Source organism: Sphaerodactylus townsendi, linkage group LG10, assembly GCF_021028975.2.
Source record: "Sphaerodactylus townsendi isolate TG3544 linkage group LG10, MPM_Stown_v2.3, whole genome shotgun sequence".
Lineage (NCBI taxonomy): Eukaryota > Metazoa > Chordata > Lepidosauria > Squamata > Sphaerodactylidae > Sphaerodactylus > Sphaerodactylus townsendi.
In genome coordinates this window covers 67363874-67435962 of record NC_059434.1, presented here as the reverse complement: position 1 = coordinate 67435962, position 72089 = coordinate 67363874, and the positions used below count along the sequence as shown (strand labels likewise).

The 72089-nt window shown below is 42.8% G+C and overlaps 1 protein-coding gene across 1 annotated transcript; it reads right to left on the bottom strand.

Moving 5' to 3' along the window:
• Positions 1–23124: 23124 nt before the first annotated feature.
• TACR3 (tachykinin receptor 3) lies at positions 23125–70991 on the bottom strand. Its single transcript, XM_048508667.1, has 5 exons — positions 70428–70991; positions 55418–55606; positions 53273–53423; positions 30689–30885; positions 23125–27013 (listed from the first exon to the last, which is right to left on the bottom strand). The coding sequence occupies exons 1-5, from the start codon at positions 70874–70876 to the stop codon at positions 26698–26700; spliced, it is 1302 nt and encodes a 433-aa protein (XP_048364624.1). The 5' UTR covers positions 70877–70991; the 3' UTR covers positions 23125–26697.
• Positions 70992–72089: the final 1098 nt, after the last annotated feature.

Here is a 72089-nt window from a genome sequence, read left to right as displayed (position 1 = left end):
AACTTTTTAAAAAATCATTAAGCATTGGAATAAAAATAAATACTGTCAAGATTATGTAAAGGTGGTATTGCCCTAACCTGCATAGTTCCAGGCTAGCCTGATCTCATCAGATCTTAGAAGTTAAGCAGGGTCGACCCTGGCAATTATTTGGGTGGGTGACCTGCAAGGAAAACCAGGATTATGATGGGGAAACAGTCAATGGCAAACCAGCTCTGAAACACTACTTGCTTTGAAAGCCCCACCAGGGGTCACCATAACTCAGATATGATTTGATACCCCACGAAGACTAGCGAGTAGAGTTCTGATATCCTTTCAGTTTGGTGGAGATGTAAAAATCATCTTGGTATTCTCAAACTCAAACTAGACCTTTATTAGGCATCAAACAGAATACCAAGATGATTTTTACAGATAGGGTAACAGAATACTGGAACTGGTAAAGGTGTCAGGAGTATACAGGCATCATTTATACAGAGCGGGAAGCCCAGAAAATTATTTCAAGGTATTAACCAGGAAGTTGGCCACCATTTCCAGTATCTTGGGATCCTGATTGTTCAGAAGATAATTCAGTTTAGAGTTTGGAGAGAACGGGGGTGCCAGAGTTGATGCCTTCAGAAAGAAGTTGGGTCTAACTTCTGTGAATCTAGGGCAGGGGTCCCCAAACTACGGCCCGGGGGCCAAATGTGGCCCCCTGAAGGCATTTATCCGGCCCGCCAGGCATGGTGGCAATGGCTCCATTCATGTGCAGTGGAGGCTCGAGGGAGAGGAGGAACTGGCCCCAACGGCTGTTGATAGCAATTACATGATGGCACCCCCAAATCTCCATGAATTTTCTGACCCAGAGTTGGAAACCTTACACGTGGCAACGCCTGCTCCACCCTTCCCTCTCAGCTACTCCATGTGTTGCTCTCAGGCTTTCTGTTCCGCCTCACTCCCATTGGCATCAGCCAGGCTGGTGAATCGCTCGCTGGCTGCTAGGGAGGAAAGAACCCAGGAAGATACCTGATCCTGGGTTAGATGGAATGCTTCATTGGGAAAGTTCTGTTCTTTTTTACAGGGGAAGGTATTCCACAGCCTCCCCAACAATATTTGGAGCCCACCCTGTACTTGACATACTTTGGTCACTGTTCTAAAAATAGACCATGACAGAAAGGCTGAAAGGTGAAATCAAACATTTTACAATCATTTGTGCATAGGAATTTGTTCATAGTTTTTTTTAGTCCGGCCCTCCAACAGTCTGAGGGACAGTGAACTGGCCCCCTGTTTAAAAAGTTTGGGGACCCCTGATCTAGGGCAAGCAAATAAAATATGCTCTAAGGTCTCTTCAGAGGTTGGGCAGTGTGCGCAAGCACGCACCTGGTGTAGAGATGCCCTAAATCTCTCTGGGGACAGAGCAAGAAGAAATGTGTTGGTTCTTGCTGTAGTGATCACCCATCTCAGCTTAGGGTCAAACAATACGTTTAAATAACAGGCTATCCTGCCTTTCCTGGGTATGATGTTAAAGTAAAGAGGGGAACAAAGAGTCCTTGCTCTGCTGATTAGGAGTTGATATTCCTGATCAAATAACCGCTCCTTAATGCGGTGGAGGATCTCACTGGAGAGGAGCATATGGAGCTGATCCCAAGTAAAACCCAGGGAGAGAATCTTGGATTCTATGAGGTCCCACCAGGCAGACAGGTGGAGTTTAAGAAGGGCATGGTGGGCAAGGCTGTTAGAGTCATAGAGAAAAGGACCCAGAATTTGAGTGTGATCCACCAGGCCTTTGTTTCCAGGAGATGTTGTCCTGCCTCCAGGCAGAGAACTGTGTATGGTACCCAGTGGGGGACCCCAAATAGCTTATAGGGGGAAGACGAAGAGGAAGAAAGCGAGTGATCTCTCTGGTGTTATGAATATTAATGTTTATTGTTAAGGGTGAAACTTTGCTGTTGTTTCTCCTGATTATTATTAAAATCATAGCTCTGATGTTAAAAAAAACCCTTATCAGAATAGATGCTTTGTTTGATTGGGCTGGAGACGAATTCTGTAGTCATATGTCTGCTCTCAGAAGGTGCAGTCATCCTTGGATGTTTCCGACTACTGTGCCTCTTATTTTGAAATAAATGAACCCATGGTGGCCTATTCTCCCACTCACTGATTTTTTATAAATCAAGTGAGGTTCACCTTTTTTCTTACCTAGAAATGTCATCAGCTTTAGTGTGAAATTGAGTAATCAGGATTAGATAATTTTCAGTCCAACCCTAACCAGGCAGTTATTTTCTCAGTCTGCCCCAGGTGCCCTGCATATCACAGTCCTGGTGTTTCATTCAGGTTACAGCACAGCATTCTTCCTTCTCTCTCTCCAGCAGAAAAGTGGTTAGATCCAAACCCTTTGATTCTAATGGGCACATGCTAGGGCATAAGGCTGTACCTTTAATGATGCAGCATTTGCCCTTTTGACAAAGTATGCATTTACTATGTATCAATTGGTACAGTTGGGTATGAAGGCAAATAATTCCAGATGGAAGCCACATTATGTCTTTTGCAGCAAAAACAAACATAAATCTGATGGCACCTTGAATTCTAACAAGACTATGTTTTACCATAACTTTTTGCTGATGATGAGCCCCATAGTGCAGAATGTTAAGGTGTGGTACTGCAGTCAAAAGCTCTGGTCATGACCAGAGTTCAATCCTGAGCCCTTCGGGGGAGGGCGGTTTATAAATATAATAAATAATAATAATAATAATAATAATAATAATAATAATAATAATAATAATAATAATAATAATAATAATAATAATAATAATAATAATAATAATAATAATAATAATAATAATAATAATAATAATAATAATAATAATAATAATAATAATCCCAATGGAAGGCAGTTTCATCCTTCTGAAATTGACATGGCCACCTCCACAATCACACCTTCCATCTGGATATGGGATGCCTGCATAACAAACATCCCTTTGGTTACCTTGGCCTTTTTCTGCACCAAACATTTCAAATGTTTTGCAAAAATGGTTCCCCCCCCTTTTTTTTAAAAAACCCCACCCCATTGCATGTTTGAAGCTACGGAGGTTGGAAATCTCAGCAGCCTTGCTCATTCTCATATCGTATCTATGTAGCTTTGAAGATACCACACAGGGAAAAAAATTACTGGAAAAAACATATTCACATAATCAGCAGAAAATACTGAGTTTATTAATGCACTGCATTTTGCAGCCAAGCCTCTGGTTTACTCTAAGCAAAATCTGTTCAAGCATGGGAAAAAACCAGGAGGGTCTTGGTACATTTACTTATAGAAAAGATAGATGGCAGGAAACCTATAACGTTTGGAGAAGATGGGGATATAGGATATTCTAGGGGGTAGGCCTGAACATCAGCCTGATTTGCATGTAGAAGGTCCCAGATTCAATTTGAAGCTAACTCCGCTTGAAAGGATCAAGTAGCAGATGACTTTAACCTGAGGACCCTGGAGAGCTCCTGGCCCGTTGGAGAAAACAATATAGACATTGATAGATTAAGGGCCACATTAAACAGTACTGTTTTGATAATATGTTCCCTCCAGTGACACAGCAACTATGGAGAATGACTTTTACATAAATGGAGAGCCCAAATGGGTTTGGAATGGTGTTGTCGGGACAGGTAGGGCTCCTGCCTCTCCACATGCTGTTTTCCCACACAGAAACTGACTGGTGGGGGACCTGTTTTCTTGATTTTGCTTCTCCTCATGGAGTATCTGTGCATACGAAGCAGCAAAATTGAGGAAATAAACCCTATCAGCCTGATTGACGCCCTGACCAGGATAGCCCAGGGTTGCCTGATCTCATCAGATCCCAGAAACTAAGCAGGGTTGAAACCTTGAAGGCAAGAGACTTTCAATGAATACCAGGACTGTGATGTGGAGACGGGGTCGCCATAAACCCAGTGTGACTTGACGACAAAGAAAAAGAGGGTCAGCACAGTGGTTTACACAAAATATGACTTCGGGAGGAAGCAAGATTCCCTTCTAGGTATTTTCTGAGCCCTTTTGGACTGTCCTTTTCTGTTTTCTTAAAAAAGAATCCGTTCTCCACAGCAGCTGTGCATGAAGAACCCACAGACCCAACTATATAAAAACAGTAAGGTTTAATTTGGCCCCTACAGCTTATGGACTGCTAGCTACAGCTTATGACGGCTAGCAATAAATAAGGCGACTTTATGTGTACATACTGCAAAGCAACCTAATGCACGCCCAAGGCACCAACAGAGAATAGAGGTCTTGATAAGGCAAAAAGAAAGAGAGGGAACCCTTTTGCTAAAATAGATTGACATTATATTGTCATCACTGTCACTGTTATTGACACTGCTGCTTCACTACAGATGAGCGTTATTATTGAGCTGACACCCAGACCGGAAAAAGGAAATAAGGAGAGAACAGACTGAGGACAAAATAGCTATTTCAGTTGCACTCAGGAAAGCTAAAAAAAGAGAGCAAAACGTGTTAAAAAAAGAGAGTAAAATCCATTTCCTCTGTGTCGCAGTCAGAATATAATACAAATTCTGAACAGTCTTCAGAGCAAGGCCGTAACCTCCTGAACATGTACTTACGTGGGAAAACGAATCTGTATACTGAACTGTTGGCTTAGATTCAGTGTAATTTCAGAAAAATAAGTGTGCATGTGGGACAATTCGTTGCAATTTGCAAAGATAAACTCCTTCCCTTTTTCCCTCTCCCACAACAGATGCCTTGTGAAGTAGGTGGACCTGAGACTTTGGAGAGAACAGTAATTACCCCAAGGTCACCAGCCAGGGGCAGAGCAACGGGGGACTGCGCCTGTGGCATGCAAGCACCCTGTGCCCCTGCCACACCCCCACCACGCCACACCCTGGAATGCTCCCAGAAGGCCCCAGAATGCCCTTGCCACACATCCGCAGGGGTGCCTGCCCGGTGTGTCATGCACCCCCCTGCCACCTTGGCGCTATGCCACTTCACCCAGCAGGCTTCATGTGGAGGAGCGGGAAACCAGATTCATCTGATTAGAATCCACCGCTCTTAACCACACTGACTCTCAGAGGAGGAAAGAAGACAAAGGGCTGGCTTTCTTATATGCTATTCGGCCAAAGAATGGGTAGTTGGAAGAAAAGACAAACTGCAAAAACAATTTGAGGGTTAGAAATGGTTTCCAGTCAAAGTTTACATCATGCAGCCATTACACCCCTTGGGCAATGTAATGTGATTTCGTCCAATTTAGTACTGCATTTTGTCAAAGTCCCAAATGTCGAAGCTTGTTCTTAGTGCAAGTTTTCCCACAGGCTATCACTGTCCTTTTAGCTGAAACAGGGTCAAAAAAATAAAAGACCCTTTTACAAGCCTGCCATTCACAAAATGGGTCTCAAATTATGCTTGTCTTACCTGTTTTGTTTAATGTTTCCGTTCCCAAACATCATGTAATTCTAAATGACTGTAATGCAGGGGGTGATTTTAGGTATGCTTGGTTAAGTTTGCTTCCCAAACTATTGGACTGGAATCTGAACAAACCAGCTGGCTAAAGTAAGGAGAGGGCGGGGTGATGAAGGACAGGCTTGATGGAAGGAACAGGAAGGTGCCACTGGCAAGTCTGTCCATTGCTTATTCGCCCTTAAACTGGACTGAAAGCTGCTCGCATGGTAGTATGGTATTATGCTTAGAGTGTTGGACTAAAATCTGAGAGACCCAAGTTCAGATCCAGCTCTGTCATGGAAGTTTTCTGGGTGACCTTGGCGAAGTCACATGCTCTTTGCCTAACCAACTTCATGGGGTTGTTATCTTACCCATACTAAAGCACCAAGGGATGGAATGTCCTGAAGACAAACCCTCCATCAATGGGGGAGCAGGACTCACCTGCTTAGATTCTGAAGATGGCACTGAGCTTGGGGGAGGGGCAAAAAATAGGAAGGAGGAAGCAGGAGGCTCCCCTAATTCCTCCTGGCTCATCTTCTAGTGTGAAACTAAGGCCCTTTCCGCACGGGCGGTTAATGGCTCCCTGGGGATGGCAAAAACGCCATCCCCAGGGAGCCATTCGCACAGGGAGTGCAGCTGCTTCAAAGCCGGTGTTTCCCAACTTCACTTGGCAAGCAAGGTTGTTGGGAAACGCTGGCTTGGAGCTGCTGCCGTGCGAACGGCAGCGGCTCCAAGGCGCCCTCCTCCCTCCCCCCTGCACTTACCTTGTCTCCGGCCCTCCGGCGCGTCGCCGAGGCCTGGGGACACGCCCACCTGCCCTGCGACGCTGTCCCAGGGGGGTTGGGTCAGCGTGGGATGCGCCGACCCAACCTCCAATGTGTTTGTTGCAAGAGAAAAGTGAAACAAAACACACACCTGAAATGCCTATTAATTCATAGCACAAATATATCAAATCACAACCCATGAAACATTCTTTCGCTCTCTCTTCCTTGCATTCTTCTTCTGTTAGAGTCCTTTTAAAAAATCAGCTCTTTTTTCTATATTAAATCTACCCTCATGACAGTAGCAGCTAGTTATGTAGAAATCTGGCAGGTGAGGAACTGTTTTTGATTAATTTTGCTGCGACTTGTCAATGCTAAAAGGTAAAAGTGTTGAAACTTTTAAGGATTTACTCTTCTCTGTGAAGTCAGTGAGCAGTTATACAAGTCGAAGGGAAAAAAGGAAGGAGCATTTCTTTTTGGGCACACAGAGGAAATGAGAGAAAGGAGAGGTTTAAAAACTAAATGGTAAGATAAATTTTAGCTCGGCTATCATTAACAATCGATAATGAACTCAGCTTATATTCAAGCAAGAGCAGTGTTCCAGAGTTTTCATTTGAGAAGCTCTGTTGCTAAGACCTTAAGTTGCAGGAATATGACATGGTCAATATTTTAACTGGAGATGTTAATAATATAGGAAGCTGAATCAAACTTATGGTCCATCTAATTCAGCATCATCTTTCCCACATTTGATGCCTGCAGAAAGTCTGAAGGCGGGGCTGTTTCTACACGGAGGTGCCTCATCCTGCCTTTGCTTCTTTACTGCAGGGCTGCTTTGGGGAGCATCCACACGAAATTTGTTTTTTTTTCTCTGATTTAACAGAACTCTTCTCCAAGCCTGGTATGGTACAGTCTTTTTTGAAAGATCTCAGTCAAAGCACTCTGGGACACAACATGAGCAAGAAGATGTGCATTTCTGCAGGTCCTGGCCACATTGGTGCCACTTGTGTTACATTAGGTCTTATGACCACCATTTTCCTGTCAAAGACCTGATCTGAACCGTGCTGGTGTATGTGCTAGCATCTCCAGTGGAAAATTGGAAGCAATATCAGGACATCAGCTGGTTGTGGTGGGTTTCCCTGGCTGTGTGGCCGTGGTCTGGTGGATCTTGTTCCTAACGTTTCGACTGCATCTGTGGCTGGCATCTTCAGAGGTGTCTCACAGAGGGAAGTCTGTTACACACTGTGTCCAGTGAGAAGGGAATGTTTTAGTCGGGTATAAAATTGTCATGTCCCCATGTGGGGAACCAATCAGTAAGTGTTTGGGTGGAACTTGCTATGCAAAGGTGTGGTTGATAGTATAGTATTGCAGGTGGGGTTTTTCAGTCCAGGGAGTGATTCACATTTGCATTCCCTGCAGCAGCAGTATTGGTGGATGCAAATCCTGTGTTTGGGTGGAGTCCATTGTCCATGAACTAAGAATGCCCTTGGCCTTTGCTTCTGGTGTTTTTAAGTACTGGTAGCCAAGCTTTACTAATTCTCAGAGTCTCTTCTTTCTTGTTGAAGCTGTCTTGGTGTTTCTGAATTTCAATGGTCTCCCTGTGCAGTGTGACACAGTAACCTTCTGAATTGTCCAGAATTCAGGACATCAGGGGGACACTCTAGGATTTGCCCCCAAATTCTAGGATTAAACTGTAGAATTTGGGGTGAATCCCAGAGCCTAACCCTGACATGATGATACTACTTCTGGTTTTGTGCTAGAAGTGAAGTCAAATACTGGCCTGGCTCCAGCATCTCCTTCTTTGGCCTTAGAAGTACATATGGAAATGGATGTAATTGATCTCCTGTTATAGAGATAGACTTGGTCCCAATAAATGGCCTATGAGCTGAAATGACTAGTCTTTATCTGACCCATGCACATTATCAGACCTATTGCACACTTTTTGCAACCTGCTTTAAGGAAATATATACATCTCAGGAATTAAAAATGTAACACCCAGTTGGGGCATGAATGGGAGGAATTGAGAAGATAACTGCCCTTCCTTCCCCAGAGATGAAATTAAAACCATCACATTCATCTAGGCTTATTAAAACTACCACATTCTAATTCCACTAAGAAAATTGTTCTAGCATTTCATTCGTCCAGTGATTACAACAACCTGCTGTGAGTTCCTAACCTAAATTAATTTAGGGACAGGTTCTCCCCAGTTCTTCTCCCCCCCTCTCTTTTAATGTCAATAGCAATGAAATGACAGCTGCACAGAAGTTCTGTCAGAAGCTGGTTATTATTTGAACCAATTTGCTTTGCCTTTAGGTTTGTCTGTGGTTTAATGAGCTTGACTCTGGCAGGTCTAGCAAGCTTGTTGGGGGCAGCACATCAGGATAAACAGGCTGCAAACAAAAAGATGAAATGTGAAATGTTTTTTTTCCTGTTAATATTTTAGGAATATAGATAAACCATTTCCTCTGATTTGGGTGCACTTATATTGTATTGGAGCCTGATCTTTTGAAGATCAGGCTCACATACAATAATTTCCACTTTCAACCTCTCTTGCTTTGATTCATCTTTTGGGACAATCTTGTTCAATGCTAGCTACCTCATTGAAAATGGAGCCAGGCAGAGAATTTGTATCACTTCCCCATGCTTGTTCCTCATCCTTGATGCACTGGGCCTCCATTTGTTCTGAAGAATTTCTCTGAAATCATTTAAATCGCATGAATAGATGACTCACATAAAAAGAGGCCATCCAAAAAGGTAGGAGGATAATAGTAGATATATTCAGTGCTTATTCCAGAACTATTCTCTCTCTCTCTCTTTTGTACAAATTATCAGAACAGAAAAAAACCAAGGATCAAGTACTTACAGTTGGTTCTAGATACTAACAGCCCAATTGACAAAGGGAGGGGGGTAGTTTCATGGTGGAGGGGACACAGTAGCAATGCCAGGGGACTCACCTCCTGGCCTCCGTCCCTAGAGGCGTCACCATGGTTATGGGGGTGTGTCCCCTGGCCTCTCTACAGTGACGGCACTGAGAGGAGGTAAGAGGAGGAAAAAGTGGTGTGCCCTTTGCAAAGGCAGCCCTGCAGGCTCCTGGGGCACCCAGGCCATTTGCAAATGGCGTGCAAACGGCCCCGGGGGGTGTACCGACTGCAACTATGTCGGTTCACCCACACTCGCTCTCCTGTGCGGAAACAGTCATAATGTTTCAGTTGATTGCTTTCAATTGGCATATAATATTATTCCTCACATCTTACCTATATCTTTATCTTTCCTATATCTTACCTTTCCTATATCTTACCTTTATCTTTCCTATAAAAGATACCTATTGTGCTTGTTATTCCTTTCGTGTCTCCTAATATGAGAGGTTAGAGATATGAATGCTGGTTCATCATCTTCTGGGACAAATGAAAGTTCTCTCATTTTGTTACCTACAAAATAAAGGGGTTCATTGGTTTGAGATATACATAAGCATAAGCATAAGCATAAGCATAAGCATAAGCATAAGCATAAGCATTTTATTGTCATTGTGCACGCACAACGAAATTTACAGCAGCATTCCTCGATGCACACAATTTCAGACTCATACATCATCATACTTTAATCTAATGCAGGCAGCTGCCTCAGTGAAAGTATGCAATGTATGTTATTCAACCATTTTGTGTAGAGCTGATGTTTATCAAAGGCAGCAATCCTAAGATCCTATTTACTAAAATGCAACTTACTTGTAAGCAGACTTGTAGGATTTGTCCCAAAGGCTCTAACATTGGGGTGATATTTTGTAAACCAAGAGTAGCTCACTGATGTATCTGGCTCTTTTTCTGAGATTCTTTCAGTCTGAGATTGTGGATGAAAGGGAGAGGGGAATTTGTTTCCAGACTTACTGGCAGAGCAGTTTTTTTGTATTCCCAAATCCATAGCTCTGCCATTAACAAAAGGATGATGTGATTCATTTCCTGCAAACACAAAACTAAACCTTGAACTTTCCTTTTGCAAAAGTAAAAATAGATGCACTGTATACAGCATCAATATAAAGGACTTCAATTATACTTTTTGTGCAAGATACTAGATCCTCATACAGATAGAGACATACAATATAGATATGGTTACCTGCACCACACTTCTCTAAGCAGTGAGAAACTATAGGAGGAACACTTAATCGTGTTCCTGCTGAAGGAAAGTACTCTGGAGGTTTATAGCATTTTTGCAATATTTTCTTTATTTACAGCAGATATAGAAGCGGGGCATTGTTGCAGACAAAGTGGTACTGCAACAGCTGATCCACTGCCTCACACCAGATCTCCAGAGAGAAAGAGAGACTGACCCCCCTCACACCTGTGCCTTGGCAGGCCCTCTGCCTCCAAGCAGGAGCGTACCACTCAGGGGGACATATAGGGTCAAATGTCCCCGGGCGGTGGCCATTTAGTCACGGGGGTGTGTGGAAAATCACCCCACACCCCTCCTCCTCCCCCCCCGGGTCCATATACTGACTTCAAAAAAATGTTGTTTGGTCATGGTGGGGGAAGGCAGCTGCCCATATGGGTGGGTGGGTGGGTGGGGCCCCCCAGAAAACTCAGATTTCGCACCATGCTCCATTTCCCCTAGATATGCCTCTGCCCCAAGCCTCCTTCAGGAGCCCACAGCTGCCTTTTGACAGTACAAGTGGCCACAGCAGGCCCCGCTCTCCTGCTGGCATCTTCATGCTTCATAGGGCATCACTTTCTCTTTTTGTAATTCTGTTCTTTTTGCACTGTTTGTGACACTTTATGTTATACTTTTTTGTACTGTCATATAGTCCTGTTGGATTGTTTGTTAGATGTCTCATGCTATTTGATTGCTCTACGTTGTTTTACACTGTGCTATGCACTTTGAATCCCAGTGAGAAAGGCAGGTTCTCAGTAAACAACAAGCAAATAAATAAAACTAGAAAACTGTAAGATGTCATAAACTCTCTGTTAGGGAAATATCACAGTTTGGGAGATTCCACTTTTTAATTTTTAGTACCGTAACACATTACATTCTTCTTTACACATTGTAAGGTCAAGGCAACGTTTCCAAATTCTGTCTGTGTCTTTTTATAAACATGATTACATAAACGTGATTACTGTAACTTAAATATGTGTTGCTGACAACTAAAAGAGAAGATTTGCTTGCTAATAGTTGGCTGGCTCTGTTTCTACTTTCCTGTTTGAAAATAATATGTTAGGTTTAGTTTTAGGTTAGCAGTTCTTGTTAGCACTTCTGTGAACCAGTAATGTGGAAATAATGAATGGCACCCCTGCAATAAGGGTGTGAAAGCCATGGGATGAAAGCACGGTGAATTGCATTCCCCTTGGGTTGCACCAGAAATGTGCAAACATTTATTTTGCCCAATAGTGCATTCTGAACATTCAGGCCACACAGAGTCACAAAAAGCAGTGGAGGGCACAGCAGAGGACATTTAAACCAACACAGGTCTTGCATATTTGATCAGTCTCAAAGACCTCCCACTAATATATTCCAAACTTCTAAAGAAAATGGCAGAATGATCCTTGTTGGCTAACATAATAATTCTAGATAGAGGTACTATGTGGCTGTTTTAGGCTGAATGACAGTATAGAGAGCTCTATAGGTTCTCCACAGTTTCTGGTTCTCCTAGACTTGTGACAGAAGCCCCTTCCGCACACGCAGAATAATGCACTTTCAATCCACTTTCACAATTGTTTGCAAGTGGATTTTGCTATTCTGCACAGTAAAATCCAGCTGCAAAGTGAATTGAAAGTGTATTATTTTGCATGTTCAGAAGGGGCTAGAGAATACATTTAAAACATTTGTCCCCTTTAGTACAACTGCCATGGAGTGTACATAAGTTCCTTGCTCCTAAGGTGAACTCTGGGCTCTTTGGCCATAAATAGCAGCCAGAGGACAGAATTTCTGAAGACACTCTCTTCCACATTTGTAATCTGCCTCCCCCAAGGAGCTCAGAGTGGCTTACATGTGATTCTCTCAATATATCACCAGAACAAACCCTTGAGATAAAAAGCGACATGCTTCACACACACATAGACAAACATAGCAAATGTTATTGCTTAGAGCAAATCTGAACCTGGGATTACCACATCCAATTTTAACACTCCGATCCCTATGCTCCAATACTGCAGGGATGAGAAATGTGTACTAACAGAAAAAGAAATATCTCTCCTGCTTTTAAAGGCACAGGAGCTATATTCTCTATTGCTTCTGTTTCTCCATTTTAAATGGAATTCTGGTTTAAATCAGGAGCCATACCCCCCCCCTTCTATTGTTCTGCCACAAGGGTTTCCAACCTTTTTGCACCTGTAGGCCCATTTGAAATTGACATGGCAGGGTGGTGCAGCAACAAAATGGCTGCCATAAAATGGTTCCTGCAGGAGGAGGCAAAGCCAACCACAAAATGATTGCCACAGCTTACCTTCAAAAAAAAATCTGCAAAGCCAATCAAATCACCCATAGTCAATCAGAAGCTTTGCTGGGGAAAAGCTCTACCTGTCCCAGCCGATTTCCTAAAAATACTTGGTGGGTTCCAGAAAAGATGTTGGCCGGTGCCCACATTGGGGACTCATGCTCTAGCATGTTTTTCGGGGAGGGGGTGTCACTTCTTTTTCAGACCTCATTTGTGTGTTTCTCAGCTGCAGAGCTGTAGCATCTATTTCCACTCCCATTACAGAGTCCTTTCTAGTTAGTTAAACGAGAAAGAGCTATCCTAATAACTTTCAGGGTAGTGAGAGCCACTGACATGTAATATATGACAATATAGTTCTGTAAACAGAAATAAGAATATTTGTGTTCTGTAATGGTTGAATAATTAATTGTTCTATCCACAATTTGAATAATTGCTTTCCTGTCAGGACCCCTCCATGAATTGACTAAAACCTACAGATACTCCTGTGAGGCTCCTGCTCCTTGCTCCCTTGATGTACAGGAGAGGAGGGATTGCCCCCTACTGGTATTGGGGGAGGACCTTCCCTTGTTCCACATGGGGCCCCCCTCATACTGTCAGAATTGGGAAGAAAGGACATTGATACCACTTGACTCTGTATTAGGGTATCCCAGTCTTCTGCTTTGACTCTGGTCATTGAAGTTGCCAACCCCCAGGTGGGCCTGGGGAGCTTCCAGAATTGTGACTGATCTCCAAACAAAGATCATGTCTCCTGGAGAAAATGGCTGCTCAATGGCTTATATCCCAGTGAGCTCCATCCCCAGGCTCCATCCCCAATGATTTTCTTAACCCATAGTTGGCAATCCTATTCACCCTTGGTCCTGCTGCTCCTGCTGCTTCAGTTTACAGACCTCACTTGTGCTGGGCCACATCCTGAATTTAAACAGGGCTGGCTCTGGTCTTGCCTTTTCTCCCTTACTTTTAGGAAGTTGCATGGAGGAGTGGCGGGACCTGGGATGAATAGAACTGCCAGCTCTGTGTTAAGAAAATTCTTGGGGGTGGAGCTTGGGGAGGGTGGGGCCTGGAGTTGGACCTTACTGGGAGTTGGACATAATCAGTGGTGGGATCCAAAAATTTTAGTAACAGGTTCCCATGTTGGTGGGATTCAAACTGTGGCATAGCGCCAGTGGGGCTGGGCTGGGCACAATGGGGGCATGACCGGGCATTCCAGGGGCAGGGCATTCCTGGCCAGAGCTGCGGCAAGGACTCAGCCGCTGCACCGGTCCTTGGGTGGGAAACGAATGCACGCAGGCGCAAGCTGCCATTGCCAACGGTGCATCTCCTGCTAGACTGCTTCAAGTTCTGTGCGCTACTGCTGAGAGGAGGGGTGTAACTAAGGCAAAAATCACGTGGCAAAACCACCAATTAGTAACCCCCTCTCAGCACACACAAATAATTAGTAACCTACTCTCAGGAACCTGTGAGAACCTGCTGGATCCCACCTCTGAACGTAATGCTATAGAGCCCATTGTTTGCTGGACTCCCAGGTAGCTGATGTTACCTCATTTACCCTCATGGTCCTATGGCTGGACAGCAGTGATACAGGGTTCCCACAGCCTGTCTCCTGGCCAATCAGAATCCTAGGCTATACCTCGACAGATGGCAGGGGCATTGGCAATGTCCCAAGATCTCATGGGAGATGATGGTAGTATGCGTATGGAGAACTGATGAGTTCCAAGCTGAGGCTGGACACTCAGGGGAAGCACAATGTGATACAGTGGTTGGTGGAGTCTAATTTGGACAACCAGGTTTGATTCCCCACTCTTCTGCATGAAGCCTTCTGGGTGACCTTGGGTCAGTCACAGTTCTTTCAGAACTCTCTCAGCCTGATCTACCTCACAAGTTGTCTGCTGTGGGGAGAGGAAGGGACTGTGGTTGCAAGCTGGTTTGAGACTCCTTAAGGAAGAGAAAAGTGGACCATAAAAGCTCTTTTTCTTCTAAATTGAAAGTACGGGTGTCTTTCAGTGCAATCAGAAGCAGAGACACACCCCTCTAGGACCTTGCACAGGGCTGTCAGTTGACAGGACGAAAATTTCAGACGAAGGTGTTCATGATTTGTGTTCAAGGAATCAGGCTGTATTTCATCACTCCACTGCAGACGTTTCAAGGAGAAAGAATGCTGAAGAGAAGTCACTTGTTTCTGTTCTACATTTCATTTCAGGGAGCTTTTTCAAGTTGTTATTTTACATATTTGGAAAGCCAATTCTGTTTGTCTATTGCTCCAGCTCAGTGGACAGTCTATGAGAGATTATCTTATCCAAACAAAACACCTGAGGCCTTAAGACATTCTATTTAGGGGGCTTAACATTCAAACCAATCTGCTTGCATTGCAACCAGCCAGCTGAGCACAGTTTTCAGGCAATTTCAGTTTCTTTAGCCACATCTTCCTGTGAAAAATCACACCATTCAGATACATGAAACATGGTGGGCAGCAGCGACCCATACATTTTGAATGGTGCAGAAGGCCAACATTCTAAAACTCTTGGAAGTTCCAGAAAAGGGCAGGGGATATCAGACAAACGGATTGCTCTTCTGGGGTTTTAAGTTTTAAATAGATGGATCAATGCAAAATACACACCCACTACACGCAGATGCTGCCCAGCATTCAGGGTGCCAGGCAAGAACAAGTTTGACATTTGCCCCTTCCCTCCACTTACAAGTACAGGCAAAAATCGCCTGTATCTCCATCAGTAGTAGCAGATCTGTAAGACAGGCAAGGCAAGTGAGGCAACTTGCTCATGGTACACAAAGCTGAGGGGCACAGATAAAATTATAAATTATCCACCTGCTGGGCCAAGCCACCATGCCATTAGGAAAATTGCACATCTCTATGAATTCAAATTGAACCAACCAAGCAGGGGTGACTGGTCCATTGGAGCAAAAGGGGAAGTACGTTGCCATGCTTCCTGGTTGCCTTCTTCACAGTAAAATTAAAGTCTTACTGAACTTACTGCTGGTCCAGAGCTTGCAAACTGTCATATCCCTCCTTAAGCAGTCTTAGTCTTATTGGCTGGTAGTTTTTCTTGTCCTCAGCTCTGTTCCTCCCTGCACTTAAGGGAGAGGCCCAGAGGTGGGATCCAGCAGGTTCTCACCAGTTCCCGAGAGTGGGTTACTAATTATTTGTGTGTGCTGAGAGGGGGTTATTAATTGGGTCTGCTTTTCCATTAGAAATTCCATTAGGTCCAAAAATCATAAAGTCCTGTTGTTTCCTATGTGGCTGGTTAGCAAAGGTAGAAAACGGGATAATTCTCCCTGTTGGGCTGTTTTAAAAACATGTTTTAGAAATATGGTAAAGTTCCTTGTTTAAGGAAAGTATCCTTCTTTTGATTTCTAGAAACAAAATTAAGTATTTGAAAATATTAAGTATTTGACAGGCAGTCAATTAGAGGATATGTAATTGTTTCTGTTGGCAGTAGACGATAGGACTTGCTAAAATGTGAAAGATACCAGCTGGAAATTAGGAACTTTTTTTTTCCAGTAAGAGTTTTTTACAGTAACAGAGAAATTATTAATGCCCCGCCCTCAGAATGCCCGGCCACACCCCCGTCATGCCCCGCCCAGCCTCATTGGCACTACGCCACTATTTGAATCCCACCACCATGGGAACCTGTTACTAAAATGTTTGGATCCCACCACTGCTCATATGTAATAGGTAATTTAATCTTTTTAAAGTTCACCTACCGTGTAATGTTCCTAAGCATTGATACAAACGCTACCATAATAATTATAGTTTGTTGAGCTACAGGAGTTATATTTTTTTAATTAGGTTGCAATGTATAGTTTTAGCCCCATAAGGAGGAAGCACAAAAGCATGGAAATATAGAAAACATTGTTCAGGTATGAATAATACATTGCTCAAGCCGCAGAATCAAGGCTATTTCTTTTGAAATAAATCCATGGGAGAGGAAACTCAACCAACAAATCTAAACCTATAAGTGCTGAAATCCTTCTGCAGATTTCTTTAGAAAGGTGGTTGACAAAATATCAAAATGATCACTATGGAAACAAATTATTTTTATTTCCCCAGCAAGGACAATGACTAATGAGACTGCAATCAGGCATTTAAAATTCAAAAACAAGGTACAGGACTGCTGATCTTTGAAGACTGAAACTGAAGATGAATGGCCATTTGAAGGCCAAAAAGGAGGCGGAACCCGTACTAACCGATCTGTGAAACAACTTTTCCTCTTACAATTATTTTGGCAACTGCAGAGATGTAGCCATGCTAGTTTGTTAAAGAAAAATAAAACAGAAGTCCAGTGGCGCCTTAAAGACAAACTAGCTTATGCCAGAATAAACTTGGTTATTCTTTGAAGTGCTGCTAGACTTCAGTTTTATTTTAGTAAATTTGCAAATGTGTTGTTTTCCAGGTAATTTGGTTAAGAACAAAGAAGAGAAGAAGAAGAGTTTTGATTTTGCAGGAGACTCAAAGGGGCTGACAATCTCCTTGCCCTTCCCGCCTCACAACAAACACCCTGTGAGGTAGGTGGGGCTGAGAGAGCTCCGAGAAGCTGTGACTAGCCCAAGGACACCCGCTGGTTTGTGTGGGAGTGTACAGGCTAATCTGAATTCCCCAGATAAGCCTCCACAGCTCAGGCGGCAGAGCAGGGAATCAAACCCGGTTCCTCCAGATTAGATACACAAGCTCTTAACCTCCTACGCCACTGCTGCTCCCAAAGGGAAGGAGGGAGCAGTTGACTATCATAGAATTTATTGACATATATTCTATCTTAAATGGCATGGATAGTTCATGAATAAGAATTAAAAAATGTTTGTCTAAAATGTCTGTGGAAATCTAAATACTTTACAGTGTAAAATGCGTCTACTTCTTTTGTTTCATTTCTAACCTCATGTTTCTGCACAATGGGAAGTAGCTTACAACATTCTTCTACCCATTTTATCCTCATGATAGTACTGTGAGGAAGGTTACACTGATAGATTGTGACTGGTTGAGTTCACCTAGTGAGTTTCCATAGCAGAGTGGGAAGTCAAACCTGGGTCTCTCATAGCCTAGTTTGACCCTATAACAGCTCTGCATTGGTTTCTACAGTCATTTATGAATTAAGACATCTGTATTATTTATTGATGAAAACATCTTTGCTGATAAATTGCCTGAAAGTGCTGAGCACATAAAATCAGTGGGACTCTGAACTGTTTAAAAATACATGTGGGCATTTTAAAAGCTGTCTTTCATTATTGCCATATTTAAACGGTGTGGAGATTCTAAGTTAGGTTGAAAAGCGATATAGAAAATTATTTGAAATAAAATAAAATTCTGAACATAAAGCTCTGACATCATTTTTCGCTGAGGGCTCAAACTAAGGTTGAAGATCCTTGCAGACTGGGAGAGGCCGATGGGCTGCTGGTGACCTGTGCAGGCTCTATGCTCCTCGTAGATCAGTTTCACAGTCTCAGAACTCATAAACCTGCTGTTGCTTTCAGGCAGTAGCTGAGGCCAGGAAAGGTTTGGCTTCATTTTACGATTTCTGAAAAGCGAGGATTTGATGGCTGTCATCCATTCTCTTCTGTTTTCAAAGATACGGCAAGCAGCAGCAGTCTAATTGGGGCTGCTTTTGAAAACATTTGGGAAATTTTATCTGCTGCAGAATGTGTCAGGCTGATTGTCTGTGAATGAGAAACCGATTTCCTATTGGCTGACAACTGGGGTTTTTTTTTTGGCCTCATTTCAAAGTGTGGGTTGCATATGGGGTTGCCACCTCCAGCCTGGGGCCTGGAATTCCTCCATAATTACAGCTGAGTTCCAATCAGTTCCTCTGGAGAAAATGATAGAGTTGGAAAATGGACTCTATGGGATCACATCCCTGTTGAGCTCCCTTCGTTCCCAAAACTCCAACCCCCTCCCCCAGCTCTGCTCCAAAATCCATATCAATACCCCAACCTAGAGCTGGCAAGCCTATCTGCAACATTAGTTGAAACTTATATACAGTATCTCACATACTGTTTCCCCCAAAATAAGCCCTACCCTAAAAATAAGCCCTAGCATGATTTTTGGGGATTTTTGGAGGATGTTTGAAATATAAGCCCTACTCCAAAAATAAGCCCAGATTCCCCAGTGCAGCTGATCTGGTCATGTGGGGGGAGCAAAAATAAGATATCCCCTGAAAATAAGCCCTTACACATCTTTTGGAGCAAAAATTATAAGACCCTGTCTTTTTGGGGGGAGAAAAATTATAAGACCCTGTCTTTTTGGGGGGAGAAACAGGGTAGCTTCAGAAATCTTGCATAAATTCGTCCTTGAAGCTGTTGTGTTGATGAGTGGTGGTTGAGGATCTTGGAAAGCTCTTCCTGAAAAGTTCCTCTTTCAGAAAGCTCATGCCATTTTGAGTTGATCTACAGTTCCCAATCTCCATTTGGAGCCTGAAGATCTTTTGAAATTACAACTAGTCTCCAGAATACAGCGATCAGTTTCTTTGGAGAAAATGGCAGCTTTGGAGGATGGACTATATGGCATTATACCTCACTGAGGTCCTTCCCCTCCTCAAACCTTCCTCTTCCCAGGTTCCACCTGTATATCTCCACAGATTTCCTAACCTGGAGCTGGTAACCTGAATGCCATAGACCCCTTAGTCCTTGGGGCTGGTTAGAAATTGCTCAGAAAAATGTGCTGTGCTACCAAGCCCTTCTACAAACCACAAACTTTACATTTCCAAAGAAGAAAAAGCATCAAGTCCCAAAGGCCCCCTTGGACCAGAAGACTGTGATCTGTCTGTCTTGCAAATTAGTGTTCTCAGCCTTCCTCAGCATAACTTCTTGCTGGTGTTGATGGAAATCATAGTAGCCTTGGCCTTTTGATTCAGTTCAGGTAATAGTGGAAAGTTGGGCTCTCACAGTACTAGCTTTTACTTTGCGAAATACATCTCAGCAAGAGTCCTTGACCCTTCAGGAAAAAAACCCTCAAAGTAGGGTTGCCAAATGCCAGGTGGGAGGCGTAGCTGGTAGTCTTCTGGGATTACAACTGAACTTCAGGCCACAGATCAATTCACCTGGAGCAAATGGTTGCTTTGGAAGGTGGACGATGGCAACAAACCTTTCTGAGGTTCCTTCCCTTGAAGTCCAGCCAACCCACCGCCAAATTATCCAGATATTTTCTACCCCAGAGCTCACAAGTTGCAACCCTAAAGTTTACAGAAGGGCAGATGACTTAGAAGATTTTTTTTGGATAAAGTTGTAGATTTCTTTCAGTTTAAGCAAATTCTGAGGTGTTAATATTTTAATAGATTGATTGCTGTTTTCGTTTTGCCTGTTAACTTTCATTGTTTTAACACATTGTTTTAAAATTAAATGCTGCAGTGAGTTACTTGGGAAAGGAGAACATGATAAAACCAATAGTTTAAAAACCTGCATATCTGATTAATTGTGGCTTTCCTGTGACCATCCTGGGCTGCCTTCCTCCTATTTGGAGGTGTGCCACTACTAATTTCTCTACAGTGGTGTGCTCTGTCATCTGGGCTAGGTCATATGAACATCTTTGACTGTGGCTCTCTGGAGACGTTATTTCATTTATACTGAAAATATTTGCTGGAGAGCTCCTAATGAAAGTTCATGCTTTTCTTTTGTTGTGCTGCAAACCTGGCTTTTTAATCAATCACTCGCTCCAGGGGGCCTGACAGTGGCAAGGGAATTCATTTCCAAGTGCACACGATGATGGTTTTATTGTGACATTTTATCTCGTCAGTAATTATAGAAATTGCAGCTAATGATTACATGTATGGCTGACAATTGCCAGGAGGGGAGAAAAAATAATAACCTTCAAGCTCTCTCTTTGATTTGTTGAATGCAATAATAGAATAACCTTTGAAAAAAAAAGACACAGTGGTGATTCTTGTTTCTCCTATATCTTCCCAACCCCTATTACGAGAAGGTTAATTAAAATATACAGTTTTTTTTGCTTCTCTGGTAGATAATACCTGGTTTTGTTATGTTGGTTTTTAGTGGGAAAACGGACTTCTTGGTAATAAAAGGGTGGTGCAATATCTAGGACTGGCCCATAATATTTTTGCGCCTATTCGTTTAATCAAAGACCCAAACTTGCCGCTTGGAATTGTTCTTACCTTGTGGCAATCAATACTCCTTGGAGATCTGATAAGACCTCTTGGCTTGGGGTATATGAAGTTGTCTATTTCTTTCGGTTTTTGTAGGGTATCTCTGTGCCTTTTAGTTTTGCCCATTTTCATGTGTTACCAATTTATTTCTTTTATTCCGTTCTGCGTCATTTTATGCCATTGCACCATCCAATTTTTTGCACCATTTGTATGAAAATGAGGTTAAAGCAGGCAGCCATTTTGATAGCAACCAATGTTTGTTAGCAAGGCCAAGGGAAAAATGGGGAGAAATCCAGGAAGAAAAGGAATTTTTCAAATCAAAATGCCATATTCACCAAATGTAGGGATGAGTCTTCATGACATAGCTCATGACATAAAATTGTGCACAATATTGCAGAGGTTTCTGATGACTTTTTCATTTTGGGGGGACTTTTGCTTTTCATTTTGAGACCATGTTTCTGAAAGTGCCACTGGCATCTGTGGCCTTAGAACAGGGGCCCTTTGGTCAGAATGTGTCAGGGTCGCAGCCCTCTCTTAAGTTTCTGTTTAGTGTTAAGTTTCTGTTTCCCCAGTTATCCCCATTCCCGCCACTGGGAAGGACTGCCCACTTCCACCCATATATATATTGGAACTGAGGGCAAGAACCCTCAGTTCCAGCACCCTGTATCTTAGGGCAACACCATTCAATAAAGTTCGTTTCTTTGTTACAAAGTCGACTTTGTCTGAGGCCGTTTCCGCATGGGCCAAAAACGGTGGCTTGGGGGCGGTAAAAACGCCGCCCCCAGGCCGCCCGCTTCGCTGACAGGCGGGCGCTGCTCCTGGCGCAGCAAGCGCCGCACCTGGCTGCCCTTCCCCTCTCCCCTCTCAGAGGCGGCGTCAGGCCGCCCTAAAAGCTAACAACACTTTAAAGGGTTGTTTTGAGGGGACAGCGTCTTCCCAGTGGCGCGGTGCGAACAGCACCGTTGGGAACACGCTGTTTCCCCTTCCCTCTCCCACTTCCCTCGTCCCTGTCGTCGTCCTGCTGGCCTCCTAAGTCCCTCCCTCGCTGTCCTCCAACCCCTGGAGGTTGGAGGGCAGCGTGGGCAGGGCTTAGGAGGCCAGCAGGACAACGACAGGGACGAGGGAAGTGGGAGAGGGAAGGGGGAAGAGGCGGCTCCGTGCGGAGCCGCCTGTCCTGCGGTGGCCTCTGCTGGAGTCTCGCTCGCACGCGGCTAAGCGTGCAAAGCGAGAACTCCACCCCGCGCCCGGCAGAATTCTTTTGCGGCGTGGGAGCTGCGCTTTAGAGGCCATGCGGAAACGGCCTGAGTGTGTCCAGCCTTTCAGAATGAGAGCAGGCACCCTCCCAGGTTCTTCCATGCCCATCACCTTCTCCTTGTGCTCAGTCATACCTCTGTGCCACAATTGTCCTGTTGTAGGACAGCCAATAGGAGTCTTCAGACACTGTTGATGTGCTTTTCTCACTCCTGTGCCTGGATGTTTTCAGGATTTTCCTTAAGGGCAGCTGACCTTCCTCTAGCTGGCTATCCATCCTACAACCACCCATTCCTTGGAGATCTCTCTTGCTCCTGCTGAGTCACCTTGGGAGGAGGTTTGTGTGCTACTGTCAATGGCTGTCCCGCTCTTGCCAGGGTTGACATTTCTTTCTCTTGGTCTACTCTGTCCCTCTGTTGCTACGTTGGCATTCCTCTCTCTACTTCTGGCCCTTAGCATTCTTTTAACAGTGTGGCTGGCTTGAACAAATCTCATTGTTCCAGCAGTGTTCCAACACTCCCACTGGCTGGGTCGTGTTTACTTCCAGCTGAGCTGGCTGATGATCTCTGACACCACCCAGGTCCCATGGTGTTGTTCAGCCATCCACAGTACATATTTTTGTAAATACCAGGGCTGGTTTTAGTCAATGGGCAGTCAGGGCAGCTTTCCTGGGCCCCACATGGGGGGCAGGGGGGCACTAACCAGCAATGGTCACACACAAAGCAGAATTCTCCACCTCTCATGCTCACCCCATCTGCAGATTGGACATCTGACTGCCAGCAGCATTAGCTGCCATCTGCTTTGCAAAGGGCAAGGGCTACTCCTTGCTTGGTCTCAGCCCTGGTTGGAGGCAGTGAGTGGTGGTGGTAGTGATTCTTGGACCCCCTCCCACAGCCACTAGGACTGACCTAGTTAAACACATCCCATTGTTTCTTGCTTATCATGAAACAGGTTTCAGCTATTATGACTGGGATCTAATGATGCAATTTTCTTATTCGGTGCAGAACCCTCTTCCTCTGGGTAGACCTTTTTTCCTAACTTAATATAGCATCCTTTTTTATTATCCTTCCCCACTGCGCCTCCTCACATATGATCTTGTCTCTTCTTTCTCTCCATGGTTCTAGTGCTGAACAGAAACATCCTAAATACTGAATTTTTGTTTAAAAATTGAGTTAATTTTATTAAAATCTGTAGAATTTTAGTTGCTTGCCAATTTTTAATGCAGTGGTCTAGACCTTGAAATGTAATTTAATTCTTCTTACTCTGAAAAATGTACACAATCAGAAAGAACCAGAAAATAATGTGTCAGGTCACAGTCTGTCTACTAGAGTCTCAAATGAAATAGCTCTCCTTGGAGCAGAAGAAAAATGTTTATTGTGGTTGGCAACAGAGATTCTCTGCTGGCTCCTAACATCAAGCTTCTGTAGGAACACATCTGACAATATGGAATAGGATGATCCACTACTTTAATATTTATCCCTGTAGAAAGTCTGATGGGAACTAAAATGAATGGGCCAGTTGTAGATGGATTAGATTTTCTTTGAGCGCATCACATAGCTTATTTTGTATAGAAGTGATTTTCAGTTAATTAGATGCACCTATATATCTCCAAAGACCATGAAGGAAAAAAAAAAGCAGAATCTTTGAGACTTCAAGTTTGGCTGTTAAACAAACAATTGTACCAGTAATTACTTAGTATTACCATACATAGCAGGGCTGTTCCTTAATCCAGATGCTGCCACATATGACCTTTCAGAACATAACATCTTTTAGTGTTGTTTGGTTTCACTAACTAAAACAAAGGTACTCTTACAGATGTGTACTTCAAAACCTATCCTTTCCCCTCCCTCCCTTTTTCCATAGGGTACAAAACCAAGTTGTAGTTGAAGGGTAAATCTTTTCTCCTTTTCCTGCATGGGCTGTGCTGATGTAAAATTTGCCTTCAAAGATAGATGGAGATTTATTGTCATCTTCATGTCTGTTTGTGCCTTCAGCAAGTGAGCAATAGAGCATACAGACCAATAAAATATATCATGTACTAGAATAATAAAGGGCCTTATATATGAAATTTGTGATTAACATGGTATCTGGGACTAAGGGCATCTCTTGACAAGGCAGCAACATTCTAATATTAAGTTTCAGAATACTGTAAAGCAAATGTTTCCAGCATACATCAGTAGCAATAAAAAAAGCTTCAAGAACAAACTCCTCTTTGTCACTTTTTCTATTTTGTATCTTTTGATCTTGTAATATTGCACATGTGTAAAGACATATACTTTAAAAATATTACAATATTTAAACCTGTACAAACAAACTAGTTTGAAGTAGAATAACTGTTCTCAACAATGTAAACATATTCATATTTATCAACAATGTTAACAGCTGATTTTGATGTAGAGTCTGGTGGTCACTGTGTCTGGCGGCTGTGCTGAACTTTTCCCCTGACGGATGGCCCTGGGAAGCCTGATCTTGTCAAATCTTGGAAGCTAAGCAGGGTCAGCCTGGGAGGCCATCAAGGAAGTTCAGGGTTGCTATACAGAGACAGGCAATGGCAAACAACCTCCATTAATCTATTGCCTTGAAAACCCTACAGGACTGCCATAAACCAGCTATGACTTGATGGCACTTTACACTACCTGTTGGTCACTGTGTATGACTGCTGTGTGGCACTTTAGTAGTCAGAATTTGTCTTAAAATTGTGTTATATACCTTTCTTCTCAAATTAGGTAGTGTGGTTTGGCACCTTTGGCACAAATCCTTCCATGTGATCTTAGTGCAGCTTAAAAACACAAGATGCATGGACTATATCAAGTGTATGGGGAGGACTGCTAAGTTTTCCTGCAATGTGTTACTGGTGTGCACAACTGCTTGAATAAAGCTGGATGAAACAGTCATTCAAATGGTGACTCAAATCACCAGAAAAAGCTGAAAATGCTGGTAAAGGTCAGTGATCAGCTATGTATAGTCCTTGGACCGTGTATGGCTTCCCACTTAGCCTACCAGCCAGGGCCATCTTAATGCATGGGCACACTGAGTAGTTGCTTGGGATCCCACAAGCTTAGGGGTCCCATGCTAATCTATGTGTGTTGTGACTTGCTGTCAATAAATACTGCACTATATTACACTATAAATATTTGTTATTGAAAAATGCATATTTAGCAAGTGTTTTACTAAAGATAATGAACAATATTAACATTAATTTTTATGATAACAAGTGGACATTGACATTCGCCTCTGATTTAGTATCACCTCTGCAACCACATGTGCATGTACGTATCTTACGCATTGCTTTGCCCAAGGGCCTATAGTGCTGTTAAGACGGCCCTGCTACCAGTCATTGAGATCAGAATGTCCTGTATCTTCGTGGCTCCCTTCTCACTGACTTTTCTCTCTTCTAAATATTACTGCTATTTGAAAGGCAAACGTTGCCTACTTTTGGCAAGTGAAGCAGATGATGGGAATTGAAGATATACAGACAAGCTCACCAACAGTTTTCAGTCATAACTTCACTTATCTTACGAGTGGAGAATTTAGTAGCTTTCAGAGAGGAGATTTGCTGTCTGTCTTTGAAACTCTACTAACAGAGAGATGTGACAGCAATGGCTTCTTCTGCCAGTGTCTTCCTGATCCTTCCTTCCATCCATATTCCCACCAAAAATAGTTCAGATGTCCTGCACAGCAGGTGGGAAAGGGAATCTCATATGAAGACTAGGAAGAGTGTACCAGAGAAGCCCAGATCGCCACATTTCCCAATTTGCCGGTCATTTTAAAGGCACAAAGCAAATCTCAGATTCATGACCTGAGAACTCTGTAGAAGACAGGCCATCTGCTTCTGCATTCAGTGCTGGTCTAACTCCAGCTGTGCCCCAGGATAGGTCAGCCAAGGAGGGAGGAGTTGTAGTTCAGTGTGAGAGAACATGTATTGCATGAAAATTTCCCAGTCCCAGTCCCTGGGATTGCCAAGCAAAGGGTAGCAGGCTCGGGGAACCTGTGCCTGAGATCCCAGAGTGTTGCTGTTAGTCAGCATTGATGATGCTAGGCTAGATGAACCAGTAGTCTGATTCAGCAGACGTCAGGTCCTTTCTCTCTCTAAATGTAGGCCATTTTTTAAAAAATGTTCTGTAGTAATTTAATTGAATAGGAGAAACCTACCAATTTTAATGCCTTCCTAACTGGCCAGTTTTGCAGTCCTACAACTCAGATGAGAACCGACAGCCGTCTGAATCAATGACAATGGTCAGATATCTGTTATGGATATGTACTGTACGATTCCTGCAAAACGTTCCTGTTGATAGCTTGGCCTTGTTTCCTTATGCAGATGTAAACAGGAGTCAGGGTTGCCAATCTCCAAATGGTGGCTAAAGATATTTCACTATTACAACTTATCTTGAGGTGACAGAGATCAGTTCACCGAGAGAAAATGGCCGTTTTGCGTGGTGGATTGGCTTTATGCCCTGCGGAGTCCCTCCCCTCATCAAATCCCTTCAGGCTGTATCCCCGAAATCTCGAGGTATTTCCCAATCCAGAGCTGGGAACCCTGCAGGTAGGTAGCTCATTTTTTTTCCTCCCAGAACACAAAGTCCAAAGTTGGGCCCAAATGAGTAAATAAAAAGGCTTAGGATGACACACGTATATCTACATGCAGTCAGCATTTGGGACCTATGCCGTCGCCCCTCAGAAGCCTGGGGGTTTGATTCTGAGGCAGAGCAGCACTGTCTCATTTCTTCACTGCATTCTTCACCATCCATTGAATAATTTCACGTGGGTTCAGGAGTACTCATCCACAGATGTACACGGGGAGGTGATGTAACTTGAGACTGAGGAAGTGGTTTTGGAACTCATCCGGGAACAGCCATTAAAACTGGCTTCCTGTGGAGGGTTTTTTTTCCTCCGGCTGGACTTGGTGCTTTCTTTGACACTGGCGTCGAACACGACAGTCATGCTGGAGTCCATTCTGGAAACAGTATATAAGCTACTTTGCCTGGTTGGATGGAACCTGGTTGACTTCAGCTCCAGTTCATCATAGCTAGATACTTTAATGAAAGGACACCATTGGAAAGCTCTCTTGAAACCTGCTCGGAACCTGAGAATAACAAAGTATTTATATTACAGGGTACATCTCAGTAACATGATGAAAGCATTTCATTTCCCTGGCCTGTAGAAAACTAACCTGTCTCCCTGGATGTAGAAAACTGGGATATCAAAGGAAAAACTATTTCAGTTTTCTATGTGCAGGGAATTTTGTTTGCTGTTTCTGGGAGCATTCCAACATACAATTCCCTATGTGCACAGCATGAAACGATCTAGATAAACCTTCTACCAACTATATGTGGGGAATTTACAGCTCCTCAGATCATTTTTCAAATTTATTTGTTTTAAAATTTTATACCCTGTCTTTCTGCATTCACATGCGTTTTGTATGATTCAGGGTAAACAAGAGATAATATGTGCCAACCAGGCTGAAACAACGGTTGCAAAAACAGATACCTCCCACTTGAGTGAAAAGATTTTACTTGTAAGTAACAATATCAACATATGTACAACCGTACAATTAAATATGCAAAACAAGCAATAAAGCAAAACTAGTCGGAATCTAGACAAGTGCCGACTTCGTTAAGAAACTTCAAGGCTGCTAAGAAGAAGAGAGATCAAAACTCTCAATGTAATAACAATTGTAATCCAGAAGCGAACAATAGCCTCAGAGATTGGATTTTAGTTCTAGAATTTGCAAATGTACATCTAGCAGCCAAACGAACCTGCTCTCCAACACAACTCCTAATTCCATTTGAGCAGAAACGTATGGCCTATTACCTCCATACCTTAACGAGCCCACGCGCAAGGACAGCCCTTACCACTGCGCGTTTTAACGTTATGCCCTCTGCCCTATTAAAGGGTAGGTTCAGCAATTTAGATAAATCCGCAAGGTTATGCAGTTGCAAACTTAATGTGGTTGAAACCCTGACTCACCAACTCTTGCACTGCACCAGATTTGATAACATCAGATCTAAATATACCAACTTACATTTTTTTCTTCCAATCTGGGCTGCCTGATCTAATAAGAACATAAGAACATAAGAACAAGCCAGCTGGATCAGAACAAAGTCCATCTAGTCCAGCTCTCTGCTACTCGCAGTGGCCCACCAGGTGCCTTTGGGAGCTCACATGTAGGATGTGACTAGGTTATCTCTATTGTTAAACAACTCGGACCCCAGTCTTTGTGAAGAGATCACCAATTTCATTGCGGAGATAGTTGAGAGTTCCCAGTAGAACGTATTTGTTGTGCTCCCTGTGGGGCCTTTTATCTGTCATGTATTCATGCAATTGTTCCCGATTTGTGTAACTCCTTCTGACTATGCCAATAAAGGCTTATGTATGTATGTATGTAACAACTGTAATCAATTGGACTGCGCTCTGCTAGTGTCTTCCTCCGTTGCTGGACGTTTGCGAGAAGCAGGAAAAAACTGCTTATGTTTATATGATTCAGACATGATACTACTGAATCCATATTGCGCTGACATAAATAGTGCTATATGTAAGGAACAGGGAAATGAGGTCCACTGTTATCTGCTCAAAATAAATAGCCACAGAGGGCTTATTCACTTGCTAGATATTCAGCCTTACCGTCTGCCATTTTAAAAGGGAAATGTAATTAGATTCCTAGGGTGGAGAGAGTCTGTCCTTTTAAATCTGGGGAGTTGGAAACTATTGACCATGTTTTTTTTTCAGATGTTCTTTTTATAAGACAGCTCGCTCGAAGATTATTGATCCTTTGATTGAAAGATTGTATATTAGCACTGAAGAGGAGGTGATTAAAATGTTTCTTATGGGAAATAACTCCCCATTCACAGTCCAGCTTGCAAAATATCATGTGATATTACTTAAGGTTGGACAACTTGTTTTATATTCAGTGAATTAATTCCCCAAAATCTGTACATTCCTTGTTTTACTTGTTTTAACTTTATTGTATATTATTATATATGACTAGGTTTTGTTATGCTTTGTTATCTGTCTGAGGTCCACTGTAGTTAACATTACATGGTAAGCTTGGCAAGGCAACCAGCAGCAGGTTGGGGCTGGAGACATGTGGGGACCATCCAATGTTGGCAGTATCATCACCAACAGCTGGGAAAAACCTGGCAGTAATGAAGGATATATCTAGGAATTGCCAAAAACTCTATGGCTTCCAGTAATTTTTAGAGCTATTCAATATAACATCTGGATTTTCCCCAGATGTGATGTTGACAATGAGTGCTGCTACTGGGAGATCTCCTGCCATTGCATGATGTCTGGCAATTCTGTATGGTTATCTAAACATGAATGTTTCATAATTTGACAGTACTAATTACAATAGGATCAATTTGGTGGAGGGGAACTCAGTGTTTTTAGGCTTGATGGTGGGATTAAATCCCTGTATATTAAAATGAAATTGTAAGTGGCAGGTATTAGGTGGAAAGGCTGAAAGATGGTAATGAATTTGCTCATTAGGCATTTGCAGTCATCTCAAAATATTTGCATATACAATATACCAATTATAATGTACTCCCTGGCACATTTCCCAAAGAGATTTCAAAATGGTATTCTGAAATGGTTATTGCATTAGGTCCTGTTTACATTTGGGTATTATGCTAATATTCTCTATAAGTCTGTTGCTCAATGTTATGCTTGTTTACTCAGAAGTAAGTTACGGAAATGTCAGACAGCATTCACATGGGGAAAGGTAGAGACAATGCCCTAGGTGCACCGCTGACACAGCACACACATTTGTTTTAACATGCAACCTTGAAATTTAATGCAGACACACAACATATGTTATTACCAAGACATAGAAACTAGCAGATATCTACATATTGTTCTGAAATCAAGGGGGATTCAACAATGAATGCATTTTAACATCACTGTACAAATGTGGGTGCCCAATTCTCCCCTTCCTACAATTGGACCTGACAACTGGCATCCAAGTAAATACAAAAGTAGGGTTCCTAAGTTTTGTAAAATAGTTTTCCACCCCTGAAATTTGTAGCACATCATACTAGTATTATAAAATCAGACTTTTTAAAAAGAGCTCATTACTAAATGCCACAGCTGGAATGGTTCTTCTGCCTAGCCTCCTTCTTCATATGCTAACTCATTTTGTGCAGGGAGTTTTGCCCTTGAGGGAACATTTAAATAAATGGCCTTCCGCTTGCTGTCTAAAATGGTACTGGAATAACTGCATTGCATTGCTCAGTGATCTTTTTGCACTTCCCAGCAAGGGGCTTTACTGCTAGTGTTTAAATATTTGAAGGGATGTCATGTTGAAGATGAAGCAAGGTTGTTTTCTGCAGCTCCAGAGACTAGTACATGGAGCAATGGATTCAAGTTACCAGAAAGAGGCTCCACCTATACATTAGGAAGAACGTCTTGACATTAAGGGCTGTTTGAGTGCCTTGGAAGTTGGTAAAGTTGCCTTCTTTAGAGGTTTGTAAACAGAGGCTGCATGCCCATCTGTCGGGCATGCTTTGATCGTATGTTCCTGCATGGCAGGAGGGTGGACTAGATGGCCCTTGTGGTCTTTTCCGACTGTACGATTTTAAATCCAGGAAGCACAAATTGCTCCACATTTATTAATCTGGAATAGAAGTGTGTTTTCTTGTTATTTCAATACAAAAGTTTTGAACAACTAATTTTTTTAAAAAGAGGGTGGAGTGTCTATAGCAGGTATCTATCATCTGCCTTGAATTTCCTTTTTTTTTCAATTGAAAAGCAAAGATAGCCTTACCTCTTGTTGAGACAGCAGTAGATAATGGGATTGTACATGGTAGAACTCATAGCCAGCCAAAACGTGGCTAGATAGATTTGCTGAATGTATTTCCACCGGTTCAACTGCTCATAGATGCCAGTAACTATAAAGTAAATGTGGTAGGGGAGCCAGCAGACTGCAAATGTCAGCACGACGACAATCATCATTTTTACCACCTGGAAACAAAAAGGGCAATCTCTGAATACTACACAGGCAGGTGGGTCTTTCATTCCTTGTAATAAATCCATGTTAAGGTTGTCAGCTTTCATATGTCAGAACTCTGAAGAAATGTAAGAATTTTTTTGAATATACAGGCATGGCAGGGTAGAAGCAAAAAAAAAGATACTGAAAAGGGGTCTTTCATCATTATCATTTCAGAGGTTTAGCCATGTTCTGTTGCAGAAATTTATTCCAGCCTAAGCTTTTGGGAGTCAGAGCTGACTTTATTGGATGCATGAAATGAACATCCTTAGTGTACATGTTCATTCTTATAGTTGTAAGCAGCAGAATGGTGGGAATGGAGAGATGTGAAAAAGAGAGGAGAGTCTAAATCAATAACAAAATACATTTGCTAGGGATTTACATCTCGTACATGTGATGAAGTAAGTTCTGATGCTCAAAAACTTAGGCTGGAATGAATGTTGTTAATCTTTCAGGCACCATTAGACTCCTGCTTTATTTTCACGATTCTGGCCCCTTCTGCACATGCAGAATAATGCACTTTCAATCCACTTTCAATGCACTTTACTGTGCGGACTAGCAAAATCCACTTGCAAACAATTGTGAAAGCTGATTGAAAGTGCATTATTCTGCATGTGCAGAAAGGGCCTCTGTTGCAGATTTTGGGTTTATATAGTGCATTTTATATGGATCAGAGGCAGGAGATGCAAACAGAAGCCCTGCTTATCCACGAATGCATGTAGGCAAGAAAGGGAGTTAAAAAGATGCTGTCCCATTTGTTGACCTCTATTGGACAGTAATGAAAACTTTTCCATAGCACAGCCCCAAAACTTCAGGAACTGGCAAAGTCCCCTCCCCCAGCTCTGACAAACATCAGTTCTTTGCATCTTTTCATGTTCAGACTGAACTGATTTCTCAACATTTGTGTTTAAAAGGAGCCCAATTTTCAGGAAATGTACTTGTCTCTTAGGTTTTCATAATATGCTGAGATGTTTCCCTGTTTGGTTTGGTTAACTGTGGTATTTTTTTTTTTTGCCATCAAGTCACAGCTGACTTAAGGTGACCTCATACAGGTTTCAAGGAAAGGATGTTTGGACGTGTTTTGCCATTGCCTGCCTCCTCATCACAATCCTGGTATTCCTTCGAGGTCCCCCATCCAAATACTAGCCATGGTCAGGACTGTGAGTGACTGACTAGCCAGGAGTCACCCAGCAAGCTTCCATGGCATGAGTGGGGATTTGAACCTGCGTTTCCAGGTCCTAGTCCAGTGGTGGCAAACCTTTGGCACTCCAGATATTATGGACTACAATTCCCATCAGCCCCTTCCAGCATGGCCAATTGGCCATGATAGAAGGGGCTGATGGGAATTGTAGTCCATAACATCTGGAGTGCCAAAGGTTCACCACCACTGTCCTAGTCCAACATTTTAATTACAATATTAATTCTGCTTTGCAATGCCTTGACTTTCCTTCTAAAGATTTCATGCTCTCCGCTTTTTCATTGTTTAACTCAGGGGTGCCCAACTCTGGTGCCCCAGATGTTCATGGACTACGATTCCCATCAGCCCCTGCCAGCATGGCCATGAACATCTGGGGCACCAGAGTTGGGCACCCCTGGCTTAACTGCTCCAACATTTGTTAGCTCATTGGGGAATGACAGGAAATGAAACATTTTTACAGTCCTGGACCTTCAGCACTTACAAAATGCACGCCCACACCTTGATTAATGTGCAGATTTCCTCCTTGTGAAATATTAGACCCATTTAAATATATTGAGACATGGCCGTCATCTAGCAAGTGAGAGGGGAATTAAAGTCTAATTAAGTTAGCAGCTTGCTGAAATGATTTTTTTAATGCCGTCTTCCTGAGTCTGCATATTGAAGTAAGTGCTCTTCAAATCAATGTATTCTTCCATATAAATTGGTCTGCAATCAAGATATCTGGACATTTTGTATCCTCACAGCAGTTGGCCACGTGCATAGTTGCACACAAAAAGTTATTGGCAAACACATAACAAATGGTTCACTGGTGTCACTTTTGACACCGCTGATCACTAAGGCTGGAATTAGCTCACTCTATAGATTACCTGCCCAGCCAGAGCAGATAGTACCACTGATGAGTGAGAGTGCACTTGTGGCTTAATTCAACAAAAAACACCACACATGTTGCACCACAGGCTAGAGATTCCTCTCCCCTTGTTCCAAACAAGGATCGATACCACCCAGAACAATGTCATCCATGTAGAAACAAAGAGAAAAAAGCATTAATTTTTTGTTACTGTTATTGAGATGAGAGGTAGGGTTAGATGTAATGAACCATTAATGGAACAGATCCCTCTTTTTCCTGAAGTCCTCTGGATCACCTGAAATGCTGCTCCTTGTGATGGGACTTTTGGGAATAGACGGAGCATGTACCACAGAGGAGTGCTCCAAAAAGGGAGAAATGCCAGTGTTCTGCCCCCCAAGTGAATCTGTTTGAGGTGCCCTGTACTTGGCTAGGACAGAGTGGAGGAGACACAAGCCAGGTTCAACAGTTCTTATAATGGGTTTATCACTTGAGAGAAACAAGACTCTAACTCCTCCCTTGGGTCTATCTTAGTCAGAGTACTTGCTTGTCTTGAGCAGGTTTGAAGCTGCAGACTGTGTCTTCTCTTGGCTGCTGTCAAGAAAGTCCACTGCGTCTTGCTTCCTTTCAGTTCTTTCAGTCTTTGTCATGTTATATGGACCACCATATAATAATATGAACATCACAGATATTCCGGTCTCCAACTACCCTTAGCACCTCACTCAGACTGATTGGCTGCTAGAACTAAAACAGGGGATTGCTGGGTAAAGAAAGGAAACTGCCTATTGAGAAATGTCTTAAAGGGACAGGGGCTAACTAAAATACCCTCCCTTAGAAGACTTAACAATGAACAAAAACCATGCTAACTATGGTGAAACTAAAGCTTAATGGGGAAATAACAAAAGCCTCTGTGGGGGCATGACAGCCAGAAGTCATAGTTCACTGCCTCATTTATTTTTTCCTCTAGGGCCACTGTGTGAAACAGGACAATAGAGTAGATGGACCACTGGTCTGATCCAACAAGCCTTTTCTTACATTGTTTGATTTATTTTCTCCACTGAATGAGGACTTCAGGTGGCTTAAGGTATGAGCAAACAGTAACAAACCACATGATGGAACAAATCTAATTGCCATCAACAGATGAATCCAGAGGGGATAGAAAGGGCAATGATAAAAGCTCTGCCCCGGATGGGAACTCTCTCTCCAGGCACTTTGGTCTATTCATGCAAACATATCTGAATAGAGCTTACATGCATATAAGCTGTACAAATATAAAGTCCTTTCTGAATGCATGGAAACTGGAGTGGGGTGAGGCCTGCAACTCCCACCTGCATGCAATCATATCTATCCATAAGTGATTAGTGAATAGGAGTCAAGGTTGTCATCATCAAGCTATTTTTTTTTCTAAAAGACTCACTATAAGGACTCTCTCCCAACAGCATTTGCTCTCTGTGGCAGATTGCAAAAGCTGATCTGTAGAACGCCAGCAGATGGATAGCTGCTATTGCTTTATACAGGTGGGTATTTGTTTTGAGAGAAATCATGATGAACTGAGAATGCCTTGCTCATCCTTTTTGTCAAGTTATGTAAAATGAACAAACAATCACAAATGAATGGATGCCATTCATTTTATTCCTCTCCTTGATGCCTGGCAGATGGGTTTAGACAGTTCAAGAGAAGTTTAGTGGCAGGAGGAATGAACGAGGAGACATGAAGTGACATCCGGGTAGGGGGAAAGACACCAGGAGATATAAACGTGATTCCAAAGTAGTTAAAAAAAGAAACAGTTCTTGCCACAAAAAAAGGGGGGGGGGGAACCAGAAGAGAATTGCCTAAAAATCTCAGATCCTTTTGTCTCATCTCATGCAGCTGTCTTAAGGATGAAAACTTTTATTTATGACCATTATGTGCCACACAATCTCATTGATGTACTTGGTGCATTTTTATCCCACTATTCTTCCAAAGTTTTCAAAGTGGAATGCACGGTTCTTATCCTCACATCAACCCAACATGAGCTAACAGAACCAATTACTGCATTAAAAGGAAGGAATCACTGGTACAAACTAGGTACTGTCTGACTTGTATATCATTCTCCAGTGCCTTTTGAAACATTTACATCATGGGGAAATAGCCAAAGAGCCATTTCATCAAGAGTATTACATGCAAACCCTGAATCTGCCATCATGTGCACATTCAGCAGGGAGCTTCAGCCAATCATGACCCAGTGTCCATGTAAGCGAAATCCAGCCAAATGAAGAAGAGTTGGTTTTTATACCCCACTTTTCTCTACCTTAAGGAGTCTCAAAGCAGCTTACAATCACCTTTCCTTCTGATCCTCACAACAGACATCTCATGAGGTAGGTGGGTCTGAGTTCTGAGAGAACTGTGACTAGCCCAAGGTCATCCTGCAGACTCTGTGTGGAGGAGTGGGGAAACAGACCTGGTTATCAAGCTTAGAAAGAGCTGCTCTTAAACACTACACTATGCTGAAGGTGACATTCAGGTAGGACTCTCTTCCTCATGTGCTAGTTTCCACATACAGGTAGCTTGTGTGTGAAGACAATAAGGGAGAAGGTCTATGGCTTGGTGAGTATCTTCATACGCAGAATTCCCCAGGTTCAGTCCGCAGCACCTTCAGTTTAAAGGATCAGGTAGCAGGTGATATGCCAGTCAGAGCAGACAGAATTTACTTTGACAACTCAGTGTAAGGTTTGCAGAGGTGTATCTAGGTAAACTGGAGCCTGGGGACAAAACCTGAATTTGGGCCCCCCCTGTATGGGTGGCCATCCTCCCCCACCACGACCAAACAATGATTTTTTGCACCAGCTCACAAAACACCACCCACCCTCAGCAAAACATATATGGCTCTCTCCCCACCAATTCTCTTTCCTAATTTTGTCCTCACATCAACCCTATGAGGTAGGTTGTTAGCCTGAGAAACAGCTCCAAGCCAATGTAAGTGTATTAAGCATGTAAATCTCTCACAAATCACCCCCAGCAAAACATTTACCAAACAAATAACAGCATCATCTCTCACAAAACAGCCCCAGTGGAATCCACCCCCAAACAGCATCACTTTCAATGATGTTTAAACTAGGTAGCTCAGATTTTTCTTTTAAACACACCTTAAAGGGAAAATCTGGGGTCCCCAGTTAAAACAACATTGAAAATGATGCTATTTTGGGGTGGATTTTCCCCTACCCTGAAACAGCATCACTTTCAATGTTTATACTGGGGACCTCAGATTCTCCCTTTAAGTCCATGCCAAAGGGGGTGGATTTGAAAAAAGAATCTGGGGAAATTTGGGGGGTGCCTGCTGTCAGGGGTGCAATTGTTAAGCTAACACCACCAACATTTCAGAGTATATTTAGGAGACTCTCCTGATGATACCACCAAGGTTTGGTGAAGTTTGGTTCATGGGGTCCAAAGTTATGGACCCTCAAAGGTGTAGCTCCCATCTCCTATTAGCTGCCATTGGAAACAATGGGGGGATGGAGGAGAGACACCAACTTTTGGGGAGTCCATAGCTTTTGGACCCCTGGCTAAACCTCCTGCTTAATTATTATCATCAGGAGAGTCTCCTGAAAAATCCCTGAAAGTTTAGTGCTGCTAGCCTAAAAACTGCGCCCCTGCAGGCCGAAAACTGGAAAAACACTAAAAATAGAGAACACACACAAACAAACCTGAAATCTTTGCGCCCTCCACTAGGGGGCGCCCAGGGACATAGGGTACCCCATGTCCCCGGGGTGAGGCGGCTTATAAATCTCATAAACAAACAAACAAATAAATGAATAAATAAATAAATAAATAAATATGCCACTGAAAGTTTGTATCATCATGTGATACAAACATGACCCCTACCTGCAGTCCAATGTGAAGTTGGAATTCTGTCTGTGTAGTGTGCACTGCCACCCTTCTTCACAATTTCAAAAAAAAGTGTCTCATTAATATTTTACATAAAAACGTGTCTCATTAATATTTTACATATTTAAAGATGCACTTAAACATTTTACTATCTTTAAAATGTAATATTTTAAGTGGCCCTAGTGCACATGTACCATTTCATTTATTTATGTATTTATTGAGGTTTTTATACTGGCCCTTCCCTTTCAGGCTCAGGTTCCAGTCATAAACAGTGTTTCATAAATAGTAAATAAAATCTGTCAATTAAAACCATACATTTCTGTACAGATCCTGATGGTGATAATATATCCAGTTCAACAGAAACCAGTTAGAGAGTCAGATGGCCCAGAAAGAGAGGCCTGAGATCACTAATTTTAAGAAAAAAATTCTGATCCCTTGAAACAAAATAATCCCTTCGCATTAGTTCTACTACAAAACAGTCCTTTCCAGTCGATTTGCACAATGTGCATTATATTTAGCACAATCACCAACAGAGGAGAGATTAATGATATTTTTGTACAGTTAAAAAATGGGACCACCACCTGGAAAACATGGCCAGATGGCTAATTCTGGATTCGATCTCTGACCAAGTAGTGTTCCCTTAAGTGTCTGACTGAATTAATTTCTAGAAGTGTCTTTTGAAGTCAGTTGGGAAGAAACATTCTCATTATTTTTTATGTTGCTGTCCTGCCAGTTCCAGGCATATGAAACGGCACAGTGGTCCAAAGAAGTGACAGCCTCATTTCTGAAAACTGGGGATAAAAAAATAAGCCTCACAGTGGGGACAGGAAAAGGTTGCAGTATCTGGTTTCCCACAGTTCAGGATCAGGAGCCATTGCTGGCTTGTTGTGATTAGTGCTTTATATGGGTTGGGTTTAGTTCCACCTGTCCCCCAAGCTCTCACATTCTCTCCCCCCCGCCCCCAGATGGTTTAGCCTATCAGAGTAGGGTGGAGCTTTTTCCTTCATCCCTGCTCTCTCCTGGACCTTCCGGTGAGCCCCTGACTGGCTAACTTAGAAGGCCTGCCAGGGAGAAAATTCCTACCAACTGGCAGGCTGACTTCCCACAAGCCTGCCGAGCCCCAGTAATGGCCCATGTTGCTGTGTGATCCCTCTTCCCCACTGGCCTCCTGCTTCTTTTTACAATGTGAAGCTGCCACACTTCCTGCTGTTTTTTCTTTGACCCTTCTGATCTTCTGGGGTCCCCACAGATCCCTTGCCAGTTGCACTGAGTTTGAGGTCACTCTTGCAGCCCCTACCAGTTGCTTTCCCCTTGGATGCGGCTTCTGAGGCAGGGGGAGGGACAGAAATGAATCTGGGGATGGGCCCATCTCTGGACATTTTATTGTTTCAACTTTAAATGAAACTTGGTTGTGGGGAGGGTGAACATGTTGATTTGCCATTTAGGTTGAAAAGCAGGGAACAAATTGAATGAATACATCAAAGGACAAGGCAGCTTTGCAAGGGGCAAACAAATTGGTTGCCCTTGAGATTTTTAAAAAAATTACTCAAGACCTCTGACTTCATTCCTTTCCTCTGCTTCAATAGCAATAATCACAAAGAGAATATGAATTTCATTGCCCCAAAAGGTCTTGAGGGAGCGGGGGAGAGCTGAGAAGCAAAATGTCCAGGTTATATAATGAATAAAAAGAAAATAATGTTTTCTTTTAATGCTGTAAATCCTGCATTTCAAAGAAGCGGTCCACCAAAAGTACAAACGAAAGATGAAGTAGGATGGTGGCTAGGGTAGTTTGATTTCCCCAATGCCTACAAGCAGGGCCAACCGGGGCAAAACCAGATACATTTTTATGGGACCTAAGGACTTGCATCCATCAATACATGAGGAAGAGGACAATGCACTTAGCAAAGTTTTATATGCACAACCAATAGTTTGGGGCCTGTGGCAACATATAATACTTCTAGGGTTGCAAAGCAAGGATTACCTGCAGCTGATGGTGAAGGTTGGGTTGTGATCAGTGACCCCATTGTAAGAACATAATTTCCAGAAAAACCCAGAAGTGACATCATTATACCGCGGGAACACTCTAGAATTTGCCCCAAACATTTAGCCGTAGAGTTTTGTAGAGCGTTGCTTGTCATATTTCTGAATGGCACTACAAATTGCATCATTACAGTGGGGACACCAATTGCATCTCCTGTTTTGCCACCGATTCCCCCTTGCCACCCAGCTGAGCAGCGGCAGGCAGCAATAATGGTGGTGGGGATATGACATTCCTGAGCGGCTCTGTGTAAGTTTTAACAACACAACAAAATACATATGGAGCAACTTAATGTATGAAAGAGCAATGGAAGGTAGCTTTTATTCCTGTCCAATATTTTTAGGGAGCATTTCCATCAATCTTACTTAAAGGAAGATTTCAGCTCTGGCCTATGGAAGTGTACTTATGTCCAGTGGCGTAGCACCCACGGGACAGGGGGGGACGCCCCAGGAGGAGCTGCTGCAGAGGCGTGGCCAGGGTGTGGCAGGACATTCCGGGGATGTTCAAGGGTGGGGGCGGCGCGTGGCGGGGCACACACATGCCCCGGGCACAGTTTCCCCTCACTCTGCCTCTGTTTATGTCCCTTTAATGCAAATGAGATACATTCGATTTCACAAATTCTCCTGTACTGTCTATTTTATGGAGATGTCAGGAAATGTCTAATATTGCCTCTGTTGTTCTTGCACTTCGGTCATCTTTGTTATTTCAGCTGTCTTAATGACTAGTTAGATAATTTTCTGCTTGAGGATAAAGTTGCTAATATTTCACAGTCAGCAGCAAAGTTCCTTTACATTGCAAGTACAATATGATGTCCTAGGGTCTCCAATAGTACAGTTTGTAATTATGACTGCCAGTTCTTAGCCCTTTTTAACGTTTTTATGCTGATCAAATGACCACATAAAGAATCTGTTAGTCTATCTATCTGATTTGTTCATCTGAAACAGGTAATGAAACCATCCGCAATTGAAATGGTATTTCTTTTTCAGTCTGAAACCCTTCACTGTTCCTGCTGCCACAAATTTGATAGTGTTCTGATACCATTATGTATAAAGGAGCTTGCAATATATTGTTTATGTATTAGGGCTGCGTGGAGCTGCCAAGCAGTTTTTCATCCAGACGCTGACCAGATCTGCTTAGCTGCAACAAAGTTGCCGCATCATGTGACTTCAGACTATGCAACAGAGCCAGTGTAGATGCGGAATGCATTGCCTTAGATCCGTGGTGGCGTACCTTTGGCACTCCAGATGTTATGGACTACAATTCCCATCAGCCCCTGCCAGCATGGCCAATTGTAGGGGCTGATGGGAATTGTAGTCCATAACATCTGGAGTGCCAAAGGTTCGCCACCACTGCCTTAGATTGAACGTTCCCATCATTGATTCAGTAGACTGAAATCAATACCCAGTAGTGTTGGAAATTGTTTTCGTTCTACATCATACAGTAATTTTCACAGCAAATTGCATTTCCACACTCCATTACCCCAATTATCAACGAGCAGGTTGTTCCTTGTGTCAGTTTGGCAGACACAATGACTCATCAGTCAGCCTGATCATGACTCTGGAGATCCCGCTTTGCTGGAGTTCTTGAATGCCTCCCCAGTTTTCTGAAGAAATAAGAGGATTTTCTTCCATTCTGCATCCTAATACTGCAGTTTAAAAAATATGCAGCATATAGATGAGGTTGCTATGTATGTGTTTTAGGGGGGAGAATTATATCATTTTTGTTGCTCTAATTATTCCTGTCTATTCTCATTAGCGATCACTTTTAAGTTTCAACTGTGGAGTCTACGCTGTCAGAAGGGGGTTATTTTGTTTAAAATCTTCATGGCACCTCAAGCAACGCGTTAGCCAGCCCTTCATAAAACTGAAATTGGAAGAGCTACCTTTTTGTCTTTCAAACCTGCACAGTTCTTCTATGTATGCCTCATTGTCAGAAATATGGAATATATCCAGATGCCACTAATCAATGCTGCTGGCATATTTAGGAATGTAACTGAACCAATAATAATTTAATTTACCACAATCAAAAACACTTTTCTAGGTAAAAATCAGCTTAATTTGTTCAATTACTTCTTTGTTTAATTAGCTATTATCTGATGGTTGTGATGTTATGAGGTTTAACAAATCCTACAGGATGCTGACACACGTAGTATTGTATCAGTCCCAAAACATGCTTCCTAGAATCTAGTGGTGATGGAGGCGGAGGATAGGATATTGTTCTGAAGTTGAGTCTGTGATAGTCAATCAAAAGAATGGCAAATACCTATATGAAATGTGAAATCAGGAGACTGATGAACTAATGCAAGAGCAACAAATGCAGGAGTGTAATGGGTGATAGGGCATGTGTCACCTCTAGGAGGGAAAATGACTTTAATTACTTACAGGTTATATTCTCTCCTGTGGGGCTTGAAGCAGATGATGGACCATTTTCTTAATGGCACATGGAACTTTCACCCCTGCTTGCAACATTTTTCAATCCAATCCAATGGCCTGATAGCACATCTGTGCACCCTTTGTTAATGGTATAGAATGCCATTTCTGCTTTGTTCATATTACAAAGTTTTTTTGTTTTTGTTTTTATGCATGGTCATATTACAAAGTTGCTAGATTACAAGGTGATAATGAACTCACATTGGAAGAGGTTAGTGAAGGTGGAGTCATATTTGAGTCAAGCTGTAGAAATGGAAAAGTCACACTTCTTCAGGACATTGCAATATTTACCATAGATGAGAATCAGTAGAGGCATGTGGATTCATCAGTAAAAATGTCTATCACAAGAAAAAGCAATGTACTTCCATAGCCAAAGTGTGCAACTCCAGATATTTTATATTTATTTATTTGTCAGTTTTGATATACCACTCCATCTCCTAAGGGCTCTGGGCAGTGTACAGATCAATAAAAACACAGCTAGATTTTAAAATTTCAGTTAAAACCATTCCAAAACAGACATTCAAACTTAACTCCAAAAAAATCACAGATTCAACATCACAGCTCATCAGGGCGGCTGTGCAATGAGTATGAGTCCCAAAGATGGAATATGGAAATACAGAGGATGGCACCCTCAATGGCTGATCTCCCCAAAAGCCTGGCAGAACAACTCTGTCTTGCAGGCCATGTGGAACTGTTCTAGGTCCAGGTGACCTAGTCAGTTCTTTGGAACTCTCTCAGCCACATCTGCCTCACAAGGTGTCTGTTGTGAGTTGAGGAAGGGAAAGAAGCTTGTAAGCCATCTTGAGTATTTACAAAACAGAAAGGTGGGTATAAATCCAAGCTCTTCCTCCTTCAGGCTGTCCTGGCTACATTCACATGCAGCTCCAATTGCTAAGATGGATCCAGGAACACCTCAAAATGTAAATTCATTTCAGTGGGTGAACAATAATTCCATTAATCATAGACAGAGTTGCCATTCTCAAGTGTATCCAGTAACCCCTTTAATACCATACTACTGTCTTCTCTAGATTCATCCTCATTCCATACCCTCTAAAAACAAAATCAGAACCAAGACAACAGTTCCTGGTTGTCTAATTAATGAAATGTCGATCTCACGGTCACAGTGTGATTGATTTTTTAAAAAACAAGTTTGCCCATGAGTCATAATCAGATTCATCAAAATCATCTTCTGTTCAGCCAAGAAACCTTTGGATTATAATTCAAAAGTGATGAAGTAAGATTCAACCTGAATTCTAATTCTTAATATGATGGTAACAAGTCAAACAGTACTTCAGCTTCATAATGATCCTAAAGCGGACATAGGACATCATGGCTTGGAAACAGCGGTAGAGCAGAAAATCCAGAAAGCAAACCAGCAACATCCCTCAATGGATTGCTTGGCTGCCATTAGCTTAGAAGTGAGCATTATTAGCACTGGATAATCCTGCATCACAACATGTCCAATCTCCTTTAGCTACTTCAGCCCATGGATTTGCATCCCTGTTTACAGATGGAGTGATGGGAGGCTGCCATTCCAGATGGAAACTAGACGCTTCAAGCCATGATGTAGTTAAGTCCCCTAATTGCTTTGGACACTGTGCAGCATGCCAGCAGCATATCAAATTCAAGCAGGGGTGTCAAACTCAAATGAATTGGAGGCCAAGGTCAGGGGCCATGCCTTGTTTTCTACAAAATGTTAATTTTGTATCCAATGTACTCCTCCTCCTATGAACTGTGTTCATGTTCTTCCAATGTATAGTCTATGTTACTTGACTTCTACCATTAAAGAGAATGGTGGGAAATTTGGCTGATTCTGTGGCAAGTTGTCACTTGTGTGTAAAATAAGCATCATGTTCATAGTACAGGAGGAACTTAAAAATCTAACAAGGCCATTGGCTCTTATGATTGGTACAAGGTATACATTTTATCAGGGTGCTGCCCACTTGGGGACTGTTTGCACCAGGGTGGGCTACCTCCTTTTTGTTTTTGGTCTGATTTGGAGGGGTGTGGGCAGGCCTAGTAGGTTTTAGTGGGAACTCTTATTTTATTATTTCCAATTTATTTATTTAGAGTTTTGTTTGAGTAAATTTATCCACTATTGAAGACTGAAATGGAAAGATGCCTTAGTTTGTATATTTTGTAAATGTTAACTATTGATTCACATTGCCTATTGTACTGCATGTTATTTATAGATTGTATAAATTATTGTGTTATGTATTGATTGTATATGTTAACTACATGTAAGCGGCCTGAGCCTGGCCTTTGGCTGGGGTAGGCAGGATATAAATCCAAGTAATGTAAAGTAAAGTAAAGCATGAGCTGCGAATGTGAAAACAGTGAATGAATACAGTGTATTTTTTTCAGAATAAGAAGCAAATAGACTAGAACCCTCTACTCTCATAATAAGATGTCAATGGAACGGAATGCTAGTAAGATATATAAGTAACCTATGATTTTTATCATCTTTTCTTTCAGCATTTTGCAAGTGCAATTGAACATTTCCATCTTTTTTCAAACAACAAATGATGAACCATTTCTTGGATTTTTTTTAGTAATTGATATTTTTTGTCTTTTTACAGTCTCAGTAGATTTAAGTGCTAGAATTGGATGTCCAAATAAAATACAACATGCTCATTATAGAGAAAAAATAAACACTTTTTTCTGATGTAACACAATGTTTATGGAGAAAATATTTCTATGAATATAGCAGCAATCTGATCACAATCAAATACTGACATTAAATTGGGCAATCAGGAAAAGTTATTCAATGGGAACAAATGCAAAAGCCAGGATTATTGTGAAGAGGAAAAATGCTGCAGCAGAAACCATAAACAGTCTAGGCATTATGAAAAAGGATAAAACAGAGCCTAAGGGAAACTAGTTTAAGCTCTGTAATAGGTTCATGGTGAATGCTGGTAGTGAAATTTGATTCAAAAGTTCTTAACATGGATTCCTAAATGACAAAGAATTTTATGGGATTTTTTTTTGGTCTCATAATTCTTATATGGCGAGGAGGCATTTGCTGAGGAGAATTAAAGGACAAGAAGAAGAAGAAGAAGAAGAAGAAGAAGAAGAAGAAGAGTTGGATTTATATCCCCCTTTCTCTCCTGTAAGGAGACACAAAGGGACTTACAAACTCCTTTCCCTTCCCCCCTCACAACAAACACCTTGTGAGGTGTGTGGGGCTGAGACAGCTCAGAAGAACTGTGACTAGCCCAAGGTCACGCAGCTGGCATGTGTTGGAATGCACAGGCTAATCTGAATTTCCCAGAAAAGCCTCCACAACTCAAGTGGCAGAGCGGGGAATCAAACCCGGTTCCTCCAGACTAGAGTACACCTGCTCTTAACCACTACGCCACTGCTGCTCCCAAGAGTATTACCTTTTTTCTCCCATCCACCAACTCTTTCCTGAAAACCCTTTAGGTGATTTTAAACTTGCTTTCCCACTGCTGAGGCTTCAAAACCAGAAATAAGACTGATAGGAAGGCCAGTCCCCACGGAAGCTCTTGCAGGTGACACTTGGGATTGTAACATTGAAATAAAAACATCCTTTTGTTTCTTTTATGTACATTTACATGCTCTTATGTCAGATGAGCATAGTCCTTTTATTCAGAAAATGAAGATAAAAAAAAACTATCAGATAAGACCAGATTCCACTTTTGAGTTTTGTAATTTGACACTTCATTTAATTTAGAGAAACAGTTTGGAAATTTCCAAGTGTGGAGGGGGGGGGTCTCTGAATTCTCCAGCTTGAAATATGTTCATTACCAAGTTATACATCAGTGGTACTTTATCGCACTTAGACTTCTAAATCAGAAATTAAATGGTGGCAATGTAATTAATCCCTAATTTGCGACTAGTGCCGAATGGCAGAGCAGAAGGAAATGTGATTCATTGCTTTTGATAGGAAAGTGTCTGAACAAGTTATGCGAGATGGCTGAAATGGAGAAGTTAACTAGCCTAATTCAAAGCTGAGGTGCCAATGAGAATACAGATGATCTTTTCAAAAAAATCTCTGATTTACTTTATGTTAGGTGTGAGAAACAGAAAAGGGTAGTTTCTTGCATTTTCATGCCCTGATCTAGCATATGGATCTCTTTTGATATTGGCTTAAAAAGGAATGATGAAAACAGAAAAAAACCACCACTTTGACAAATGGGGTTCCTGAGGAGGTTAGGAGAGGTCCAAACTTCTATCATTCTGCATAATGTTCAAAACAGAAAAGTTCAGGAGGGCACTTTTCAAATGAGATTAGAATGGTGGTAGAATGGTATAGTCCAGGAGGGCACCTTCTAATGGAATAGGATTGCAGTCCCCTGCAAATTTTTATTGTAGGTATCACATACTTTTACTACAATGTGTTATACCTTTTAATCTACATTGTTTCTATACCTAGCCTTAGACAGTTTATTGATCACGTTGTTCTCTCATTCCGTAACCCTAGACCAATTGCATTGCTCATTGGTTGTTTGATGTCATCTGGTTGCAGTTTTATATTCTGTAACCTGCCTTGGCTTTTAGGGGAAAAGAGACACTGTAAATAAAGTTAGTAAATAACAATCTAGCACTCTGGAGTGTGTACAATTGCTAGGTTTGGGGAATTCCTGGAGGGGAAAGTACATAAAGAGGGAAGGGAGCTCAGTGGAGATGTGACGCCACTGTAGAACTTCCATCCTTTAAAGTTGCCACAACAGAAAAGGCAGGTGTATGGGCAGTTGTTGACTTTGCCTATTTGCAGGTTGACACTTGCAGGAGGCCTAGGTCAGATGAACTAAGCTGTAGTAGTGGAGCATTGAGGGAGAGATGGTCTTGCAGATATGAGACTCTAAGGCTGTGAATGGTTTGCTTGTGATGCTCAGTGCTTTAAATTAATTGGTAACTGATGGGCAGTCAGTAGAGAGCGTACAGAATGAGTAATATGTATGGTCCTTCCAGCTCCTAATACCGTGTTTTTCCGAAAATAAGACAGTGTCTTATATTAATTTTTGCTCCCAAAGATGCGCTATGTCTTATTTTCAGGGGATGTCTTATTTTTCTGCTCCATAGCTGCATACTCTGGTGTTCTGTTCTACAGCCATGCTTCCAAACAAAAACTTTGCTACGTCTTGCTTTCGGGGGATGTTTTATATTTAGCACTTCAGCAAAACTTCTACTACGTCTTATTCTCAGGGGTTGTCTTATTTTCAGAGAAACAGGGTAATGGCCAAGCTGTGACATTCTGCACCAACTGAAATTTTCGAATTCATTTTGAGGAGACATTGATGTATATTATATATTATATATATTATATATATGTATATTAAATATTATAGAATTCTAGTCTCGATATCACTGTGGGGTGGAGAAATCAGCAAAATTCCTTTAGGTTATGGAAATTCTAGGCAAGATTGAAACCTTTATCTAGATTTAAATGTAACAATGAAAGAGAAATGAGAGTTTCCCTCTATTTTAAACACAACTTTCACAGAACTGTGTATCAAAGAGGCCTTCCTGAAGTTACGTTTTGTATTTTGCTGTGCTCCAGATAAAGAAGCAGTAAAGGGTACTCCACAACTGCAAAATAGTCCTTCTGCTTCTATCTTAGTTGCCATTCTCTTGGCAAAGTTTCTTGTGCACTGAAAGGTCTCCTGTGAACTCTTTGCAGGGATCTAGCAGTTAATAAGGATTAACCACAGTTCCAATTAATTTGGACTTTTAGGCTTTGCCTGGGCACACACTGTCTTACTTGCAGGTGCCACTGTGTATTTCCCATTTGTAATCAAAAGCCGAACCACATAACCCTCTATGTGTTTAGCTAATTGCATTCAAAACAACTTTGCTATTCATTCAAATCAAAAGATCATTATGGTTTATTACAGGAAGAAGGAACAATACACTGATCTGAAAGCCAAGCCATACAAGTACCCCACTGAGTGTCCACTTACAATTATATTTGTTTTTAAAATAAATGCCAGTCAAGTCCATTATGAGAAAAGTGAATTAAGAAAGATACAGACAGAACTTGTCAATAATGTTGCTATTATTGCACACCTGCACACATTTTGAATTGTTCGATTACACATTATCATCATTGTATATCAACAGGAACCAGACTAGCATAACAGAGGTAAATTGTGAACACCAGAGAATAAAAAAATCCCCTTGTTTACCATTTCTGTCCTTAGCAAACCTGGATGTATCCATGTCACCCTTTACAGAAATGTCACTACTTTGATCCAGGAATGAATGATTATTCCTCATTTAATGTGTGTGTGTGTGTATGTGTATGTATATATTTGTCAACAATTTTGGATCTCTGCTTTTTGTTTGTGTGGATCTTTCTTTGGATCTTTGCTTTTGGTACTGCAGATCTCTTTGAAAAGGTTATACAGTTTAAAAAGGCAACTTTTATACACACTGTGCATGCCATTCTGAATGTACGTAGAATGCTGATTTAATGAGGTATCAATGATGTTGAAACCTTCATATATTTTATGGAAAAATTTTGTGACTGGAAAAATGACATGAAAGTGAAGAATCATGAAAGGCAGCAGTGATATTGGAAGAGGAACCTTCTGGTAGCATCAGCAAGGTTGAGAAACTTAAAATCAGCCCCTGCTCTGTTTTTTAAAAAAAAGATTCTTGCTGCTTCCCTCAATATTTCTCAAGAGTTTTGTTCAAGCAGCAAAATCTTGCTTCAAAATTTGTTTCTGGGAACATCCAATGGCAACTCCATGGACTCCATTAATAGTTCCACTGATGACAATGGAACTTAGATTCAATGTATTGTTGAAAGCTTTCACGGCCGGAATAACTTGGGTGCTGTGTGGTTTCCGGGCTGTATGGCCGTGTTCTAGCAGCATTCTCTCCTGACGTTTCGCCTGCATCTGTGGCTGGCATCTTCCAGGGGTCTCGCAGAGGGTAAGAACAATCTGCGACCATACAGCCCGGAAACCTCTTTCTGTTTCTGTCCTTCTTCCGACAGCACCGAACTTAGCATCTACTTCATTCTTAAAGCCCCGTTAACTGGAAGGGATTCTTATGAATGTACGTCCAATTCCCAACTCTGGTAATTTTCGGCTTTGTATTCTCATTTCTTGGAGTTTGGAAGAAGTTAAGTCTATAATGCAGCCAACAGTTGGAAGAATGTTGACCATATTAGAGGGAATCCAACATAAACTTACAAAGATGACTAAGAATGAGGAGAGCCACAGAGAGAAAATATCTAGCTGTGACATACCTCTGAAGATTCCAGCCACAGATGCAGGCAAAACATCAGAAGCAAAAACTACCAGACTACTGCCACACACAGGGACGTAGGTATAGATTTTTTTATGAGGGGGGGTTCGGGGGTGGGCCACACTCCCACCTGCTCCTGGGGGCATGGCCATGCCTCCCCAAGCCCCACCCCTGGCCTCAGTGCTTATAAAAGCAGCTCTCAGAGGCTGGGGATGGCAGACTCCCCTGCCCTCCCCCCAACTGGGCTCCCAGCCTGCAGCTGGCAGCCCCTTCTGCCCTCCCCTGTGGGTAGAGACGTAGCTAGGGAAAATGGAGCCCGGTGCAAAATCTGACCCCCTCCCCATGGGTGGCTGCTGTGATGCTGGAATCCACCCCCAAACAGCATCACTTTCAATGGTGTTTAAACTAGAGAGCCTAAATTCTCCTTTTAAATCCACCTTCAAGGGGGTCCCCAGTTAAAACAACATTGAAAGTGACGCCGTTTTGGGGTGGATTATCCCCCAACCTGAAACAGCATCACTTTCAATATTTAAACTGGGGACCTCAGATTCTCCCTTTAAGGTGGATTTAAAAGGAGAATTTGGGCTCTCATCCCGAAGGGGGTGGATTTAAAAGGAGAATCTGGGGAAATTTGGGGGGTGCCTGCTGTCAGGGGTGAAATTGTTGAGCTAGCAGCACCAAACTTTCAGGTTATCTTTAGGAGGCTCTCCAGGTTTGGCGAAGTTTGGTTCAGGGGGTCCAAAGTTATGGACTCTCAAACGTGTAGCCCCCATCTTCTATTAGCTCCCATTGGAAATAATGGGGTATGGAGCACCCCCTTTGAAAGTCCATAACTTTGGACCCCCTGGACCAAAGTTCACAAAACCTGGGTAGAATCATCAGGAGAGTCTCACAAAACATCCCTGAAATTTTGGCACTGCTAGCCTAAAATCTGAACCCCTGCAGGCCAAAAACAAAAAAAAACACTAAAAAATTTTTAAAACCCAAAAATGGGGGGCGGAGTTCCGACATGTAATGGCGGGGGGTTCGAACCCAAGAACCCCCCCTATACCCTACATCCTTGGCCACACAGCCCAGAAAGCTCACAACAACTAAATTACATTACACTGTTGTACTATGTATGAATTGCTGTTTTTAACTTATGTATTTAGTGGTTAAATTATATTTGATTTTATGTTTTTTATACTGAATCTTATGTTGTTCACCGCCCAGAGCCCTTTGGGGGTTGGGCGGTATACAAGCCTAAACAATAAATAAATAAATAAATAAATAAATAAATAAATGAGGATTGCCCTGAACTGAATATATATTAGATTAAAGAATAGGGAGGCTAATGGATTTTACTACTTTAATTTGAAAAATTCTTATTTTGATCTCCCCTCCCTTGTGTAAATCAAGCCCACAAGTTTTTGTTTCCATTCCATTTTCTCTCTCTGTGCCAAACTCCCTGTCTATTGACATATTTTTTAATATTTTAGGTTCATTTGCATAGAATGGCCTATAACATGTTCAAGACACAGCAAAGACTCAAGAACACTTAAATAGAGAGCCAATGTAGTGTAGTGGTTTGAGTGTTAGGCTTGGATCTGGAAGAGCCGAGCTCAAATCTCCACTCCTTGACGGAAGTTCATGGGGTGACCTTGGGCCAGTTACAGACTCCACTGTGCCCTTACAAGGATGTTGTGAGGAAAAAATGGAAGAGAGGAGAATATAAGCTGCTTTAGGCCCCCAAAATGAAGTAGGAAAAATGTAAACAAAGTCACCAGCTACGTAAATGAGCAGAAGAGTGACTGATGATTCCGTCAATGGCTCCCTCCTACTGTTGTCCACTGGGACCCCTGAAATTTGTTATGGAGGTGTTTTGTCTGTGGACCCTCTAGAACAGTACAGGGGAAATGGGGGCTGTAAGGGAGGGGGAAACCAGCAGCTCCCACCCTTTCAAACAAACTTGAATGCCCCTGAGTCTTTAGTACATGAGGGTGGATACAAGCTGGTAGACCACCATTTGTGCTGTATTTAGCATTGATTTGGGCGGGGTTTGTTGGTTCACCACTGCTACAATAATGATGGTTATGGATAAAATATCATTTTGCTAACAACTACGATTAGGGGGAAAACAGATTTTATTTGGACAATCTTTGTTTGTAAACTAGTGGAATAAAGTCAAGCCAGAGGAGGTCATTAAGCTTACAGTTCTTAGTTGTATTGACCATTCATAATAAGAAGAAAATATTTAGAGTCACATGGCATTGAATGGACTGATTGAATGTTCCTCTGTGACAACTTTGGTTCATCTACTTTGATGGACAATGTTTATCCTCAATCTCAGCATTTTACTATGTAGTGTTGTTCTTTTTCATAGTGTGGTTGTGTTATTTGTTGATTATGGATACTGAAGAAGAAGAATTGGTTTTTATACCCAACTTTTCTCTCCTGTAAGAAGTCTCAAAGTGGCTTAGAAAGTCCTTCCCTTCTCCTGCCCACCACAGACCTCTTGTGAGGTAAGTGGGGCTGAGAGAGTTCTCAGAGAATTGTGACTGGCCCAAGATCACCCAGATCTTTCAGGCTTCATCTGAAAGAGTGGGCAATCAAATCCAGTTCTCTAGATGTGACTATGCTGCTTTTTAGTTTTGGTCACTTAAGAATATTTGTTGCTCTTTGTTTATTCTAATAATTTTTAAAAAGATGACTTAAAATCATCTCAGGCAAGAAACAGGGAATTAAGCTTAACAATATTGGCAATACCTCCTAATTGTTATTCTAGTGAAAATCTAATTTAAAAATGGAGAAATTATTCAATACTTATATTTTTAGGGGATGAAGGGATTGGACTGATTATTCAGCAGTTTGCAGTAGAACCAGTCTCTCTTTTCATAGTTCTGAAACTACAAGGTGTGTGCAAGAGAAAGAAAAAAAAAACATGGAGTCAGTTCAGGTATTTTTTTTCATTTTAGAATCAGTATTTATGTTAGTAATATTAGGGTATGTATCTGCTAATTGCTCTCTCTTGTCTTGCCTCCCACTGTCTGTGACAGTGAGACCAGAAGTAAAACGCCAGTATAACTACCAAACTGAAAATCCTCAGATGATTTCTGAATGTCAGAAATAATCTTGTTCAAATTTTGAACATTTACAGTACGTACAGATGGGCAGATAGGACATTTTAGAGGTTATTAATTCATAGGATCACTATAAATTGGAATTGACTTGATGGCATATGCACACAGATGGGCGAGGGTTAGGCTGAATTTGATTAGTACAAGCCTACCAACAGTACTGGCAGTTGCATTACAGGTTTTAACATTAAATGGGGTGTTACCCTTTCCTAAATGTTAAGAGTGATGGGTTCAGCTATTCAAAGATAGTGCGGGGGGCCCAAAAATGTAAAAAAAAAAAAGAACTCACCTCAAAGCCCCCATAGAGGCAAATAGAGTTATGCCATGAAAATTGTAGTATATCTCTGCCAGTGACTCCACCAGAACATGGGAGCCAAACAGCTCTGGGGGTCAACTAAGGTCAGCCCAGCCCCCGGAACAACCCTACCATGCTGACATAGCTAGGAGTTCCACCATAGTCAGAAAAAGGGGTTGGTACAAAACCACACAGCCAACAGAAGACAAAATTGTACCAAAAGGGCTACAGCTAATGTTAAAGAAACCTCCCACTGGAGTGCAAAAATGAAATGTTTTACTTATATAGAACCATAGCAACATAAAGTAGATTGGCATACAATCCAATGCAGCAAAATGTCTCCAAACATGTCAGAATAAGCTAGTCGGAATTTAGATAATATGCCAACCTCGTAGTCACAACTTGAAGGCTTATTAGATTAATTAGTACTCAAGAATAACATTTATAATACTTATAAGGATAATCCAAGTCAGACTGCGCTCTGCTTCCTAGGACTTCTGCAAGGAGCATGAGCTAAGCAAGCAGAGCGCAGTCCGCTATTGCTGAGCACCTTAACCATCTCACTTTGGGACTGTGTCCACTTCGGTATGGACTCCTGGTCACCCACTCTCTCTTTTGGTCTGGCTGCCCCAAACTTTTTCTCCCCTGCCCTGTGGAGCCATCTATCAGCATCCCTTCCTGCTGTTTCTGGTCACATTTCCATTTGTTTAGGGTTTGCCTGTGCTCCCCTCTGTAGCAAACATCACATCACGCTTGACTTTACATTCAAGTGGAGTGCTCATTCTTGAGCAAACTTTTGTTTTAACACAAATCCCTACATATTTTTAAAAAACAGTTTTTTTAAAGTGCTGCCAGATTATTTAATTAAAGAACCAGCTAAATGCTGCTGCTTTAGTAAGTTCTTAAAAGTCAGTCTCAGTTCTCAGTCTGTTCAGTGGGAATAATATTGACTCTACAATTCAGACCTCAGAGAAGGAATAGACGGGTCATGGATAATGCAAGAATCATGAATAAGGTTGTCAAGTGGTCAGGCTGAATTCAACTTAAAACCATGTTCTATCAGAGAAACTACACTGGGCACTTAGAAGCTGGTGAGTTCCAGACTCTGTAGGGTTCCATGCATTTTTTGCAAGGCTCCACCCAAATTCAGCTGCTGATTCACCCAGCTCTTCCCTGCTTTTATCTTATCTTATCTGCCCTGAATCTGCTGTGTCCAGTTATCTGACTCCATATCTTGGCTATTCCAATGTGACCAATATTTTTGAAGCAAAAGTTGGCAACTTTAACAATAAAACACATTTCTTGGAGCTTCAGAGATAATCAACCATCAAAAACAATTGAAGACCTAGTGGAACAGTACCTTCCTCTTTGCTTTCAGCTGCTCCTGGTATTTGTCTGATGTATCTCCTGGGATTTCACCTCCCCAAAGGCTGATTCCAACAATTGTATAAGTGATCCCCATGACAAGCAGTGGGAAGCAGTACACCAGGACAATCACAGAGACATGGTATCTGCAACACAAGAACATTCAGCTGAAACACTGTTTCAGAAGGTCACAACAGAAATGTCTGTTTGTATTGAAAAACAACCAGTTTCCTGGGTTAGAGGCAGTTACCTGGCTTCATTGGGACATTACAGCATTCCTTCCCCATCTTAGGCTCATTACGCACATGCAGAATAATGCACTTTCAAACTGCTTTCAGTGCTCTTTGAACCTGTGCAGAATAGCAAAATCCACTTGCAAACAGTTGTGAGAGCGGTTTGAAAATGCATTGTTTTGCGTGTGTGGAAGGGGCCTTAGATATGTAATTTCTGGGACTGCTGAAGCTATTGGGTGAGGGCATGGCTTTTTTCATTACATTTTAGCAAAAAGTAGAAAATTGGGAGAAAATACAATATTTACTTTTCTACATCCTAAACATCCTGCTTTAACAGAATAAATATGTAAAAGCACAAATTTACCCACTGTTTGAGAGACTTGCTGTATCCTATGCTGCTTTAGCACATATATCTTAATTTTTACTTTCTGAGGGGTTAGAAGAAATAAAAGTTGAACTTAGAAGACAATTTTTTTTGTAAACAAGAGGAAGTGCATTATTTGGACATAAACAGTCTCATCAAGTCACAATAAGTCTACCAACATATTTAGATATTGAGCTAAACTTTATAAGGTTGATAAAAATGCTGAACTCTTCCCCCACGTACTGGCCTCCACATCTTAATCCAACACGTCACCTAATATTCTTATATCTAGTGAGGAGGGAGCAAAAAGGGCCATGCATGAAAGAAAGAATTCCCATTCTTTTGCTTCTAGCTACCAATTGGGTGTTCTGCATCTGACTACACTTCGAAGCAGCAGCAGCAGGCATTATTATAGATCATAAATTCCTGTTTTGCTGGAGGTCTTGGGGTAATCTCGCAGTACCTTTGGGAGATTAATCTGTATAGGTCTATGCACAATGCTTCATTAATTTAGGGAATTCACTGCCCCAAAATGTGATAATGGTCACTACTGAAGATAACTTTAAAATAGGTTGGACAGATTAATAGAGCAGAGATCTATAAATGGCTATGAGCCATGATGGCTAAATGGAACATTGATTTCAGAAACAGAATACGAGTTATTAGGGAGGGAAACAGCAGAGATGAGGTTAGTGGAAGCATTTGGACAGCCACTGTGGGAAGTAACAGGACTAGATATACCCTTGCTGAGATACAGCAGGAATAGTTGTACATTCTTATATCACTGAAGACTAATTTGGGTTGAAGATCAGAATGTCAAGGCCCTTTAGCATTTATAAATACTACCTATTCTTTCTGCAGAGCCCAACTAGATAGATAAGGGTGCTATGGCCAAATGAGTGGATGAAATGATAGCATTGGAGGAAAGGGTTGGATCCAGTGGTGGGATTCAGCAGGTTCGCACCACTTCGGCAGAACCGGTTGTTAAAATGGTGCTTGTATGAAACAACCAGTTGTTAAATTATTTGAAACTCACCATTGAAACCAGTTGTTAAATTATTTGAATCCCTCCACTGGTTGGATCCAATTAGTTTTTCCACACATGAATAAGGGAGGAAGGGGTCCCCTATGACCACCAAAAGGCTATGTTGTGGTACATAGGACTTGCACAGACAAGGCTTTCAGCAGGACAACAAGGGCTTTAAACAGGAGAACTGAGTGAATTGATTGGGAAAGCTGGCTGGATCTATCCCTTTCATTTGCCAGGCATTATGGAATATCTGGGACACATGAATCTATAAAAAAGGCAAAATATCTGTGAATAACAGAAACTGATCTAAAAATCAAGAGGAAAATGGATGTACCGCCTGCATACCATATTTTTCACACTGCTATAAAGAACCTGCTTGAGACTTTTTCATATTCTGGTCTAATTTAGCATCTTTACAACCTTTTGTCTGATCTCTTCTGGTAAATACTATGTTCTTTCGCTCTCAAGAGACAGAAACGTCTATCAAAAGTGTACTGAATTTCAAACACTTACGTGAAACGCTGTTTAATGCCACCTGGCCAAGAGACATAGCACAGTGTCCTTCTGGGCATCACTTCAGTCTTTGAAAAGAGGCACTGAGGGAGGGCGAGCAGAAATGCCAGAATCCATATGCTTGCAATCACCACTTTAGTAACAGTGGCAGAAAGTCTGGGCTTTAGAGGATCAGTAATGGCCATATATCTGGTAAAACAAAAATACCACAGAAATGTCACCAAACTAGAGGTGGCTGGGAAAAAGGTACTATATGGTACACAGTAAAATCTACTTTCCACTACATATAATATAGACAAAGACATCCAAAGTAACTCTGTGATGATGACCGAGCTGTTCCAACAAGCACAACGGTAGTGCAATCCTATGCAGATTTAAGATGGTCTAAACCAATTGACTGTAAAGGATTGAGGTTGGTGTATCGCTGCGAAGGAGTACGCTGTAATTCTCCAAGATATAATGTGCAGCAAAATTGGCCTTCAAAATGAGATTCAAGACAAAGCTGATTTTATCTCCTTTGATGAGATATGTGGACTTTCTCTCAGTTGGGAGAAGCTTTTAGAGTGATTTATAAGCATTTAAGATACCCTTTTGATAAAACCCATTGTTTGAGATTTGTTTAATCTTTTGGACTGGAGTTGGTTATGGGGCTCTTTGGTACCAAATGGATTACAAACTCTTGTGGCTCAGATAATGCAAGATCTTTGGATTTAAAGGCATTCAGGACTGACCTTTTGGTTACAAGGAGTGGTGACAGGGGAGTTCTGAACTGATTTATAAGCACCTGAAGGAGCCTTTGGCAAAAGTGAAACTTAGTTGTGGAAACAGTGGGTGAAGTTTGGTTAAAACCTGTCTCCAGTTGCCTGGCTGGAAACAGCTTCATACCAAAACTGTTTTCTACAGACAGTGGAAATAAGGGCCAGTGTTTATCATAATATCATACTCCCTATCATAAGCAGAACTACTACAGCTTTCAAAAATGCCTACAATTACTCTCTTTGCAAATAAGTCATCCAGAAAACATCCCACGGCAAAATCTCAATGGGTTAAAAGGGGAAATTACGCAAGCGATCTTATTTTAAGAGCAGACCTAAAGAAGGAGTCACAGAATATTAGATCGGAATTAACATCAATAATTAATGGAGGAATACAAAGGAACATACTACTAGACAAAGTAAAAATAACACAGACTCAGAAGTTCCGTGATCAGTGACACTGGTTTTAGGATGTTGTTCATCAGCGGGAGGGGAGGGATGGGCAACTCATTTGTATCTTTGCCCCGTGAAGAAAACTCAGCAAGCATGTGGAGGCAGAGCCAGCACACTCACACTCACTCTGTCACCTTGCACAGTGACTGGCCATTTTTGCGGGTCATTTGTGTAGGGCTAGAGTGTCAATTAAAAAATGATGCAGGATGCATTTCCTGCTTCAGTGATGGAACCATCTTTCTCAGTTGGAAGACACGTCCTAAATGGATTGTTTAAGCACAGGGCATGAATGTTTAATAGGGCTCACATTTATAAAATATAATTTCCTTGGGCTGTCTTCATACCCTGTTTATTAGCCAGAGCTTGTGCTGTCCTGGGAACAGAATTTCACAAAGGAAATGCCACAACCAAGGTACTGCTATGGCTTCCTATCAATCTGATCTCTGAAAAGCTAACAATAAGATAGCCTGCTTTTATGTACAAGAGGTGCCAGGGTCAGTATTTTGCAAATTCAAGGATTTGATCATAGGTTGTGTGAAAGACTTCCACCTGAGATCCTGAAGAAGCTACTGTAGGTCAGAGTAGCTTGATAGACCAGTGACCTGACTCCGTATAAGGCATGGGTTCCTAAGCATCTTGCAGCATGAAAACTTTTTTTCGTCAAAAGTGGATTTTTGTATAGTCTTTTGGAATGAATACTTCAGGGACAATTCCATAGGTATGGGGTGGGAAGATAGAATCATTGTGTTATGTATAACTGAAATCTAAATATTCTTTTCAGCTCCTTCTGTATAATAAATCATCTGCTTTCATATTTGGTCGAATGGGACAGCAGTCTCCCAGTTCATTCTAAAATCCTCTGTGATGCCTTTGTTTTCCCTTTTGTTATACAAACTATTGTTCTTTCATGCTTCTGCTTTGAAGAAAAAGAGATCAGTTTCTAACACATGCTTCATTGAAAATTACATTGTCAAGCTGAGTTACTTGAGCATAATGGATTCAGGTTTACATGGGTGTCTACTTCCAAATTTCTCTTTCCGAAAGTATTGTTCACACCACACAAGATCAACCTGTATTATGAGATGAAAAATTTATATTTGAGAGTTCCCAATTTCAATTCATGAGCTCAGTGGCTTTGTTTGCAACTGCAATTGGATTTATCATACCTTTCAGACCAAAATAAGAATAAGGAACCAGATCCATATGGATCGTTCTTCAAATGAATGGACATTATACTCACAAACTTATTCTAAAGTTGGTGTTTAAAAAATCTCCTAAAATAAAGGCATTTATTCAAAGTAGAAAGAACTTTTTCTCTTTCCCAAGATCAAGAACTCTTGGGCATAGAAGTCTGGGGCTTAAAGAAATTAGCAACTTTAGCAGGGTGTAATGCCATAGAATCCACCTGCGAAGCTGCCATTTTTTTAAAGGGGAACTGACATGTGTAGTTTAGAGATCAGCTGACATTCTGGGAGATCTTCAGGGCTCACCTAGAGTCTGGTAGCCCTACTTGGGAAGACAGTGAAATTGATGGGCAGTATGTATTGTCGAAGGCTTTCACGGCTAGATTCAACTGGTTCTGGTGGGTTTTCCAGGCTGTGTGGCCGTGGTCTGGTGGATCTTGTTCCTAACGTTTTGCCTGCATCTGTGGCTGGCATAACAGATAACCAAGGGGCTGCATAAACTGACAGTTGAAATTTTGGAGGGAAAATCACCTCTGGTTCAGGGGTCAGCCAGGAGTTGCCCTCTGTCTTGCCTCGCCTCGCCTCGCCTCTCTGGTGGGGGCCTGACAACCCTCCTATGGCTCATTGCCTAAAGTTCCCAACTACCAGGTGGGACCAAGTCCCAGAATTCCAACTTCTTGGGTGCTGTGTGGTTTCCGGGCTGTGGAAGTTTCCAACTTCTCTCCAGACGTTTTGCCTGCATCTGTGGCTGGTTATCTGTTATAATAAAGTCGTAGTGTAAAGGTATTGATATATCTTTATATTTCATTTTGTGTTGTCCCACTTTCACAATAAAACAAATAAGGTTCTTCTGCTGCTAAGATTCTTCTGCAACTCTCAGCCAGTCAGAGGTTTGCTCTGAGGTAAAACAAAATAACATTTTCCCTTCTGTCAGAAAAACAACTCAGTTGCCAGATTCTTCATAACTTTTTTTAAAAAGATGAAAATTGAAGTTTTTATTTACAAAAATGAAAGTTGTTTTGAAAGGCCCTTTCTGCACGGGCCATAAACAGCGCCCTGGGGATGGCAAAAATGCCGTCCCCAGGGAGCTGTTCGCACAGGGGGCGCAGCTGCTGCGCAGCCGCACCGCCCTCGCGCCTCCCGAGCGGCGCGAAGCTGCCGCTTTCCGACCTCGCTTCCCCAGCAAGGTTTATGGAAGCGGCTTGCCAGCGGCTCGAGAGAAACCATCCCTCCCCTCTGACGATTAAGAAACCTACGCGTCTCTGCAGCCGTCTGGGTAATTGGTCGCGCCAGGAGCAGGGGCGTATTACTGAGGCCTCAGCTGATGTGCCGGACTGCGGCATAGAAGATGAAATAGGGGACTGAGGCGACGGCCAGCTCAACAGCAGCTGGTATCTCCCGGTGGTTTCTGGGACTGTTCATGCGACCCAACCCCCATTGTGGCTGTGCGGAAACGGCCATCGTGTAGTAAATATCAGGAAATTTTAAAGCAGGTAAGTGGATAGGTTCATAAAGACAAGTTGTTACATTAGCTCTATTCTTATTTGGTTACAATTTAGATCATGTTTTTAGTTTGGCTCCTTTAAGATGTTACAGTCAAACTGTTATAGACAGATATTTACATTTAAGTAGTTGTGAAACAATATGCAAAACAAAACTTCTTTCCAGACCGTTGGAAAAGCTGGAACTGGGTCAATTAACCCCTTACTTATGAAAATCATGTTAATCTGAAGTTCTACCTTTTCTTCCTAGTCCCTTTGCTTCTTTCTTGTTTGTTGGGGTGAAAGTAAGTGAAAAGTTGGTTGGATCTAACCTATTAAACTCTGAGACACATGGAACTAACTGCAGAAGTATTCTGATACCTTGTTTAGGGCTTCCTTGTATTAGCTGCTAAAACACAGCACGGTGCCACTTGAATCCTTAAAATACTTTCTCTGTTTCTTCCATTTGCTTTTAAAAATTAAGTGGCAATTATTGTCTATGAATGTTAATGTTGCTAGCAGCAAACCATATTCCTACTGTGGGAGAGCAGGGAGTGAACAGCATGCCAAATACCAGCAGTAATAAAATGTTTTGTTATGAGGCTTTTTGTAGGAATCAAGGTGCGTTCTCACTCTTCTCTCATTTAAAGTTCTCAGGCTTCCAGGGAAGTAGAAAATAGAAAGATTGGTTGATTTGCTGCAGTAATGCAGAAGATTCCTTGCTTATCATATAGCAGCTCAGAAACCTATTGATGGTTTTCTGTGAAGCAAGCAATGTAACACCCCCCCCCCCCACACACACTCACCATTTTTGCAGAGCATTTAAAAAGCAATTATATTGTATGGCTGTACAGTCAGGCAATGGAAACTTTTATTAGGCTGACAATGAGTGATATTTTACTATGAGATTGGAGTCTCTTGCAGACCACCTTAAACACTGATAAGGCAGAATAGAAATTTGAAAGCAATAAACCATAAATACATTACATTAAGGCAGGCTGTAGAAAGTACCTTCAGCCCACCCACTGACAGTCTCCCTCTGACTGCAGTACCAAGTGAAGCTTTGTCAAATTCTTGGGCTGCAATCCTATGCACATTATATCAAGAGTAACCCTCACTGACCACAGTGGGTTGGATCCAATGCAAAGACCATTGAAGGGTGTCAGATCTTACCAACCTTCCCCTCATTGCAACGGCCATTTCTGATCCTGGAAACGATTATTTTTTTGCAGTCCCAGGAACCACAGCCAGCTCTGGCTTGGGAGATTCCTAGAGATTTGGGGAAGGAGGAGTTTGGGGAGGAGGAAGCAAAGCGGAGACCAAGACAGCAGCAAGTACTGGGCCTGAGCTCTAAAGAGGAGTTGAAAGAGGGCCGATGAGGACATGCCGGGCCTGAGCTTCTAATTAGGGTTGCCAGGTCCCCTGGCCTCTAGCTGGGGATGTGGAGGTAGGGTTGACCAATCCAGAATGGAATTTGGGAATGGACTCTGGGATGGAGCCTGGAGAGGAGAGGGACCAAGGTGGGGTACCATGCCTAAGCATCCATTTTCTCCAAGGGCGGGGGGGGGGGGGTTGATCCTTTTGTTAGTCCTAATTCTTCCCCCCAGCATTTTCAATGAATGCCCCCTGGTTCTAGTATTGTCAGAAAGAGAGAAAAATGTCTCTCTGTCAACATTTTCTACCCCATGCATAATTTTATAGACTTCAATCATACCCCCCTCAGATTTCTCCTCTCCAAACTAAAGAGTCCCAAACGCTGCAGCCTCTCCTCATAAGGAAGTTGCTCCAATCCCTCAACCATCCTTGTTGCCCTTCTCTGCACTTTTTCTATCTCTTCGATATCCTTTTTGAGATGTGGCGACCAGAAATGAACCCAGTACTCCAAGTGCGGTTGCATGAAAATCCTTGCAGTTTTATTATCAACTCCTTTCCTAATTATCCCCAGCATAGAGTTTGCCTTTTTCACAGCTGCCATGCATTGCGTCGACATTCCCATGGAACTATCAACTAAGACGCCCAAATCCCTTTCCTGGTCTGTGACTGATAGCACTGACCCTTGTAGCATGAATGTGAAGTTTGGATTTTTTGCCCCTATGTGCATCACTTTGCATTTTGCTACATTGAACTGCATTTGCCATTTCTTAGCCCACTCACCTAATTTATCAAGGTCCACTTGGAGCTCTTCGCAATCCTTTGTGGTTCTCACCACCCTACATAGCATTATTAGAGCAGCATTATCTGTTCCTATCTCACAATACTGTAAAACTGCTGTAAAGCTACAATAAAGCATAGTGCAGTGAGTAGAATGCTGTGGGAGCGTTACAGATTTCAGCTAAAGCTAAACTGAAAGCTAATTTGGAGATCCCTCCTCAGCCAAAATAGTTGAGCAATGCCAAAGCATACCTAAAGTGCAACATTTCTCAAGGAGTTTCAAACCTTCTTGTTGCAACCAGTGGGGTTTTGTGTCTTGGATGGGTGGGGGGAGATAATGAAAAATATGGGAACAATGTTGAACAGATCTACTCAGAAGTAAGTTCCATTTTGTTCATTGGAACATGCCTGGAATTCCCAAACCTGGTGTTGGCAATACTGTCAGTGGTTTTTTTCAAAAATCATTACACACCAGATACAGGTCCTATTGCTAGCTTCATGGCTCCCAACTCTACTTCTGTTTTGCAGAATAGAATCTTTCTGATTACTAGCTGCAGAAATCAACAGAAGGAAAGAGTGCCAGTGAAAGCTGTAGTATGACATAATCATGACACTCAGTGTGGCATCGTGGTTAAGAGCAGGTGGACTCTAATCTGGAGAACCAGATTTGATTCCCCACACCTCCACCTGAGTGGCAGAGTCTTATCTGGTAAACCAGATTTGCTTCCGAACTCCTATTGAGTAACCTTGGGCTAATCACAATTCTTTAAAATTCTCTCAGCCAGTGGAGGGATTCAAATAATTTAACAACCGGTTCTGGTAGTAAAATTCAAATAATTTAACAAATGGTTGTTTATAAGCACCATTTTAACAACCAAACTTGTGCCGAAGTGGTGCGAGCCTGCTGAATCCCACCACTGCTCTCAGCCCTACCTACTTCACAAAAGTGTCTGTTGTGGAGAGAGGAAGGGAAAAGAAGTTTGGAAGCCATTTTGAATCTCCTTACAGGACAGAAAGGTGTGTATAAATCCAAACTCCTTCTCTACTTCTTAGAGTATTGAACTAGGTTCTGGAGACTCAAGATTCAAATCCCACTGTGAATCTCATGAAGTTTTGTGGATAACCTTGGGGCAGCCTAGTCTCATAAGAACATAAGAACATAAGAACAAGCCAGCTGGATCAGACCAAAGTCCATCTAGTCCAGCTCTCTGCTACTCGCAGTGGCCCACCAGGTGCCTTTGGGAGCTCACATGTAGGATGTGAGAGCGCCAATGGCGCTTCTGCGGCTGTTGCTCCCACGATCACCTGGTCTGTTAAGGCATTGCAATCTCAGTTCAAGGAGGATCAAGATTGGTAGCCATAAATCGACTTCTCCTCCATAAATCTGTCCAAGCCCCTTTTAAAGCTATCCAGGTTAGTGGCCATCACCACCTCCTGTGGCAGCATATTCCAAACACTAATCACACGTTGCATGAAGAAGTGTTTCCTTTTATTAGTCCTAATTCTTCCCCCCCAGCAATTTCAATGAATGCCCCCTGGTTCTAGTATTGTGAGAAAGAGAGAAAAATTTCTCTCTGTCAACATTTTCTACCCCATGCACAATTTTATAGACTTCAATCATATCCCCCCTCAGCCGCCTCCTCTCCAAACTAAAGAGTCCCAAACGCTGCAGCCTCTCCTCATAGGGAAGGTGCTCCAGTCCCTCAATCATCCTTGTTGCCCTTCTCTGCACTTTTTCTATCTCCTCAATATCCTTTTTGAGATGGGGCGACCAGAACTGGACACAGTACTCCAAGTGCGGTCGCACCACTGCTTTATATAAGTCTCACAGGACTGCTGTGAGGATAAAAAAGAAAAATGAACACGCCAGTATTCCATGCAGTTCAGTATCCTGCCTCGCATGGTGGCCAACCAGTTCCTTTGGAGGTCCAACAATAGGGCATACAGGCCAAGGCCTTCCCCTGTTATTGCCTCTTGGCACTGGTATTCAGAGATTTATTGAAGGGGAAGGGAAAATTATGTATACTGCCTTGAGCTCTTCAGATAAAGGATGGGATAAAAATGTATCACACAGACAGGTCATGATCTCCTTTTGCATCTTTAAAAGCATCTGGTTGACAATTATCAGTGAACCGAATGCTGAACTAGACTATTGATCTGACCCATCAGGGCAATTATTGTTGTTTTGATGAGTACAGGGCCAAGACCCCCATATTCTTGTTCACATGGGCAGTTAAATACGTCAGACTGTGTTGTATGATGAATGTTTGCTGAATGCTTCTGTACAGAACCAGCAGGAAGGAAAATGTTTCTGAAAACACAGAGGGAATCACAGTATCCTTTAACATGGTTCTTTTGCTGCAGAGGATTTTATGGCGTCCCTGACTTCCTTGATCTCACAAGTTGCTTGTTCAGGGGCAAAAAGGTGTTCACTAAACCGTGCAGCCATTTGGAAGAACCATCATCCATCAGATTTATAAACCAATAAAGGCAAGCAGCCTAGGTTTTTGAAAAGAAAAATTGGGGTGAGCAGTACTCTAGTCAGTCTATACAACAGGAGGACACGTGGACATTACAGGCTGAGTTATCTTTTGTCCGTTAGCAGACCTGACTGCAGGTTTCTGTGGTCCCTTGCACAAAAGGAGTCTGTGGGCTCCTTAATTGTAACCATGTTTTCTTTTTCTCTCCCCTTATTGTGGTCCTCCTCCTTCCCCCAGTCGCATCACACTGGAGAAGATGAGATACAACTTTCATTCTTTTTAGCTGCTTTGGTGCTTGCAAATTGAAAGGAGCAAGGAAGACCAGGAGTAGACTGGCCATTTCAACTCCCTGTGAGCCAATGGTCTAGAAAGCCCTCACCCCTCTGGCTTTCCCCACCCCAGATCAGGCTAGGATGGTTTGGGGTGGCATTTCAAGTAGCAACTGCTGGGAATGACTTATCTCTGCCAAGACCCTGGGGATCCATTTCTGGTCAGAGTAGATGATCCAGACTAAACAGTGGTCTGACTAGGAAAGCCTTTTATATATTCAAATGTTCAAAAAAAAATAGAAGTCTAGTAAGCAGTTGCTTTATGCACATACCCTTTCGTGAATATACCTATTATTTTTAAGTAAATGCATAAATATGCAAAGGATAGCTAAAATAAATGCACGTGTGGTAGACAGATATGCAAAATTGTAGATGCAGACATTAACACACACTGAATGCAGTTTCCTTACATTTTCAAGGTACTTTAGGGAATTGTTTGCAAGTGGATTTTGCCATTTCACACAGTAAAATCTAGGTTCATAGTGCACTGAAAGTGGATTGAAAGTGCATACTTCAGCATATGTAAAAGCACTATCTATCTGTCTGTCTGTCTGTCTGTCTTTTCAATTTATAGGCCGCCCTATAAATTGGCAGCGAACAACATAAAATATACAATGTAATACACACGCCAGCTGGCTGACCTTGGGCTAGTCACAGCTTCTCGGAGCTCTCTCAGCCCCACCTACCTCACAGGGTGTTTGTTGTGAGGGGGGAAGGGCAAGGAGATTGTAAGCCCCTTTGAGTCTCCTGCAGGAGAGAAAGGGGGGATAAAAATCCAAACTCTTCTTCTTCTTCTCTAATATAATAATTTAAAACAACAATAAAATCCAAACCTGTAACTAATAGCTAAAGTAGGAGTTAATCATTTTCTGTCACACCGCTATCCCAAAAGAAATCAAGTTTCTCCAGGTCACTATTAGCCTTAGTAAAGATGGGGGGGAGGAGGGGGGTAGATAGGCACTCAAACTGTGCCTATTTTTTGTTCTGATTAGAGTGAGCAATAGTTTGGTGGTGGATCTTCTAATTTTACAAGAGGGAAAAGATTGAAAACTCTACCTCCCAGCATGGCCCAAATTCAAGTGACCCCTTCTGCAGATGCCTTTTTAACCTTAAAGATATGTTGCAAAATCTCGTCTTCCTTGTGTGCTGTGCCTTGAGCTAAGGTCTGATGCAGCTGGAGTTGTGGAATCCCGAGTTTGGAAGTAGGATCAGTCTTTCTGCTTTGTAACAAATGTGTTTGTTTCTAGCTTGATGATTTTTATGTTCCACTACTTTGGGATAGTTCCCAAATAGTGTCAAACAATTATGGGAAGAGCTGTTGTGGCAGACCAGCTTTTAGTTATTGCATCTTCTTGATAAAAGGACTTCTGAGGTTTTGTTTTGACTGGGCATTATGGCTCCTTGCAGGGGGGGGGGGAAAGATTTCACAGTAGTAAGTCTTAGACAGATCTCTGGGATTTGGCAGCAGCTCAGAAATGACTCATTTGTCAAAGGGAAAATGGGACCCAAATGAGTCACTAAGAGTAGCTTTTTTATGGAGTTAAATAAAAATCAAACATTATAAAGGCGGCAAGGAAATACAGCTGTAACTTCAGCAAATTATGGAACAAACAAGGAATGACGAAGTCTTGTTTCAAAAGCTGTATTTTTTTTGTCCAAGGGAATGGTCACAAAATCCCTCTCCATTTCCCTTAGCTCTGCCCATGCAATCATTAATGTGTGGGGGCAATCATTATTCCTCAGCAAACATACCCCAAAAGGGTAGCCATTTTTCTATTTCTGTGTACTGAGCCCCCCCTCCCCAAATAAGCCATTAATAAGCAGTCCTAATGCAGAATTATACATTTCTAAGTCCACTCTGCAGAGCATATTTACTATTATAGGATATATGCTGCAAATATGACACTTATATATTCCAAGGGCACAAATTCCTTTACATGTTGTATATACACACAGAGACAGTTTCAGTATCAGCTAATCTTGCTATTGGTGTCACAAAACTTGAAAGAGAACCCATACAAATGTTTTCCCTATAATTCCATCTTTAATATATTTTGGAACAGGGTTTTTCAAGTGAAATCTCACCACTGCCACCGAAATGTGAGAAACTGGTTCTCATGCAGATGGGAAATGTATTCATTCTAAATACTGAAGCCCATCAATACTCTCTGTTACAGTGTCTGAGATAGCTTACACCACCATCATTAAATGAATTTTCAGTCAGAATAGACCAAATGAAAACAGAAAAATGCTCAGGAGCAGCAGTGACATAGGAGGTTAAGAGCTCGTGTATCTAATCTGGAGGAACCGGGTTTGATTCCCCGCTCTGCCCCCTGAGCTGTGGAGGCTTATCTGGGGAATTCACATTAGCCTGTACACTCCCACACAGGCCAGTTGGGTGACCTTCGGCTAGTCACAGCTTCTCAGAGCTCTCTCAGCCCCACCTACCTCACAGGGTGTTTGTTGTGAGGGGGGAAGGGCAAGGAGATTGTAAGCCCCTTTGAGTCTCCTACAGGAGAGAAAGGGGGATATAAATCCAAACTCTTCTTCTTTTTCTTCAAACTTGTGGTGTAATACAGCCCTGGGGGCATTTCAGGAAAGGTTGGGGGGGGGTATTAAAACCTCTTCCCCAGTGTCACAGTCCTGATGTCTGGGGATCATATCATGGATGTTCAGTGTGAGATGTGGTTTGGCTTGTGTCCTTGAAACAGAGTATAAAACCCTCAAAAGCAAGCAATGTGTTAAAGCTAATAAAATCAGGAACAAAAACAGATAATTATTATAGTAGTAGCAATGTAATCATAATGTAGATGCCTTAGCATGCATGTGTTTATTTATAAACTGCTTTTTTGCCCCAGTGGGGAACTCAAAGAGGCTCAGAAGATAGTTCTCTGTCCATTTCTTACAAGAATCCTGTGAGGTAAAATAGGCTGTGACTGGCCCAAAGTCACCCACTGAGCTTTCATGGTAAAGTAGGAATTTGAACCTGGGGCTCCCAGAATCCTACTCTATCCACTACACCATACTGGCTAAACTGATGCTGATCCTCACCCTCACCTTTTAGTTCCTAGTGAAGCCTGTTCTTTATCACCACCGACTGGTTGTCTCTTTATCCATATGGAAAAACATATATATGATGGCAGCCAACTTACGGCAACCCTATAGGCCAGGGTTTCCAAGGCAAAAGATGTTCAGAGATAGTTTGCTACTGCCTACCTTGGCATAGTGACCGTGGACTTCTTTGGTGGCCTCCCATCCAAATACTAACAAAGGTTGAGCTTGCTTAGCTTCAGAGATTTGATGAGATGATGATGATGATGATGATTATTATTAATTACGTTTGTATACCGCCCTCCCCCGAAGGGCTCAGAGCGGAGAACACAAAGTATACCATCAGAGCACAAGGTAAAATCAACAACAACCAAGAATAATTAAATTGTGGCTCTGTACATTTTAAAACTAAACCCCGTTAAAACACAGCGTTCTAATTACAAAACACAATAGATGGCGTCCCACATCCTAATCCTCTTAAGAGGGGGGGGGGACGGCAGGGTCTACTGATGTTATAAAGAAAGGGGGCAATCAGCGGCCGGCCTCCCCAAAAGCCCGGTGGAATAGCTTGGTTTTACAGGCCCTGCGGAACTCACTAAGATCCCGCAGGGCCCGGACAGCCCGGAGATCAGGCTAGCCTGGGCACTTATAATATTCAATGCACCTTCATGTACATGGTTACCAGGTTTGTAGCATACATTCACCAAGGAGCCTCTTGGGAAATTACCAGCGCAGTCCTAAGCATAGTCACACTCTTCAAAGCCCATTTACTTCAATCAGAGGCGTAGCTCCAAGGGGACAGGGGTGTGTGCGCACACCGGGCGAGTGCCCCTATTGGAGTGTGGCATGGGCGTTCCGGGGGCATGATGGGGACTGGGGACGCACCAGTGCACCGAGCGCTTTCCCCCCTTGCTATGCCTCTGACTTCAATGCCTGTAACTTTAGGAGAGCATTGTGTTAATCACTTTTAGCTGCAGACAAATTCTTGTACATAATTAGAGAGGGGTTTTTTGTTTATTGTGCCACGAACAGTTAAGAGGAACACGCAGGCAAGTAGGGAAGCAAGGTAATATTATTTGGGGGGCTTGTTAAATCTGCCCACCACTTAGCAATGATGCAGAGCTTGGAACACAAATGCACAGAGCTGTTTTTCTTTTTCTCCAAAAACCTGGCTGGTTTTCAACTGATCTTTTGGTTGACATATCAGGTAAGATTGTCTCACCTGTAGGAAAACACTGCCCTCAAAGGGTATTAGTCTAATCCTGTTAATCATAACACCATGATAGGTTGCAGTCTACAGCTAGAGTTGCTACAGAATTTAACCTAAAGCAAATCCTGAGATGGGTTCAGAGCGTCCAGATGGGTGTGGCATGCAAATGGAATCTGTAGAAATTTCAAGGAAATTTGTAAAGAATTTTGCCAAGCTGCCTGTTGCCCTTGGAAGGCTGGCACTCAGGAGAAAGCTTGACAATTTATTTCTGCAAGGGGCGATTGCTGCCAAAGATGGCATGTCTCACTTAAAATACTTCATGTTTGCCCAGTTCGTTTAAATCTCTCTGACAGGGAAAACAAAACAAAACTCTCGGAAGCACTTTTAGGGAGGAGGGGGAAAAGAGAATGAATAATGCAAAATTAATCCACAGAACTCCTATTTGCATGGTCTATTAAATATAAATGTTATAAATCTGATAACAGCAAATTGATAGCCAGAAATTGCAGCATCCATTTTTTAGAGGAGTTACACAAAGCCACAGATTTGAAATTCAGTATTGCTCCAACTCCTGAAATTCAATATCACTGCAAATTCAGCAATGAGAACACCTTTGAGGCTAAACTGTATTCTTTCATTACTGAATAACTCCTGGCCATGTCGTGCCCCACTTGGGGATTCCTCACACCCGAATGCAAACAGAAACGTCTACAATTTACAGTTGTAACTTGTGACAAAGAAATTAACAGTGAGTGCAGTCCTAAGGAGCGTTACTGCAGTCTAAGATTAAAGGGTGTGGACTGGAGAAACTCAGCAGCACAGCATTGCCGCACATCCCTCAAAGGAAATAAAGAATGCCTGCCGTGAACGCTGAGGAATGCAAAAGGTAAGCTGAGGGCTGGTCACGTTCATTATTGTGCTGCGTGGGGGGGGGGGGGGGAACCGGGAACCTAAAGAGCTGAACTCCCACAAGGGCGCAAACCACTGGACAAGGCAAGGCTGATCATCCAGCTCCGCCCACTGAAGGGCGCGCCAGGATGGAACGGGTTTCATTCACCCGCGGAACCCTCGGAACGCCGAGCGCATCCAGAGGCCAATCGCCGGCTTGTTCGGCGTTCCATGCCGGCCGTGACCACGCCCACTAGCCTGGCTCCGCCCCACAGCCAGCTCATTGAAGAAAACGACCCGAGAAGGAAACTGACCTGAACAATCGGGGCGGGGGCGAGGAACAATAGGAAGCAACCCGGGTGGGGCTGAGCGGGGGCATCCCCGCCCCGCCCTGTTTTCCAGGCTGCTTTCCCCTCCCGCGAAGGACGCAGATGCAGGAAATATCACACAAAGGAGTGGGAAATTCGAATGGTTTTACATCTGCTTGGCCGGCTTTTGGAGCCATTCCCCACACAACGGGGAGGTTATTGGGAGTCTCAAGGCGAGAAGGAAGCAGGGCAAAACTTCTCCAGCGAGGGCACTGGCGCTGGACCGAGGGAGGACAGGGGCGTCTTTCTTTTGCTGCAGAATCAAAAGGGGGGTGTCACATGTCATCTCAGGGGATTTTGTTTTGTCGCTCTCTGCGTCTTATCTCTGGCAGAGCTCGACGGAGGGTAGTAGGTAAGCCAATGGCTAAAAGGTAACCACGCCGGTCACATAAGTGGAACCTCCATGGGTTGATGCAGTGTATTTGTCTGAATATGACAAGCTGGAGGCAGCGTCAGAAGAAGGCGATCGCCTTCCTTGTGAGAGAGAGGACCCTGGGGCTGGTCCATTCAGGCCAGGGTTCAAACCTTACAGGCAACCTTGGTCCCCACGGGAGAGAAAGATGCTGGAGAGGAGTTGAGCCGGGAGGAGGGGCGAGGGGGTCGCCCTCCCCACCTGTCGCCCGGGCTCATTTTTTCTCCGCATCCCCCGGGTCCCCTCACCTGTCCACGGCGATGGCGGTCATGGAGTAGATGCTGGCGAAGACGGCGGTGATGGGGAAGAAGTTCTGGAAGCGGCAGTAGGCTTCACCGAAGTACCACTCGCCGTGCAGGGCGAAGGTGAAGTTGACCAGCGTGTTGAAGGCGGCCACGGAGGCGTCGGAGAAAGCCAGGTTGACCAGGAAGTAGTTGGTCACCGTCCTCATGCGCTTGTGGGCCAAGATGATCCAGATCACGATCAGGTTCCCGAAGACGGCCACGGCCACCATGAGGCTGTAAGCCAGGGACCACAGCGCGATGCGCCACGACGGCTGCACGAACTGGTTGGAGAAGTTGGCCGGCGCCGCCGGGAAGGACCGGTTGTCGGCCGGCCAAGGCTCTGCCCCGCGGCTCCCGTTCCAGCCGCCGTCCGTCTGGGCATCGCTCGAGCCCACTACCGGGACCGAAGTCATTTTGCCCCCTTTCCCCCAGCCTTTGACCCCCTCGTCCACGCTAGCACATAAGGCGGGGGGGGGGGGGGACGAAGACGCCTGGGATCCCCCCACTGCCCTGGAAGAGCCGTCTGGCTGCGGCGGAATCCTGAAAGAAAGGGCGAGTTGGAGCCGAAGCCACTTTTATAGGCTTAGGTGAATCCGGCGTCGAGGCGGTTCCTCTTCGTAGGTTGGTAAGATCCCACGCCCCACCCCCACCCCGTCTGGCCCGGCGGCCCCTCCCCTGGGCCAGCTTTGCGCGCGGTTGATGGGGCGGGAAATGTGAAGACCCTCCTCATCCCCAAGTGCTCGAGCCCCTCCGCTGGCGGACACCCCAAACCCCAGCCCCGCCCCGCATCTGTGTTTGTTCGCCATCTGGGGTGCGGCCGTGCCTTTGCAATTGGTCCAGTCTCTGCAAATAGCTTGGGCACATCACGCGCGTCGGACGTGCTCTCGGTCAAATCCCTGTCGGATCTTTTGCCTCCTCTCTTTCTGGTTTCCATCCCAGCCCTGCCGGTCCTGCAACACCTCGACTCAAGAAGACGGGCCATGCTTTCTTGGAAGTAAGTCTCCAATTTCCAAGAAACGGTTTCTAAGGTGGAAGTTCTAAGTTGGAGCGTATGTTAATACTCAGCCCTGTGGGATTTACTCCCAAGTAAATCGCCATCAAACCAAACCATGCAGCTGGGCTAAAAGTCTGGTCCTCCGCCCCGGTTTCCCCTCTTGTCTGCTTCTGTAGCCAACTGAAATCAAAGCAGACATTTCCATGGATGCATTGTCCAAGGTTTTCATGGCTGGACTCAACTGGTTGTTGGGGGCTTTCCGGGCTGTGTGGCCGTGGCCTGGTAGATCTTGTTCCTAACGTTTCGGCAGCATCTGCAGGCAAAATGTTAGGAACAAGATCTACTAGACCACGGCCATGCAGCCCGGAAAGCCCACAACAACTAATTTCCATTGATGTTCAGGAGATGGGCTTGCATCTTCCCAAGATGTTATTAGCAAATTTGCAGTGGTATTCCTTCATGGTAAAGTAAGTATACAGCTTTGAAGCTTCAGTTTCGTACCAGAAACTTGCAGGGGGGTGGGGGAGAGGTGAGACTTTCTTCAGCATGATGTATTTGGGGTTGCCTTTATGGCTGTGTGCGTGTGCAAAGCGCCATCAAGTCGCAGCTGATTTATGGTGACCCCGTAGGGT

What these genes read in the sequence shown, in the direction of transcription:
- TACR3 (XM_048508667.1), bottom strand. Translation starts at nt 70,876, where the DNA reads ATGACTTCGGTCCCGGTAGTGGGCTCGAGCGATGCCCAGACGGACGGC. An exon ending in ACCGCCATCGCCGTGGACAG is followed by an intron (nt 55,607 to 70,427) that starts GTGAGGGGACCC and finishes TTGTTTTACCAG; the next exon opens with ATATATGGCCATTACTGATC. An exon ending in GGCATTAAACAGCGTTTCAC is followed by an intron (nt 53,424 to 55,417) that starts GTAAGTGTTTGA and finishes CTTGTGTTGCAG; the next exon opens with ATACCATGTCTCTGTGATTG.